The sequence below is a fragment of the Lissotriton vulgaris genome, chromosome 11, assembly GCF_964263255.1.
Source record: "Lissotriton vulgaris chromosome 11, aLisVul1.2, whole genome shotgun sequence".
Taxonomy (NCBI): domain Eukaryota; kingdom Metazoa; phylum Chordata; class Amphibia; order Caudata; family Salamandridae; genus Lissotriton; species Lissotriton vulgaris.
In genome coordinates, this window is record NC_141699.1 from 837,322,950 (window position 1) to 837,395,038 (window position 72,089).

Sequence of the window (72,089 nt, forward strand, 5' to 3'; positions counted from 1 at the left end):
GAAAGTTACTAGTGACCTCTGAGCTAGCTGGCACTCACTATTAAGTTTAGTATATTCCAGTGGTTCCCAAACTTTTCTGACCCGCGGCTCCCTTGGCCTATTGCCTATTGGCTATGACACCCCTTTATGTTTCTTTTTTTTGACAGGTAGAAGGAAGTAAGGGGGGATTTAAACCCTGCCTCGGGAGTACCTCCATTTTCTCCCTAATTGGGATGAAGCCAATGAAGGTATTATAATCATAGATGTAACAAAATAGAAATATAACAGTTGTTTAATAAAAAACTTTAATTGGTTAAGTCAGAAACCATACTCTTCAGCACTGGGGTCTGCAGATAGAATTTTTTTAACGATTTTTTGGTTTAAAAAACAATACAGTGAAAGTGGTGATGGCTTCGCTCTTGATCCTTAGTGAACAGTCCTCCAGTGGGAACTGTGAGGATTCAGATTCCAGCTATATGTTTTGTGCCAATGTTAAGTTTCAAGCTAACAGGGGTAAATCATCCTGGCTGTTTCCAGGAGCTGGACGCCAAAATCCGGACACATGCATGGCAAATACATTCAGGAAGTGCTTCCTGTGTGGAGATGTAACCTTGCAGGTGGATTGGATGCACTCTTTCCCTCTACAGCCCCCAGCCAGAAATTCCTCATAGCATTGACAAGGCAAAATGTATTTTGTCCAAGTTGTGTCCTATCTGTGAACAGGTGTGGGGGGCTTCCCATCAGTGTATGTATGTAAGCAAATAAACTCTCAACCATTTATCTATCACATAATTATTAAAGGCACAGATTTGTGGCACTCATTAATAATGGTTTACTTACTACTACACAGTGGAACCAATTTAATCAACCTTAGAATGGCAGTCAAAATTAAAACGTGCACGGGCTGTATTTTTTTTTTGAGCAGTTTTATATAGGGCAAAATTGACCCAAAGGTATTGGAGCGCTTTACACGAGCTTCAGTTACATTGCACAGACACATCATTTTTTTTGTAAAGTATCAACACACTCTGTGTCTGAACAACTACCCACTTCTGACAGGTGTGTAGCAAGTCACACCATTCTTGCGCTTTTAAGAGCCACTCTTATTCTGCTTTTAACTTTTTTCCGTGTTTCGGTTTGTTCTCTCTAGTGCATTTTCCATTTCACTTTTCATCGCTGCTCGAGTAATTTCAGGCGTTAATACTTTTTTCCCCCATCTGAGTTACAATTGTCTCATTCAAGCTTGTGAGAAGTTGGCCTGATATATGATGTTTCCAATTCTGGAACCACCTTGTATCAGTCCAAACAATCCCTTATGGTGTCTGGTTGTAAGTCAACCTTATAGACAAGCTATCTTAATGATAGCATAGACTAAGCAGCCTTAAAGGCTAAACTCAAGAGGTCGTGTTAAGCGAGCTGCTTTACCAATCATAATCCTGTAATATCAAAAGAAATGACACCACACAAGTATATATTATAAAAATATATTTGTTTATTTCTAAAGTAATCCCCAGTACTCTTTATGAGCAAAGGGGCACAAGCTTTAAATCAAAAGCACAGTTTAACATATGAAATTTGCACAAATATGGATGAGGGCGGGTGGCCCCTCAAACCATATATTAAGAAAGTGGTATAAGAGATACCAATCGAACAGTGGTTAGGCCTAAGGCCTAGGGAATCGCTGGGAGCAGTCGGGACTAGCAATGCTGAAGTCGGGAAAAGCCCGGGGGATTCGGGTGTAGCGCTTAAAGCACACGCATGCACCAATGCAAAGTCAATGGTGCGTAAAAGTTACACAAATAGTTTAAGGATACTTCCGCTGAACCTAGAAGGACAAAACTTTAGACACAGACCCTAGAGGTGTGTACGTTGCTGAGTTACCTCACCCACAGGAAGCGGGTGCATAGGGCCGAAGTGGCGTCGGGTTTCGTCATGCAGGTTGTTGGTGCTTGAAGCTGAAGATGCTGTAGGCGATGTGAAGGAGAAGTGTCCGGTGTGATCCAAGGGTGGATCAGAGTAGAAAAGTACTTGAAAGCAGAGGGGACAGAGTCTGGGTCACTCAGCAGTGACCAGGGTGGAACCAGGACGGAACCAGGCAATGTCAGGCGCAATCAGGTGGTTGTCAAAGAGCTTCTCTCTGCTGCCACGTGGGCTCTGGGGCTTCTGCGACGTCCAGGAGCGGGTCACGAGCTGTCCCACGCAGGCTCTCACCGTTGGCGCTGTTGGCTTTAAGATTGGAGCAAACAACACTTGGCAAGAGCAATCCACTCGGGATTGAAAGATTGCTTCTCACTCGGACCAGGAGGGTCAGAGCGGGTGCTCCTTTTCAGAGGAGCGGTTGGAAGTCTGGAGCAACCAGAATCACAAGTCGTATTTAGGTTTTCGCCGGCACAGGGGCCACAAGCCAGCTGGCAAGTGACCGGGCCAACGCGTCAAGCCAAAGAAAGCAGAAGGGCCCCACACAGCACTCGTCGAGTGTAGAGGGGTGAGCTTCGGTGCAAGAGTGGCTCAGGGTTGGGGCTTCTCAAACCCCGGTGTACAGCTTCAAGGGTCACTCGTGGGCTGCACAGTCAGCGTCTCATGGTCTTTTCAAGATGGGGTGCCCCACGCTTCCGGTCGCCTCCACGGGTCTCAGCTCTGCAGGGACTGTGGATCGGGCTGTAAGAAGGCAGGCAAGCTTAATCTTGTCGATCTCTGTTGCTCGAGTTCTGGCGGGAACTGCAACAAAGCAGCCATCAAAGTCCTGGATGGTGCCTGTTTGCACAGGGTGGTCACTCCTTGACCACAAGGGAGATTCTTCCGTCTTCTACGTTGAGTAGGATGTCGAAGGGTCCAGAGTTTCATTTCAAATGTTTCATCAGGATAATCTGAGTGCGTTGGCACTGGTCCCATTCTTATACCAATCTAGGGGGCTGGAATCCATTTTACAGAGAGAGCAGATAGCCTGGGCCCTGATTAGCAGGGAACCAGGCCAACTTAGTCGAAAACCAGCTAAACACAAGGCAAAAAATCTGGGGTACCCATAGTCAGGTAGCCACCTTCCTACAAAGCTATAGTCGCAGTACCCGCTTGTATTTTTATTTGCAATATTTGAAAGGTTTTAGTAGTCTCTTGTACAAAAACCATAAATCAAAAGACTTCTTTTTGCACAACAATATAATCGGAATTAATGTAGATTAGTGGACGAGGCAGTTCATTTTGCTTAGGAAGTGGGGCAATCTAAAATAAAATGCTGGTTTTTACATGTAATAATCCTGGAAAATGTTCTGAATCAGGAAGCACATTAAGACTGTTTTCGATTTTTTGTTTATAGATCCATCTATAAACGTATTCAATGTATTCATGCTTTTGAGGCTAACTACTACAATACACATTTCAATGTGGTTTTTTCGCATATTAACTGAGAGTAAATGCGTCCTAGAATTTTCCTTTTCTATTTTACTTTTTTACTTGTTGTGCAAAATTATTTTAGTGTCATTTAATTGGAATGTGGTTGCATGTGTGTGTGTGTGTATATATATATATATATATATATATATATATATATATATTACCTACTGGCGGTCGCCAGTAGGTATATATAGTTAGGATTTTTTCTCTATGGGACTTTTGAAAATTCTATGTCTAATAACTTTGGCGTTTGTGGACGGAATCGGCTGAAATTATCAGGAAAATGGCACATTTCGTTTCTGAGCAGCCCCTGAAACTTTGGGGGGGTTTCGTCAAGGGGGGGCCGAGAAAAAAGGGGGGTCCCAAAACGCGTTTTTAACATTGAGTTTTCCATAGGGCGTTTGGCCTCACTTTTAGCTCGAACGGCTGAATGGATTTGCACGAAACTTGGCAAAATTGTAGGGACTGTTAGCCCGATGTGCCTTTGCTGGGTCTCAATATATGTGCTCCAGTGGATTTTGAGAAATTAACGTTTTAAAAAACAGATATATCTGTGACAGCGTCCCGGGTAGCGCTTCGGTTTGCGTACTTTTCGCGTAACGGAACTTTGTGAAGCGAAGCTGATTGGCTCTCCGGTGTCTGTCAACATTCTAAACAGTCCGGAACGGCCGCCATCTTGTCTCTCGGTAGGATCGAGAGACAAGAGGAGGAGAAAAACGAAGGGGGAATTTAATGAAAGGGGGCAAGGTAGACCCCTCTGGACCCCCTAGGAATGATGTTGGGGTTATTAAAGGGTCCCGTGGGGCAAATAAAAAAAATTTGATTTTTCGCGGTAGAATCGCTTCTCGGTTCGCGAACCGGTAGCGAAACGGGAATTCGCCATTTTGTGTTTCGTTTTAATTAAATTACAAGATGGAGGAAAAACAATGTGAGAAATGGGTATAAGGGGGTACGGGAGACGTATCCTGACCCCCTATGTTTTCTGAGGGTGGTTGTGGATGCTCATATATGTTGATACATGTCTTCCAGCGGCTGCGCGTGAGAGTTTTTCTTTATTGCTGCGTGACGTCTGTTAACGTTCGATTAGAAGGAAATCAGGAAGTGTTGACCGCCATTTTGTCACTGCGAGTAAATATTTTGTTAAAAATAATTGTTATAAATTAATCCGTATTGATAAACATTGTCTGCGCCATCTTGCCTTTTTTCCAATGCCACACTTTTGTCGTGCACGGCAGCCATTTTAGATGCCTTGACCAGACCCACTCTCTGCACGCTGCCGATCCTCAGCATGGCTCCCCACCCTCGCAAGCATCTCCCCCACGCACTGGTCACCCCCGCTCTCTCTCTCATGCATGGGCCATAAACCTCCCCCATCTGCGCTGCTTTTCCCTGAGAATCACACCCTGTGCCCGCCCGACACCTCCCTTTCACCTTATTCACTACCGCACCCTCTGACACTCCTCTTCCTCTGTGTCTGATTGTCCAGGCCGGTTCCAGGCTATCACCTAGCCGTGCGGATGTAGTTTATGGCCCCAACTTTAAAGAATCACCCCTCTTCAAAGGAGTTAGAGTAGATCAAGGCCCCCACCTCATGAGATCCGTCACACCACACGCGTTCCTACTATCTGATAACGATCCTGTATTGTGATTGGGGAGGGGATTCTCACTGTAAGGGTGTGTGGGACCGAGCCTGAAGTGGAAGATTCCAGGGATGCCTTTTTGTACATCAAAGTCTTCACAATTATGTGTCACATTAAAAATATATAGCACTCCAACAAAGTAGTAGGATTATAACACTTTAATAACTTATAAATATATACAAGGCAACCAAAAAATAAACACGTTAAAAAAAAAAATTCAACAACTATTTACATGGCAGCCTGCTGCAACATCCATCTCAAAGCAACAATGAGCTGCTTTGGTTTGTCTTTTAGTTAGTAGCGTTCCATTGTGCGAATAGGCCGAAGGCAGCCCAACGCGCCGAGATCCGGACGGCATCCAGGTGGTGTCCAGTAAGTTGTCGCACTGGTTTGACATCCTACAATGCGGCGCCAAAAAACGGCGTGGGGCGCCCTGGGGGGGGGGGGGGGGGGGAGGCGGAATGAACGGACCTCCCCCGCCTCCCCAGGTGGAGGCTCCTCTGCTGCAATGGGGCGCCCTTTAGCGTTTCAGTCACCATCCAGTTGGACGGCACCCAGGTGGTGTCCAGTAAGTTGTCGCACTGGTCTGGCCATCCTACAATGCTGCGCCGAAAAACGGCGTGGGGCGCCCCGGGGGGGGGGGGGGGGGAGGCGGAACGAACGGGCCTCCCCAGCTGGAGGCTCCTCTGCTGCAGTGGGGCGCCCCTTGGCGTTTCACTCGCCATCCAGTTGTTTAGCGCCCGCTTTTGCGGCACAGTGCCTCACCCCCCATCCAGCTGAGTTCCGCCCGCTCTTGCGGCACAGCGCCTCACCCGCCATCCAGCTGAGTTCCGCCCGCTCTTGCGGCACAGTGCCTCACCCGCCATCCAGCTGAATTGCGCCCACTCTTGCGGTGCAGCGATAGGCGGCTGCAACAGGACTCTCAAAATGGCGGCCTGTTCTTTGGATTTGGGCCTGGTCCATTAAAATGGCCCTGGGACACCTTGGAACTCGGACGCTTGCCTGCTAGGGCATAGGCCCCATTCCCGAAAGCGTCCCCTCTTTTGACTGATTGTTCTTGTTGCCTATCTCTTCTGTTGTCATTTAACGGAACCTTTTTGGACTGCCGAAAGGGGTTCTGGTTCGACCGCTGGTTGGTGGAGACATTTTGATTATATCCTGGACTTATGCCATTTGTGCAAGGCAGTGACATCGAAGCAACTCAGGGACCAAGGAACATACCATATCCAGAGTCCTTCCCACAGCGTCTGCCTTCCTTCTTACCTAGTTATGGTTCTTTCACTCCCACTCCAGGCTTTTAGTCTGTGGATGGAAAACCATGAACCTACACTCACGTATGAAAATCTTACTATTGATGCTTGACTGAGGCCAAGGAGATCAGAGTGCATGAGTCTCATGCTTGATCGATTGAGCTAGCCGGATCAGGCAACAAAAAGGTGGTGGTGGGGGTGGCGGCATCAGCAAGGCATCCTCACACACAACTTGTCGGACTTCAGCTCTGGATGTACTGGGGACGAGTCTTGGCGCATGGTGTCGTCCCCGGGCAATTTGCACAACGGTCCTCCACCCCATGCTACCTCGACAGGAACATTGATGGATGTTGCAGCAGGCTGCCATGTAAATAGTTATTTAATAAAACGTTTTACCCTGTTACTTTGCTGGTGTGTTGTATATATTTATAATATTTGCATAGGGTTTGTCGTTATTTTGGGCGGGGTGGCGGAGCCGAGCTGTCTTGCAGCCATCATGGTGTCGAGCTCAGTTCATCTCACTAGTTTCGTATTTCTCATGAGGGGTTGTTCCTAATGTTTCTATTTTAGCGAGGTCAAAAAGAGATCCCATTAGTGGCCTACTGATTTTGCTCGATTCCTTTTGTTTTTTTAAACGATTTTTCACTATCTGCAAAGACTAAACAGAGTATCGCGACTCTGTGCTTGTTTGTAAATAGAGAATGAACCAAAGAGAACCAATTCTAAAACAGTAAATGCTTGGATAACAATCAATCAAATGGAGAGAGAAGCAGGCACGACGGATTACAACGGGGGCAAAGGCCTGCGTTACCTACCCTTCACTATCTGCAAAGAGAGAATACTCCTAAAAGAAAAGGGGGGGGCAGCGTTCAAAGCACATCAGCGTGCATAAACACGAAAATGTTTTTACCTATCACGTACTTGACATTTTAAAGCTTTACATATTTGCTATTAAAAAACCATTGAAATTCAATGAAAAAACCATAGGTTATAGACCATATATAGTTAGGAATTAGCATTTACAAAACCTTGAAAATTCACTGAAAAAACCATAGGTTATAGACCATATATAGTTAGGGATTAGCATTTACAAAACCTTATTTTACTCGCAGAAAACCATTGAAATTCGCATATATAGTTAGTTGCACTAACTATATATCGCGCACCTGCAATCCACTGCTGATGATGTCACATATTACATCATTCATGACATGGTCAGTGACATCACTGATGACATCTCTGATGACAACTCAAATGACATCACTGACAACATCACTGATGACATCATTCATGTGTTAATACGATGAACCTCTTCAGACTCTAATATAACCTTAGATACACTCGGTGTAAACAGACACTCACAGATTGCCACTCATCCATGGAGTTACTCATACACCTAGTCAGTCATGCAAAGAATCAATCACACCTCCATTTCCTCAACTATACAGTTATACACACCTTACTTATTCAAACATATACTAACACATATTTACTCTCTTATACAATCACTGATACAAGTTTTAAATGATCCATGCAGCCACTCACACATTCACTGGCTCTTATACACAGTAATTTATATATGTCAACTCTCACATGTACTGTGTACTGTGTTTTACATATGTACTTACTTTGACATGTAGCACTGAGATATCCATTCACTCACCAATACACTCATGCACACAGTCAACCACCCTTACATCTATTTCCACATGCAGTTTTGAACCCATACATCTAGTGAATCAACTGTTCACACATCTATGCAGAGTCACACACCTCCCAGCCACCCACACACACACACTCACTCTCCCATACAAATACTTGGGCAACCAAGCAATAACCCATATAGTTACTCATATAGCTACTGATCAACACATGCAGCAGTTTACAGAACAACAGATATAATGATGCACAAATTAAGACAGTTTAGTCACTAACCCATGCACTCAGTGAGACACATTTAATCACTCTCTCATACAGTCAGTCATGCACCTACTAAATCCTTCATCCAGACACTTATACATCCACTCATTCTTCAATATTAAGACATATTTTAACTTTACAGAAACATACACTCACTGGATGATGTAATCAGTGATGTCACTGACCATGTCATGAATGATGTAATATGTGACATCATCAGCAGTGGATTGTGGGTGCGCGATATATAGTTAGTGCAACTAACTATATATGCGAATTTCAATGGTTTTGTGCGAGTAAAATAAGGTTATATTTACACACACACACACCCACATAGCTTTTTCTATCATTAGCATCATTTTTTGGGGGGAAAGATATAATTTTATTAGTGATGTAGTTTAGGATGCATGTCACCAACTTTTGCGTAATTGTGAAGTCACAAGCAAGCCCATTATTTTATCTTCTCAAGACCTCGTTGCTGCTGAGCCTTTGAGACTATAAATTCAGGACTATGAGTCCCAAAATGGAAATAAACATGCTGGATTGGACAAGCAAGTCCACCACCTAGTGGGCGCCATGTGTGGTGCACCCGGCTTACATACCAGCAGCCGAGAGAATTCCTAATGGATTCTTCCCAGCAAATGTGACCGTGGCGCCCCAGGCTGGTTTTGGTGGCGCACCGGGGTGCCGCGGCGCACAGTTTGGGAACCACTGGTATGTTCGATAGAGACCTAGTCGACCTCAGTCCTAAGTCATATCTATAGGATATACTTTTCCAATGGGCAGGATAATTGTGCTGTACAGCGCGCAATTTAAAAAAATCCAATCTATCATCAGCAAGAATTGGCCACTAGTCCTCAGTGACCCTGTGATAGGGGGTGATCTCCCAAAAAGACCTTCCATCACTTACAGCAGGGGGCAGTCTATGAGGGACGAGCTAGTAAAAACCAGCCCAGAAGTCTTAGAGTCTACAGTATGGTATCAAACACATACAGGCTTTTTTAATTGTAAGGTATGCAAGGCCTGCCAACAAGCAGTCAACAAATCCTGCTACCTCTCGCCATTTGACAGGAGGGAACACAAAATAGACAAGGTGTTAACATGTAAAACTGAATACGCCGTCTATGTCTTGATATGTCCTTGCAAACTGCTCTATGTCGGGAGTACCAAACATCCCGTACATAAAAGAATCCTTCAACATTTAAGAGCAATTGACAATCAAGACAATACCTACCCTGTCGCAAGACATTTTAAAGCCAAGCATGACTCTAATAGCAACAAACTCAGGTACTATGCAATAGACTGCGTACCAGCAAATAGACGAGGTGGCAACCGAGAGGCCAAACTTCGCCGCCTTGAGACTCATTACATACTTGCGCTTATTACCAAGCATCCTTCAGGTCTTAACATTACCGAAGATCTTTACGCATGTTTATAGTGGGTAAACCTGAGGCACTAATGGCATGGGATTTATCTTATTTGCATTATCAATTAGCATGTTTTATGGATTTTAGATACATATTTATTCTGATGAAGATTTTTTACTCTGTTTTATAATGCCATCTCTTAGCAATGAAATTTACTGTGATGGTTATTTTTAGATATACTTAAATTACAAATCAATTTTAGCCTTTATATATCATTTAAGGTTTTTATGGGTGTAACAATTAATTGATTTGCTTGTGTATATTTATTTTGCTGTTGATGGTTGACAATTTACAGATTGAAATGTATTTATTGATATGAATTTCTAGATCCATATATGATATGCGTTGTTTTGCACATAAATCGTGGCCAGTCTTTTACCACTATGGTATTTCAATGACATCACATTCTTTCCCCATACAAGTGGCTCTTTATGCGATTAATTTTTGTGACCGTTTGCACTTTATCTCCATCCCTTTGGGACCTGTAATCATTGGACATTTCAAACGTATGGGGCTCCATACTGATCCACCCAAAAATACACCCAGGGATTTAAGGAAAATATACTGCTATATATTTTGATTCTATTGATTTAGTACAAACATCAGGATTCATGCCGCACTGAGATTTAACAATAATGAATGTATTTATTTAATTCACGTTTATTTTCTTTTTCTCACCCTCACGAAAATCAGGCATTGTATGTTTTTATGCTAGTACACAGGTTTGAATTGATTTCAATTGGCCAAATATATTTACATAGCACCATTGGTATTTAAAATGAAATGATAAAACAAAACGAATTTGTAGTTCACAAACCAGGATTTTTACTATGTTTATGCAACTTGTAGGCCAAGACCTGTAACGTCAGCAATGTATTTAAACCAATGCCAATAACTTACCTGTGTCATGTGATCAAGCGCTCTGTGTAGCGCGAAACGCTTCATGATGGCTGGGAGCACTAACACCGAATAAACCACCTTGCACAAAATTTGGGTCTGTGTCCGTGTTTTCAAGACGAGCTGAGCCTGCCTTGCAGCCGGATTATCCTTGGAATATATATATATATATATATATTCACTGAAAAAACCATAGGTTATAGACCATATATAGTTAGGAATTAGCATTTACAAAACCTTAATTTACTCGCACAAAACCATAGAAATTCGCATATATAGTTAGTTGCAATAACTATATATCGCGCACCCGCAATCCACTGCTGATGATGCCACATATTACATCATTCATGACATGGTCAGTGACATCACTGATGACATCACTGATGACATCTCAAATGACATCACTGATGACATCACTGATGACATCAATCATGTGATAATACGATTAACCTCTTCAGACTCTAATATAACCTTAGATACACTCAGAGTAAACAGATACTCACAGATTGTCACTCATCCATGGAGTTACTCATACACCTAGTCAGTCATGCAAAGAATCAATCACACCTCCATTTCCTCAACTATACAGTTATACACACCTTACTTATTCAAACATATTCTAACACATATTTACTCTCTTATACAATCACTGATACAAGTTTTCAATGATCCATGCAGCCACTCACACATTCACTAGCTCTTATACACAGTAATTTATATATGTGAACTCTCATATGTTCTTTGTTTTACATATGTACTTACTTTGACATGTAGCATTGAGATATCCATTCACTCACCAATACACTCATGCACACAGTCAACCACCCATACAGCTGTTTCCACATGCAGTTTTGAACCCATACATCTAGTGAATCAACTGTTCATACATCTATGCACAGAGTCCCACACCTTCCAGACACCCACACACACACACACTCACTCTCCCATACAAATACTTGGGCAACCAATCAATACCCATATAGTTACTCATATAGGTACTGATCAACACATGTAGCATCTTACACAACAACAGACATACTGATGCACACATTCAGACAGTTTAGTCACTAACCCATGCACTCAGTGAGACACATTTAATCATTTTCTCATACAGTCAGCCATGCACCTACTAAATCCTTCATCCAGACACTTATACATCCACTCATTCTTCAATATTAAGACATATTTTAACTTTACAGAAACTTACAGTCACTGGATGATGTAATCAGTGATGTCATCAGTGATGTCACTGACCATGTCATGAATGATGTAATATGTGACATCATCAGCAGTGGATTGCGGGTGCCTGATATATAGTTATTGCAACTAACTATATATGCGAATTTCTATGGTTTTGTGCGAGTAAATTAAGGTTTTGTAAATGCTAATTCCTAACTACATATGGTCTATAACCTATGGTTTTTTCAGTGAATTTTCAAGGTTTTGTAAATGCTAATTCCTAACTATATATGGTCTATAACCTATGGTTTTTTCAGTGAATTTCAATGGTTTTTTAATAGCAAATATCAAAAGCTGTAAAATGTGTTCTTATTCTAATTCAGAAATATATTTTATATATATTTGTATTATTTTTTTTAATCAATTTATATTATAGTTAAAATTATTTTTTCTTGTTTCGCTACCGGTTCGCGAACCGGTAAACGTTCCGTTAGTGCAAATACCGCGCTAAAAAGGCACATCCTGACGCGTCCCGTAAACGCAACATATCGGGTTACTACGTAATGCCCCTTATGACGTGCTGCGTTAGCGCACCCGGAAGCGTTCTGGAACGCGAACCAAGGCGCGAAACTTAAAGCCCCGGAATCGATCCGAGGCGCAGTGTGGAATGCGGAACGTAAGCATAACAGGTCATGTGACTAGTTCATAAAACTTTTCATTGGTTCATTTTACTTTTAGTTTCCTAATGATGGAACGCTTGATCATATGATGTAAAATAAACACTTTTCATTGGTTTCGAACATTTTCTTTTCTCAAATGATGAAAGTCCCACCTTTTTTCCTCACTCCGACTTTCATTTTTATGAGAGAAAGACCTGTGTTTGTTTGCTAAGACATGGCATTTGTATTAGCTGCAGCTGGTGGATCTCCACCACCTCCACCACCACCAAAGAAGAGAGGACCGACTAGCCAGGTCATCTTCGACCAGGAAGAAGAAGAAGAGGAAGACGAGGAGCAGGAGCAAGGGACAAGTGGCTTTCTGAAAGAAATGCCAAGAACGTCCCATGTGAAAGTGAATTTTATCTGGCAATTTTTTTCTTTTCCTTCTCATGAAAAGAAAGTTAATGCCAGGTACGTTACCTGCCTCATCTGCAAAACAAAACTCTCGAGAGGGACCGAAAAAAAATATAGCTATGGTAATCATACCATGCATCGGCACATGGAGAGTTGGCACCCTCTTAATTATTCTAAAGCACAACTTCGAGATTTGGTGGATAACCCCCGACCGGCTAAAATATCCACCAATGACTTAACAATAAGTGAGTCAGAGGCAAGGGAAACGGTCCCAAATCTCCAAAAGAACTTTGGGCAGATGAGATTGACATGTGTAGCATGTGGAAAATTAATTTCATGCGGAGAGATGAGTATTACTTTGATAAATAGATAATTTGAAAATCCTCAATGTCCAAAACGTCCAAGAAAGTATTTTGTTTTTTGTTGCTCCTGTTGAGCCCTTTGAAGTGAATCATTTTTGTTTCCCCTTCCTCAAAAAAACCACAAAAAAAATATAAAACATCAAAAATAATAAAAAAAAGTTCTTTTCAGAACTACCTTCCCTTTAAAAAAAAATTGCTAGAATGTTTAGCACTCTAGCATCCTCTATTTCTTTTGATTCGCTTCCTGGTTAGCGTTCGGGTACGCGAACCGGGAGCGAACTAAAAAAAATATTTTTTAAAAAAAGACGAGGAAATAAACAGAGAGTAATATGAAAAGAAAGATAAATAGAGGGAGTAACAAACAGTTACTGTTGAAAGAGGGACTGATAAAAGAAGTGAAAAGAGTAGTATAAGTAAGTAAAAGAAAAAGAAATGAAGGAAGTAGCAAAGACAGGAAACTAAGGGTTAAAGAAAAGAAACAGTGGAACTAATAAAAGTTAAATCTGATAGACATGTAACGTAAAGAGTACTAAACACTTACCTTATAATTGTCATTACCGTACTAAATTATCTTTCTTATACTTTTAATCTGTGTAAGAAAGAACAAAAAAATTTAAATTAATACAAGGTGGTAAAAAAAGTGTGAGCATGAGACAAAATGAATGTTAAATGTTGTGTACTTGTAAAGCGCACAGATGCCCCAGCAAAGAGGCGTTCCAGCGCTATATACCACTGTGGAACCCATCCTGGCTTTCCCTGTGAGATGGTCCCTCCTGGGCATCCCCAAGGTGAAGCCAGGCATCCCTGGCGCTGATGGGGCCGTTAGTAGAGATTAAGCAAGCTATTGCCCAGAGTTGCTGAGTGAGACCCATGGTTGGAGTAGGCACCGAGGCGAGAATTATCGAGTCCGCTGACCATGGCTCAAGACCCTGCCACGTCAGGAATCGAACCCTGGTCCCGGGCCGACCTCTGCTTCCAGGTCTGCCGCCTCTAACCAGTGAGCCACACCAATCCATATACATATTAGAAATCACAATTCAAAGTAGAAAATTAATTAAACATATTTAATGGTTTATTTTTGCTGTTATCAGAAAATATTAAATTTCACTGAAAACAGTGAGTTGAAGGTATTCATCATATAACAGCGGGGAAAAAAAACACAATCAAAATGATTGTGTTTAAAAAACCCAAATAATATAAATAAGCAGAAATAGGAACTTCTCCAAAGTAACTTACTTTTTATGACGTCAAAGGATATCCTATGAACAGCTTATACTCTGTTGTGCTATTACTATTTTCTGCCCGCCACTTTCTGAAAGATAAACTCAATTGTTTTAAGAAAACTGAGACATACAAAGCAATTTAAAACAGCACACTAAGTTACAGCAACACCTAGAATCATTATAGTCCAATTACCTACCCTAAATTCTGACTTCAAAAATCAAGTCAAAAGGCAACATTGCTTCGTACTCAATTAGTAATGTTTGCTGAAAGACTAGCCATTTTTTATATTTCAAATAAGCTGTGTAATATCCAGATGTTGTCAAAGGACCAGCATATTATATATTAGCTGCAGTTGCAAATGTTCTTCCTGAAATCGATGACTGTGTTGCCCAACATTTTTTAATTACACTTAACAACTTTTTTCCATCCAGTTTATGTAGTTCAAATTGTAAAATGACATTTCACCCATAAGTTTCCATATAAAATATGGACAGCATTGCAGACTTACATTTCCTCTACTCTTTATTTTGATCTGCTGCTTGACTTAGCTTATAAAAACAAAACAGTTTTCGCTCTGTACTACAACTATCCACAAGGCCATATAGAGTAGGAGCCATTAGAACCTCTGTAAATTCCTCTAAACAAATCCCAAGCTTCCTTTCCTAAAATTTTGGTTGTAAGAACACCAGGTAAGAATTTTGAAGGTGGAAAGGCAATCTTTTTTTGAAAGTTAAAACAGAATCATTGCAGAATGACCAACCGTTTCCAGATTTCAAATAAGCTGTATAATGTCCTGAATTAGTTGAAGGACCGTTATGATATATAATTGCAGTAGTTATAAAAGTCCTTCCTGATATTGACAACTGCGAAGCCACAAAATTATTAATTAAAGTTGTCAATTTAGTTCCATCAGGCCTACATTGTTGGAACATTAAAATGACATACTGGCCATAACTTCGTAAAATTAACGTGGACAGCATTCCAGACTTACATTGGCTGCACTCCATGTTTTGATCGGCTACCTTTACTAGCTTATTGAAGGATACTGATTTACTGTCAGGCAAAGTTAAATATATAAATCTTTCTGAGTCTACACTAGTAGTACTTGATAGCCTACAGTTCTCGCAGTCATGCTGCCATTGATAAGAAGGGCCAAATAGATAATCTACATCTACACCCTCATCTTGCAATACATCAAGCATATACATTAAAAACTCCTGACAATCCTGCTGAATATTTTCAGAGAATTCTGTTTGACCTGAACATTCCTCTAACAGAAAACGAATTTCAGACACACTTTCTACTCTGGTTCTATCAGCACTACATTTCTCTAACACAGAATTCAACAAACAGCATAAACTTTGTTCTGAATTGATCACAATCTGTTCTTTGAAAGTCTCTAGTGAAAAGAGAACATTAACAACTACATTAGCATAGCAGTTGACACCAGAACTATTTTCAAATTTAAAACCAACAACATTTTCAACAGAATTCATTTTATTCCTGCTTACAATTTTGGGTTCATCGACTTTTGGTCTTTTTGCTACAACCTCCCTACTATTACTGATATTTCTTCGTTTCCGGCCTACCACACGTTTCTCAAACAAAGGATATTGAGGCAAATGTGGCGCATACTCTCTTCTTAACCTATTGTATTCCTTAACACAATCTAGATCCGCACAAATGTTTGTGACATCACAGTCAATCAAGTACATTCCCGATAAAGTTCTGACTCGTGACAATGCTACATAAGCCATACCCTCTTTGAATACAGAACTGCCAATATTCACTAAAGCAGTGTCTACACTTAAACCTTGCGATTTATGAATTGTCACCGCATATGCCAAGCAAACAGGAAACTGCTTACGGCGAACATATAAGTCTTTAACAAGCAAAAACCTAGCAGAGCAACGACCAATTAGCTGTACTTCCTCAATGCCATCAGATTTAATTTTTAAAAATTCAATTCCATCTCTACTTCCGTATTTCTCAAAATCAACAACATTACCCATTGATCCATTTACCAGACCTCTTTCAACATGTAAATTCCTTCTCAAAATGATTCGGCAATTTAAGCACACATTCAAAGTCTTTTCAAAACCCGCAGTTTTAGATATAGTCTTCTCTAATGAATCCAATTTAGATTTCAAATTCTCAGACAAAATAATTGTTGCTCCCATATGCTCTATTTTGTCAATAGCTTCCAGTTTCACAATCTCTTGTTTTTCTAAATTCAACATTTTGTTGTTGAAGATGGAACATTCTGCAAGAGTTGGCATCAAACATATTCCAGATTTCTTCACAGTAATTTTCTGAAAAATATCCTCTGGCAAAACGTCTTCTTCTGGATATAAATTTGACAGTAAGCGTGCATGTAAAGCTTCTTTACCACGCTCAGTCACTTTCCCGATTCTAATATCTTGTAGAATATTCTTGTAATCTTCGTCCTTCGCCTGACGCATATTTTCACGCAGCTCAGCATAACTGAAGTTTAACCATATGTTAACGTTGCCAATGCTCCCTAGGCACTTCTTGGTATCTTCATGTGTAAGCAGTTTAAACACTGGTTGTCCTTTCACTGGTGTCAGCTGCAGAAGATCACCAAAAACAATGATGTGTTTGCCACCGAATAACACATCATACTCTGTTTTAAGAACTTCCTGCATTCTCAAATGCACAAAAGCAAGCATGACATTGGAAACCATGCTTACTTCGTCAATGATAAGAAGTTTCATCTTCTTCAGGACTCTAGATACTTCACAACAAGCATCTCCAGATAACTTGTGGTATTGTAATTTGTTATCATGCTCCACTGGCAGCATCAGTAACCGATGCAAAGTAATCCCTTTAATGTTATGAGCTGCCAGTCCAGTTGGAGCGGTCACAACACAAGACAACGATGACTCAGTCCTTTTCTGCAGATAACATGAAATTGCTTTAATAAGGAAACTTTTTCCAGTTCCTGCTTCTCCACTCACGTACAGTCGGACAGGCTTCAACGACGTATATGAGCACTCTTCCTTCTCATGACTTAATCCATGCTCAATTTGGTTGGTAACTTCGTCATATATTTTCCTCTGCTCAACGTTAAGTTGTCTTTCCAATTCTTCTAAGTTAACCGCATCCTTCTGAGCATGTGCCATGGCTCTTTCCACTTCAATCATGGCAGTGGCAGCTTCATTTTCAATAACTGGTTCTCCTAGTGGATCCTGACTCAATGAAACAGAACTCTGACTGTCCTGAGAACTGTCTCTAGCAATCTCGGCTGCAATTGTTGCTTCCTGCTCAATTTCTGCATTCAACATTTGTAGATATTTTGGAAAAACAGGACATTCTATGTACTCCTTGGCTGCATTGAAAGAGTCTTCGTAACAGAGGAAATCCCCAAGCAGTTCCTCTTCTGCACGCCAAGGCTTGAAAAGTTGCAAAAGAGCTAAATAGAAAAACTCTTTTCTTTCGGGAGATTCGCAATCCAATTTTCGATGATTTATCAATTGACATTTTTTTTGCTTGACCAGACATCCCTCACTTCCAATTACAGCATACACTCCTTTATCAATATCTTCTTTGATGTTCCTCGTAATTTTGAAGAACATCATACAGACAAGCATTCTCCAGGTGACTGCTTCTATTTGGATAATATATATCCAACACATTGCTCTTCAAAATATCTGTACTGTTTGGCTCCTTCTCCGCCAAACACTCAATTTCCCGTACAGGTTTCAGAACTCGATTACGCGTAGCAGCAAGACTAAGACTCGCCCAAATGATACTCCTAGATTTGGCATAGAGACTTGCTGAAGATAACCGGTCAGAACATTCGTAAGCTCCGATTTCTCGATGCGACAACATCTTCAGACTGAAACTGTACAACTTCTTACTGAGGCTCTTTTCATGGGAAATATCCTCCCACATATCCTTCAGTTCTGTCTTTTCTTTTTTGGTGATGTAAGACGTCACATACCGAGCCACAGCCATACAGTTGTCAGCCACAAACTGTATATCCATGTTAGCATTCCACATGGACAAAATCACTGGGTTGTAGTCGTTGATGTACTTGGACTCTTCGTTTCTTTTCAAATTGTATGTGTTTTTGGGTGATTTCCTCGTCACATTATGTCGCAGCGATGACATCAAATTGTTAACTCTTCCTTTTGATATCACCGACCGTGGAAATGCAAAACGACATTTGGTGTAGTACTTGTCCTTGTTTCTGAATTTACGACGACAGTACTTTCCACAACGATGGCTTTGAAACCGTAAAACTTGTTCTCTTAGACTTTTGTCTTCGTTTGTCTTTGGAACAGCACATGTAGCATACTGTTCTATGAAACTCATCACTAAGTCATCCGGATCTGTTCCAAATGTGGGTGCATCTTTGATCCATAGCAGCATATGTATGTGAGGAGCACCTCTTGCTTGATACTCCTTTCTCCAGAAGAAATCCAACACCTCTCCAAGAGGTGGATTTTTCTTATTCGTGATGAAAGACATCATAGCTTCAAATCTATGATTAAAGTACCTGCATACATTCACTGGATCCAAAGAGCACAGTTCTCCGGGTGTCTTGAATTCAATATTTCAATGTTTCCATTTACCTCTCGTAGAAATTCAAGTAAGTCTTCCCAGCCATACTCAGCCCAGCTGAGAGTGAGGAACCATGTGGGAGTTCCTAAGTTCCTCAGCATACATTTTAAGTCACCATGACGGCGGTACCAATACTCATTAGTACCACGCTGACAAGCCATGAGATTAATCAGGTGAGAATCCAAAATACTGTCTTGCACATTGACTTTATCCATAAAGTCCCTTGCCGAGATATTTCGCAGTTGTACACCACTTTTCAAGATGTGGTTCACTGCATAAGACTATCCAGAGAGATCACTTTCAAACAGTAGATGAAATAAATAGGGAATGCATTGTCGAAACCTAGGATCTTCTGTATACAATCGTGAAGTCCGGTATTCTGAAGCAGGAATTTGAACTGGTCGCTCATCATATCGTCCTCCTCGACCTGTGGGAAATAACTGTGGGAAACATCGAGCTTCCAAACTTTCCTCCCAAACACTAATGGGACTCCCTTTGGCTTGTTTCATTTGAAACAACTCAATAGCATTCCCCATGACTTCCTTGGAATGCAAAGGATTAACACTATAATGTTCATATATTTCTTCCTTTTTAGAGGCTTCTACTTTCTCAATTTGTCCAGGACACAAATCGCTATCCTCTTCTTCACTTACTTCCTCTTCTGCAACACATACATTCTTGTAGTACTTATTATTTTTTATCAAATACAATGTTGGCTTTTTGACTTTCCTAACATCCACTAAATCTTGCCAGATTTTCTTACTCTTTGTCGGAACACCATTAACTATGATAACCAGAGGTTCCTCTTCCACTTTCCCTACTCCAATTGTATTAATGTTTTTCTTCAAATCCAAAGGCAAATAAACAACCCTTCCCTTTAATCCTCTCTGTAAATCTGATGGAGGCAACTTCCCTGTCTTTGGCTCCATTCGCACAATAGCCTGGAAGGGATGGACACTTTGAATCAAAATAGATTCATAAGTATTTAAATCCTTCAATTCAGAAGGAATGTCATCTAATTCAAGATTATTATAAACCGCTCTAGCAGGCATCTGGTTTTCGTTTAATTTGTAATAGCAATAAGTACACATACGTTGGTCCGCTTTCAAATCAAAACAATTTTCTACCATCAAGTATGTGGCAAAATCCTTCCATTCACTATTGTTTTCCATATCACTTTTTGCATATATATCCACTAACTTAGTCTGATTCTTACAATAAGCCCGTCGACAACACACACAAGTGAAATTAGGCCTCTCACTTGATTTCACCATAAACGTGCAAATTTCCTTGTGAAACTTATCTGTACTGAAAATCTGTACACTGTCTTCCACATTACCTTCTTCTAGTGGTTCAATATCAACATTGTTCTCTTTACCAGCAAAGTAACAGAACTCAATTTCTTGACAAATATTCTTCACATCTACTTCAGAACCATGCAAAAGAGCTCTGCTTAATTTTTTAAGCATAATTGCTGGACTCTTAGCATAATACAACATTCTAACTAATTTCCTCACTTTATTATGATGCACTGCTAGCATCCTGAAATGATGAAATACACTCTGGCATACTCTCCTAGAAAGACAAGCCAGTGAATGACCACGCAAACCTGTCACTTGTCTCACTCTGCAAGGATCTAATTCTTGCAACAACTTTATTTTTTGCTTTACACTTTTCTTATGAAATGTCCGTATAAAATCACAAAGCAAATTGATGGAATCCTGTCGCACACTGCAAATAGAACTACACTTCCAGGTGTACACTGGTCCCTTAGGACGTCTCCCTAAAACCTCATCACTTAGCGCCTCTTCTGCATCTGCAGACACAAGTATTTCTTTTTCAACCGGATGACCATCTTTTACCTCATATGCTCGACCCCTGCTGTCAACTGCATGCACCAAAACATTGTCCTGAAAATAACTCTCCTCATTAAAAAATGCCTCACTATTTGAACTATGCATCCATTCTCCTAAGAAAACTTCACAAAAATTACTTCGATTAACTTCTCTCTTCCATCTACTATTAGATTTGAAAACATAGATTACCTTGTTTAGTTTCCTAATTCTATTAATTACCAAAATAAATAACTTTCGCTTAATTTCGAAAGCCTGATCAATAATTTTCTCTACATTTTTCTTTTTCTTATAAAATGACACTTTCTGTTGACCTTTTTTAAATTGTTTTAGCAAATTGACAATTACCCTGTTGCGGAACATTCGCTTACGAATGTCCCTGAATATATTTGCCCTTCTACTGCCATGCACAGAGTTATCTCCTGCTGTAGCACAAACTTTTTTGACGGGCCTTTCCTTTCCATTTAAATTGGCTCTCTTTTTCTGGACTAAAACTTGTTCTGTAGTTATACTTTTGTTTCTACAAATGTTTCTAAGGAATGATTTCGTTCTCTTACCCGGTGTTCTCTTCGTCCGTTGAGGTAATTCTAATGTAGAGGACTGCTGCAAAATGTTAGTCAACTGCTGTCTTTGACGTTTCGTAGCCTTTCGAATTCTATCCTTAGACGGCATTGTCTAATTTCCAAATAATCTGTAGTTGAATCTGTGGTGAAATATAATAAAAAATGTTATTAACCACTATTACCAAACAGTAAATCAATAACAGTAAGAATTTGATTCAACAATGCTATAAAAATTAATAAAATAAAAGAATTCACAAGGGTGCAGGGGGTATCACTTTGACACCCTCTGGCACCCTCAAAACAGGCACAAAACTGGCAGGCATACCAGCCCTAAGGGCAGGTCTGCCTTTCACATGACATAGGTGTGCAAGCACACATGTGCATGCACACCGGAATCGGTATTTTACCATGAAGTTTGATTTCATGCCAAAATACCGATTCGTTAAGGCCTTTGGGACTCAGAAGAGTCCCCCCTACATAGCAAATTTACAGAATCTGTAAAATTACCGATTCGGTATTTTACCGAACCAATAATTTTTCCGATTCTGTAAATGTAGATTTACCTACATGTGGCCTTGGATTTAGGCCCCTACATACCGATTGGCCATTTACAGGTCGGAAACGGCCGAAACCGGTCAGTAAATGGCCTGAAACGACCACCTACATCGGGCCCTAAGTATGCATGCATTTGATTTCAAAAAAAGTTTTTAAACCTTTTATGTAAAACAATAATACACCTACATTCATGGGGAACAGACTTAAAATGCCCTAATACACATGAAAACGTTTTTTTAAGGAACTTGCACCTTTTTTTCAATAACTTTTAACATGGCTAGGTAACTCAAACAATCAAAATGAAAATTTGCCAGGCACACATGGGGGCGTATTTACAAGGGCTTTGCACTACGAGGAAAGTGACTTCAAATGACCAGACACACATGGGGACGTATTTACAAGGCCCTTGAACCCGGGGGAAGTGACTTGAAATTGCTAAGCACACATAGGAGGGTATTTACAATGCCCGTGCAACACTTATGCATCATTCTCTTTTAACATGGCTATGTAACTCAAACAAATAATCATTCCTATGGGCTTTGAAGCCCATAGGAATGATAGGCATTACCGATTCGGTTTTTACCGAATCGGTAATTAAAGAATTCACAAGGGTGCAGGGGGTATCACTTTGACACCCTCTGGCACCCTCAAAACAGGCACAGGTGCCATGTGGCAGGCATACCTGCCCTAAGGGCAGGTCTGCCTTTCACATGACATAGGTGTGCATGCACACATGTGCATGCACACCGGAATCGGTATTTTACCATGAAGTTTGATTTCATGCTAAAATACCGATTCGTTAAGGCCTTTGGGACTCAGAAGAGTCCCCCCTACATAGCAAATTTACAGAATCGGTAAAATTACCGATTCGGTATTTTACCGAACCAATAATTTTTCCGATTCTGTAAATGTACATTTACCTACATATGGCCTTGGATTTAGGCCCCTACATACCGATTGGCCATTTACCGGTCGGAAACGGCCAAAATCGGCCGTAACCGGTCTGTAAATGGCCTGAAACGACCACCTACATCGGGCCCTAAGAGTGCATGCATTTGATTTCAAAAAAAGTTTTTAAACCTTTTATGTAAAACAATAATACACCTACATTCATGGGGAACAGACTTAAAATGCCCTAATACAAATGAAAACGTTTTTTAAAGGAACTTGCACCTTTTTTTCAATAACTTTTAACATGGCTATGTAACTCAAACAATCAAAATGAAAATTTGCCAGGCACACATGGGGGCGTATTTACAAGGGCCTTGCACTACAAGGAAAGTGACTTCAAATGACCAGACACACATGGGGACGCATTTACAAGGCCCTTGATCCCGGGGGAAGTGACTTGAAATTGCTAACCACACATAGGAGATTATCTACAATGCCTGTGCAACACTTATGCATCATTTTTTACATATACACCGTAACATTAACAACACAAATGCATCATATATCTGTTCCACAAAAGCGACGCATTGCAGGAGTCACATCATTTTACCATCAAAAACAATTTCACCGATTCTGTAAATGTAGATTTACCTACATGTGGCCTTGGATTTAGGCCCCTACATACCGATTCGCCATTTACCGGTCGTAAACGACCGAAGTCGGCCGTAACCGGTTGGTAAATGGCCTGAAACGACCACCTACATCAAGCCCTAAGTGTGCATGCATTTGATTTCAAACAAAGTTTTAAAACCTTTTATGTAAAACAATAATACACCTACATTCATGGGGAACAGACTTAAAATGCCCTAATACACATGAAAACGTTTTTTTAAGGAACTTGCACCTTTTTTCCAATAACTTTTAACATGGCTATGTAACTCAAACAATCAAAATGAAAATTTTCCAGGCACACATGGGGGCGTATTTACAAGGGCCTTGCACTACGAGGAAAGTGACTTCAAATAACCAGACACACATGGGGATGTATTTACAAGGCCCTTGAACCCGGGGGAAGTGACTTGAAATTGCTAAGCACACATAGGAGGATATTTACAATGCCCGTGCAACACGTATGCATCATTTTCTTTTAACATGGCTATGCAACTCAAACAATTAATCATTCCTATGGGCTTTGAAGCCCATAGGAATGATTAGGCATTACCGATTCGGTATTTACCGAATCGGTAATTAAAGAATTCACAATGGTGCAGGGGGTATCACTTTGACACCCTCTGGCACCCTCAAAACATGCACAGGTGCCATGTGGCAGGCACACCTGCCCTAAGGGCAGGTCTGCCTTTCACATGACATAGGTGTGCATGCACACATGTGCATGCACACCGGAATCGGTATTTTACCATGAAGTTTAATTTCATGCTAAAATACCGATTCGTTAAGGCCTTTGGGACTCAGAAGAGTCCCCCCTACATAGCAAATTTACAGAATCGGTAAAATTACCGATTCGGTATTTTACTGAACCAATAATTTTTCCGATTCTGTAAATGCACATTTACCTACATATGGCCTTGGATTTAGGCCCCTACATACCGATTGGCCATTTACCGGTCGGAAACGGCCGAAATCGGCCGTAACCGGTCGGTAAATGGCCTGAAACGACCACCTACATCGAGCCCTAAGAATGCATGCATTTGATTTCAAAAAAAGTTTTTAAACCTTTTATGTAAAACAATAATACACCTACATTCATGGGGAACAGACTTAAAATGCCCTAATACAAATGAAAACGTTTTTTAAGGGAACTTGCACCTTTTTTACAATAACTTTTAACATGCACAGCTCCTATATACATACACACCTTGTCAGTACTAATACTTTACATTATCTACAATTACAATTGGTAAAAGAATCCAAAATCCCCTTTGAAAGCAGAATGCAAACACTTGACGCAAAACATCATTTTAAATACACAGCTGACTTTCTTATTTACACAAAAAAGCATACTACCCTTTATCTAAAATATATAAACAATAACTCACCTTTAAAAATTCTTTTTGAAATTCAAAACAGACTCAGAAACACACCAATTATTCTTTAGCAGAATTAAAGGTATGCACTCCAGAGGCTGGAACCAACAAAGGCACCGAAACGCTGATATTCATCACACATATCTCTCATGTCAGCCAATAAAAACTCTTCCCTCACTTTTTTTAAATCAACACCCTTCCCCCCTCTGCCCTTTCTACCTCTTTTCCATAGCAACTACCGCCTGCCAGACCTGTCATGGTCACAAGTTCACACAACAATGTTTCAAATGAACTCTGAACTCTCAGTACACCTGCTAATCCACTGCAATCTTTCATAACAACATTTTTAAATAACCATTCAAAATACATCTTTCAAAGAACACATCCATGCACCCTAACTGTCTGTTTTCAGCAATGGAAATACACCAATCACTGCTAATGAATCTTTTGCACTTAAACTCCACAGTTTTTTACATTACAAACATGACTATTTCAACTGCCATTTCATTCCCACACTTCATCTGACTGCAGCAAAAACTCCTCTAGCTATGTTTTCAGTCTGGATTCTTGGACATAGCTACATCCACTGGGCTTACAAGTATGCTGATAACAGAAATTTACACAACCTCAATTTACAAAATGTAGAAATCAAATGGATTGGTCGAAGAGGATTGAAATGTCACCAATTGATACCATTGGTGAAAACCTTTTTACATTTGCCAACCCCTGACCTCATAATAGTGCACTGTGGAGGAAACGATTTGGGCACTTTGACTGGGGTAGGTCTGGAAATGCTTTTAAAGGACACCTTTGAGCAATTGATGACACTTTTTCCTCAAACTGCCTTGTTATATTCCAATATATGCCAAAGACAAAAATGGAGGTGGTCCAATCAATTTTGTCCACAAATTGAGAAATCGAGGAAGCATGTAAATAAGTCTGTTTCAGCTTACATGAGGGACCATGGAATGGGCTGCATCTACAACAATAACTTGCGTTACTACATGCAAGATATCTACAGAGGAGATGGCGTGCATTTCTCAGATGAGGGGAACAGAGTTTTCATACTAAATTTAAGAATGTGTATTGGTTCCTACTTATAAGTTTCTAGAACTTACACAGAACCCAAAAGCTCTTTTCAGAGCTACCTTAACTTAGTTAACTCTTTTGAAATTTCGAATATACCCTTTTTCTCTTATTTTCACTTAAATTCGCTTCCCGGTACGCTACCCAGTTCGCGTACCAGCAGCTAACCACGCGAAAAAATCATTTTTTTTTCTCGACATATACCAGCCACCCTCAGAAAACTTAGGGAGACAGGATACGTCTAAAGTACCCCAATCTACCCATTATGAACATTACTTACCCTCCATCTTATATCTCAATTCTACTGAAACACAAAATGGAGGACTCCCGTAACGCTGCAAGTTCGCGTACCGGGAAACGCACTGACAAGCGCTCGCTCAAAAAAGGTGGGAAAGTAATTTACAGAAAAACCACTGGAGACACTTTCACCAATTAAACAGTAGCTCATACTACATACCAATTCCTACCATTTTCACAAATTTCGTTGGAATACCATTTAGCCATTTAGCATGTAGAACTCTCTAAAATCCCTGAGGTAAATTACTTCACAAAACATATCGGAAGTGTTGGAAATGACAACCAATTAAAATATTACTTTCAATTTCTACTATTATATCATGACATTTGATTGGTTATGCACCTGAATATATATAAACAAAGAGAGAGAAACACAGCCATTTTGACTACTACTTCGTGAAGTGCAGAACAACTAAAAATCAACTGATAACTTCAAGTTATATTTAAAAGGTAAGATATTATTTATAAAACTGAAGTATGTTCTGTACTGAAAGCTACTTAGAAAAACATTTTCAGACAGTTATATTCTATCACTCTGTAATACTTATAGAATAAAATAGACTTCTCTGTTTTAGTTATGGCAGGGCCAGTCCAAGGATTTGCGAGGCCCTGGGCTAAAAGGGAACGTGCGCGAGGCCCCCTCCAAATTACATAAGTGGCCACTTGCAAGGAGAACATTCACAGACACTGTGGGAGCCCCATTGTCCAGCATTTTGACGCCCCCACAGTTTTAACTTTTAATCCACACGCATTTCTCACACCTTCATAGGTGTGAGAATTGATTGTGGTCTAAAAGTTAAAACTGAGGGTGCGCCAAAATGCTGGACAATGGGCCCCCCACAGTGTATGTGAATGGTCTCCTTGCAATTGAGGGAGCGTCTCCTTCTCCCTCCCCTATACCTCCTGACACCATCCATGAGAGGCCCAAGGAGGGGGCCCCCTGCAATAGACCTTAATTGCAGGTGACACCTTTCTTTGTGATAGATCTCCAGGAAAACAAAAGGACACATCACCAGTGCGTGGCCCCATGCTGGTGGGCTAAGTGCGAGGTCCTGAACGGCAGCCCACGCTGCCCATGCCTAGCGCCGGCCCTGAATTAAGGATAGAGTTAGACTTCTCTAGTAAAATTCAGAATTGACTAAGAGTTTATTTGATCATTTTCTTCATATTTCTACTTCCAATTTGATACCATACACTGCCCAAAGAAAAAAACACTGTTTAAATAACCAAACTGCCTGTCTGTACTGAAACCCAACAGTGCCCTCTCTGTACTGATATATTTTTTTAAAATTCATTTTTCAGAATTCAAAATGGAAGGACAAGAAAACAACTTGAAAACTGAAACAGAAAAACAAAAGGAGACGGAAGTTGACCAGGATTTCTACGACGAAACAATAAACAATGAACTTGTGCAATGTGTAGATGCAGTAGATTTTCTACTGAAAAATGAAGAAAAAAATGATCATGATTTTTTAGATTTTCTTTTAAATTTTGAAAAACAATCTGAAAAATAATTTTTTATTTCTTAATTCAAAAATTGTTTGACACATTATTTATTTTTATATGTATATTGAAAACTAGTAGCAAATTGATTATAACGTGAAGTCAGACTTTAAATATACTGTGCAACTTTTTGGTGTTACATACTAACTTTGTTCATAGTTACTTCCTTTCTCCCACTATATAATCCCCAATGTGTATTTAACATCTCTTTATCATCTCCTGCCTCCATGTTCTTTCGGCTTTCCAGACTGACTATGGTATGAATTCCATATACCACAATAACTTCTTTAACAACAAGCAAGATATCTACAAAGGAGACGGCGTTTATTAATTTATAGACTCTGCATTGGTACCTACATGTAGCTACGTAAATTAAAAAAAACAAAAAAAAACAACAAAACGAACAATTGATAAACATACAATAAGTTAAAAGTCAATCATTCTTGTTTCCTTATAGTACGCTCCCCAGACCGCTTTCGGGTACGCGTACCGGGCGCACCCCACGAAAAAAACATTTTTTTTTTTTTTTTTTTTGCACGGCGGGGCCCTTTTAAAGCCTCCACATCAAAGCTAGGGGGTCAAGGAGGATCTACTATGCCCCCTTATGGGCATTTGCCCCTTCGTTCTGGCCTCCTCTTGTCACTCGATCCTACCGAGAGACAAGATGGCGGCCGCTACGGACTGTTTAGAATGTTGACAAACACCGGAGAGCCAATCAGCTTCGCATCGCAAAGCTCCGTTACGCGACAAGTACGCGAACTGGTGCGCTATCCGGCACGCTGCCACAGATATATCTGTTTTTTTAAACGTTAATTTCTCAAAATGCACTGGAGCACATATATTGAGACCCAGCAAAGGCACATCGGGCTAACAGTCCCTACAATTTTGCCAAGTTTCGTGCAAATCCATTCAGCCGATAGAGCTAAAAGTGATGCCAAACGCCCTATGGAAAAATGAATGGGAAAAACGCGTTTTGGGACCCCCCTTTTTTCTCGGCCCCCCTTAACGAAACTCCTCCAAATTTTCAGGGGCTGCTCAGAAACAAAATGTGCCATTTTCCTGAAAATTTCAGCCGATTCCGTCCACAAACGCCAAAGTTATTAGACATAGAATTTTCAAAAGTTCCATAGAGAAAAAATCCTAACTATATATACCTACTGGCGACCACCAGTAGGTAATATATATATATATATATATTTATATATATATTACCTACTGGCGGTCGCCAGTAGGTATATATAGTTAGGATTTTTTCCCTATGGGATTTCTGAAAATTCTATGCCTAATAACTTTTGCGTTCGTGGACGGAATTGGCTGAAATTTTCAGGAAAATGGCACATTTTGTTTCTGAGCAGACCTTGAAAATTTGGGGGGGTTTTGTGGAGGGGGGGCCGAGAAAAAAGGGGGGTCCCAAAACGCCTTTTTCCCATGTTAATTTCCATAGGGCGGTTGGACTCACTTTTAGCCCGAACGGCTGAATGGATTTTCACGAAACTTGGCAAAATTGTAGGGACTGTTAGCCTGATGTGCCTTTGCTAGGTCTCAATATATGTGCTTCAGTGGATTTTGAGAAATTAACGTTTAAATCAAGATATATATCTGTAACAGCGCTCCGGGCAGCTATACGGTTAGCGAACCTTTCGCGTAACGGAACTTTGCGATGAGAAGCTGATTGGCCCTCCGGTGTCTGTCAACATTCTAAACAGTCCGGAGCGGCCGCCATCTTGTCTCTCGGTAGGATCGAGAGACAAGAGGAGGCCAAAACAAAGGGGGAAATTACCATAAGGGGGCATAGTAGATCCTCGTTGACCCCCTAGGTTTTATGTGGAGGTTTTAAAAGGGCCTAGGAGGGTCCAAAAAAAAAAATTTTTTTTTGCGTGGTAAGCGCCAAGTTCGCGAACCGGATAGCTTTCTGGGCAGCGAACTTTATGGATAAAAGAATGAAAGACTTTTCTAATACTGTATGTTAATTGTTTGTTGTTTTTCTTGTTTTTTTTTGTTTTCTTTATTTATTTATTTTTTTTATTATGATTGTGTTTCATACTTTATTAAATTTTCTAACATTTCATTGTCAGAAATGTCATAATTTATTATAGGGTGTAATTGTTTTTCATTTTGAAGCAAGTTGTCTACTGCTTCAACACATTGTAGAAGTTCGTGGTCTCTACTGTCATCCATAAAGTCATCAAGTTTGTCTTGGCTGCTCTCCTTCAGTTCAATCGAAAATGAAACTTGCTGCTCGCCTTCCATTTTGCCTGAAATTTGGATTAAAAAAATATATATTAGTAGAGATAGGGCACTGTTGGGATTAATTTTAGATAGGCAGTTTTTATCAGTGAATTTATCTTTTGGCAGTGTATAGTATGAGAGTGGAAATAGGACTAAAAAAAAGTGTATGTGATTTAACCAAGACAAGCCTTACTCCATTGATAACTATAACAGAGAAGTCTATCTAAATACATTACTACTACAGAGGGATAGTGTATATGTAGCAGAAAAAGTCTACTATATTAAGTCATAGTGCACAATATATTAAATTATAACTTACCTTCACAAAGAAGTTGAAGTTTTTTGAAGCTTTTGAAATAGGAGGTACAACAAGAAGTAGTAGTCAAAATGGCTGTGTTTCCTTCTCTCCCTTTATATATATACAGGTATATAACCAATCAAATGTCAGGTAATAAAAGTAGAAAATGAAAGTAACATTTTCATTGGTTGTCAATTCCAACAATTCAGATGTGTTTTGTGAAGTAATTTACCTCACGGTACTTGGAGAGGTCTACAGGCTAAATGGCTAAATGGAATTTCAATGAAATTTGTGAGAATGGAAGGGATTGTTATGTAGTATGAGCTAATCTATATTTGGTGAGAGTGTTTCTAGTCGTTATTCTGTAAATTACTTTCCCGCCTTTTTTTAGGACCGCTTTCCGGGAAGCTGCCCGGTTAGCGAACCTTAAGCGTCACGGGAGTCCACCATTTTGTGTTTCGTTCGCATTAAGATACAAGATGGAGGGCAAATAATGTTTAGAATGGGTAGAAGGGGTCATGGTAGACTTATCTTGACCCCCTAGGTTTTCTGAGCGTGGCTGAGGAGGCTTATATGTGCGGAAAAAATTTTTTTTTTTTAAAAATTCCGCGAGGTTAGCTTTCGGTTAGCGAACCGGGTAGCGCTCCGGGGAGCGAATTTTGTGGAAAATTAGTGAAAAAAGTTAGAGAAAAATAATAATTGTGAGTGATCAGATGTAGGGTAGCTCTGAGAAGAGCTTTTGGGTTTATGGTACATTTAGGTACTTATAAGTAGGTACCAATGCACAGTCTTAAATTCAGAATGAAAATTCTGTTGCCCTGATCTGAGAAGTGAACTCCATCTCCTCTGTAGATATCTTGCATGTAGTAACGCAAGTTATTGTTGTACAGAGAGCCCATTCCATGGTCTCTCATGTAAGCTGAAACAGATTTGTTTACATGCTTCCTCGCTTTCTCAATTTGTGGACAAAATTGGTTGGACCACCTCCATTTCTGTCTTTGGCATATATTGGAATATACCAAGGCAGTTTGAGGAAAAAGTGCCATTAATTGCTCCAAGGTGTCCTTTAAAAGCATTTCCAGACCTACCCCTGTCAAAGTGCCCAAATCATTACCTCCACAGTGCACTATTAACAGGTCAGGTTTTGGCAAATGCATAAAGGTTTTCACCAATGGTATCAATTGGTGACATTTTAATCCTCTTTGGCCCAACCACTTAATTTCCACATCTTGTAAATTGAGGTTGTGTAAATTTCTGCTCTCAGCATACCTTTGAGCCCAGTGGATGTAACTATGTCCAACAATCCAGACGTTAAACATGGTGGAAGAAGGTTGTTCTGCAGTCAGATGAAGTGTGGTAATGAAAGGGCAGTTGAAACAGTAGGAGTTTCTAAAGAAAAAAAACTGTGGATTTACAATGCTAATGATTCATTAGCAGTGATTGGTGCATTTCCATTTCTGAAAACAGAAAGTTAGGGTGCATGGATGTGTTCTTTGAAAGATGTAATTTGAATGGTCAAGGAAGAAACATTTAATGAAAGATTGCACTGGATACGCAGGTGCACTGAGAGTTCAGAGTTCAATTGAAACATTGTTGTGTGAATTTGCAAACATGAGAGGTCTTCCAGGAGGTGGTTGCTATGGAAACAAGGCAGACAGGGCAGAGGGGGGAAGGGTTTTGATTTGAAAAAAGTGAGGGAAGAGGTATGATTGGCTAATATGAGAGATATGTGAAAAGAATATCTGTATTTCTGTGCTTTCAATAGCTGCAGCCTTTGGAGTGCATCCTTTTTCTTCTGCTGAAGACAATTTGGTGTATTTCTGAGACTGTTTTCAAAACTCAAAAAATATTTGCTAAGGTGAGAAAAGATTTATTTAATTTAGATAGAGAATAGTATGATTTAAGGAGAAAATGATGAAGAAAGCTGTGTTTTTAAAATGTGGTTTTGTCTCTAGTGATATACTAATAGAATTAGTTTCAAAGAGAAATTATAATTGCATATTTGGTGTAACATTCTGGCATGCAGTTACACAAGATATTGTAATACATGGAGGCCATTTCATGGTCTGTTATGTAAGCTGAAACAGATATGTTGCTTTTAAAAACGATTTAAGAAATCAATTACATTTCTAGATATGTACTGCTAGAGCTTCATAGGTTGTTTTGGGCCATATTTATAAGGTATTTGAGTGTCTAAGATGTTGTGTTCGCCTTTTAAAATGTAAAGTGTTCCTCATGGGACAAGTGTCTTGTAAATACGCTCCCACTTGTGCTTGGCAAATTTAGATTTTGATTATGGGAGTTACCTAGCCATGTTAATAGTGTCCCAAAAATGGTGCTAGGGCATTCCAGAAAACACTTTCATGTGTCTCAAGGACATTTTTAGTCATTTCTTCATGAATGCAGGTATACAATTGATTTATATGCTGTGTTTAAAAACGAATTTTGAAATGAATTAAATTTCAGGATATGTACTGTTAGAGCTTCATAGGTTGTTTGGGGTCATATTTAGAAGGCATTTTAGTGTCTTTGAAGTTATTTTTCCCTTTTTAAATGGAAAGCGTTCCTCATGGGGCCCTGAGCAGTTCTTAGCCATGTTATTTAATAGGAAGTGGATAACATGGCTAAGAGCATTTGCTGGGAAATGCATGAATATCGCTGATTTTTCTGCTATATTCATGCATTGTGGCCGTTTTTTTTCACATTGCTTCATAGGTTGTTTGGGTTCATATTTAGAAGGCATTTTAGTGTCTTTGATGTTATTTTTCCCTTTTTAAATGGAAAGCGTTCCTCATGGGGCCCTGAGCAGTTCTTAGCCATGTTATTTAATAGGAAGTGGATCACATGGCTAAGAGCATTTGCTGGAAAATGCATGAATATCGCTGATTTTTCTGCTATATTCATGCATTGTGGCCGTTTTTTTCACATTGCTTCATAGGTTGTTTGGGTTCATATTTAGAAGGCATTTTAGTGTCTTTGATGTTATTTTTCCCTTTTTAAATGGAAAGCGTTCCTCATGGGGCCCTGAGCAGTTCTTAGCCATGTTATTTAATTGGAAGTGGATAACATGGCTAAGAGCATTTGCTGGAAAATGCATGAATATCGCTGATTTTTCTGCTATATTCATGCATTGCGGCAGTTTTTTTTCACATTGCTTCATAGGTTGTTTGGGTTCATATTTAGAAGGCATTTTAGTGTCTTTGATGTTATTTTTCCCTTTTTAAATGGAAAGCGTTCCTCATGGTGCCCTGAGCAGTTCTTAGCCATGTTATTTAATAGGAAGTGGATAACATGGCTAAGAGCATTTGTTGGAAAATGCATGAATATCGCTGATTTTTCTGCGTTATTCATGCATTGCAGGCCTTTTTTTATCACATTTGCAAGCAATTCTTAGCCATGTTATCCAATGGGAGGTGGATAACATGGCTAAGAGCATTTGCTTCAAAGGTTGTTTGGGGTTATATACCATTTTTGGGAAATTATTAACATGCCTATCTAACTCCCATAATCAAAATCTAAATTTGCCAACCGCAGGTGGGAGCGTATTTACAATAAATTTGCACCATGAAGAATGTAAAATAGCATACTAGATACTCAAATAACTTATAAATATGATCCAAAACATCTTATGAAGCACTAGTAGTGCATATTTCCAGAAATGTATTGGTTTTCATTTAATGATTTACTTCATTGGTAGGCCTTCACATGTTTTTTTACCTTGGTTTTTTTTCAGTGAAAATCTTATCTGCAACCATGTGTTGGCCTCACCTCAAATAAACAAAACAGGTGATGGACTGAATGTGGATCAATGACACACATTCACCCCAGTCCAAAGATCTGGGCCTAAACAAACCTTTAGATAGGCTACATCTTATCGTCATCCTGAATTAATGATTTAAAATATTAGGGAGTGATTTATGAGTGTTGTATGCCTGTTTTGTACCATTGAGTGTCATTTTTGTGATGCAGTGCTGGTGGAAAATATTTGCTATGTTAAATAATTAGTACAGCATTAAGTTTTAGATGACTGTTATTTATTTACTGTTTGGTAATAGTGGTTAATAACATTTTATATTATATTTTTTCACAGATTCAACTGCAGATTCTTTCATAGTTTGGAAAATGCCTTCCAGAAGTCGAATACGAAAGGCTAGAAAACGTCAAAGACAGCAGGATGATGTTTTATTGCAGCAGTCCTCTTCCCCAAATACTTGTCAAAACACCAAGAAAGGTCCGGGTAAGAGCACGAAATCATTCTTAAGAAATATTTGTAGTAAAAAAAATTTTGCTCAAAAAAATGTGTCTCTTAACAAAAAGAGAAGTAATTTAAATGGAAAGGAGAGACCCATCACAAATGTTACTGGTAGAGGAAGAGATAACTCTGTGCATGATAGTAGAAGGAAACAACAGTTTAGGGACATTCGACAACGAATGTTCCGTAATAGGATATTAGTTAATTTATTGAAAAATATTAAAAAGAAAGGCCAACAGAAAGCGGCATTTTATAGGAAGAAGAAAAATGTAGAGAAAATTATTGATCATGCTTTTGAAATCAAGCGAAAGTTGTTTATTTTGGTAATCAATAGAATTAGGAAACTAAGCAAGGTAATTTCTGATTTCAAAACAAAAAGTAGATGGAAGAGAGTAGTAAATCGTACTAACTTTTGTGAAGTTTTTTCTGGAGAATGGATGCATAGTTCAAGTTCTGAGGCATTTTTTAATGAGGAGACTTATTTTCAGGATAATGATTTGGTGCATGCAGTTGACATCAGTGGTCGAGCTTATGAAGTGAAGGATGGTTGTCCAGTTGAAAAAGAACAACTTGTGACAACAGAGACAGAAGAGGCGCTAAGTGATGAGGTTTTAGGAAGACGTCCTAAGGGTCCTGTGTACATTTGGAAGTGTAGTTCTATTTGCAGTGTGCGACAGGTTTCCATCAATTTGCTATGTGATTTTATACGGACATTTAATAAGAAAAGTTTGAAGCAGAAAATGAAGTTGTTGCAAGATTTAGATCCTTGCAGAGTGAGACAAATGACAGGTTTGCGTGGTCATTCACTGGCTTGTCTTTCCAGGAGAGTATGCCAGAGTGTTTTTCATCATTTCAGGATGCTAGCAGTGCATCATAATAAAGTGAGAAAATTAGTGAGAATGTTGTATTATGCTAAGAGTCCAGCAATTATGCTTAAACAGTTATGTGCTGCTCTTTTGCATGGTTCTGAAATAGATGTGAAGAATCTTTGTGAAGAAATTGAGTTTTGTTACTTTGGTAGTAAAGATGAGAATGTTCAAATTGACCCTGAAGTAGAGGGTAATGTGGAAGATAATGTACAGGTTTCCAGTACAGATAATTTTCAGAAGGAAATTGCCACGTTTCAGATGAAATCAAGTGAGAGGCCTAATTTCACTTGTGTATGTTGTCGACGCACTTATTATAAGAATCAGACTAAGGTAGTGGATTTATATGCAAAAAGTGAAAGGGAAAATAATAGTGAATGGAAGGATTTAGCCACATACTTGATGGTAGAAAATTATTTTGATTTGGGATCGGATCAACGTGTGTGTACTTATTGTTGTAATAAATTAAACCAAAACCAGATGCCTGCTAGGGCAGTTCATAATAATCTGGAATTGGTTGAGATTCCTTCTGAATTGAAGGATTTAAATACTTATGAATCTATTTTGATTCAAAGTATCCATCCCTTTCAGGCTATTGTAAGAATGGAGCCAAAGACAGGGAAATTGCCTCCAGCAGATTTACAGAGAGGATTAAAGGGAAGAGTTGTTTATTTGCCTCTAGATTTGAACAAAAACATTAACACAATTGGAATAGAAAAAGTGGAAGAGGAACCTCTGGTTATCTTGGTTAATGGGGTTCCGACAAAGAATAAGAAAATATGGCAAGATTTAGTGGATGTTAGGAAAGTCAAAAAGGCAACAGTGTATTTGAAGAAAAATAATAAGTACTATAAGAATGTATATGTTGCAGAAGAGGAAGTAAGTGATGAAGAGGATAGCGATTTGTGTGCTGGCCAAATTGAGAAAGTAGAGGCCTCTAAAAGTGAAGAAATATATGAACATTATAGTGTTCATCCTTTGCATTCCAAGGAAGTGATGGGGAATGCTATTGAGTTGTTTCAAATGAAACAAGCCAAAGGGAGTCCCATTAGTGTTTGGGAGGAAAGTTTGGAAGCTCGGTGTTTCCCACAGCTATTTCCCACAGGTCAAGGAGGAAGATATGATGAGCGACCTCGTGAAATTCCTGCGTCTGAATACCGGACTTTACGATTGTATGCAGAAGATCCTAGGTTTCGGCAATGCATTCCCTATTTGTTTCATCTCCTGTTTGAAAGCGATCTGTCTGGACTGTCATATGCAGTGAACCACATCTTAAAAAGTGGTATACAGATGCGAAACATCTCGGCAAGTGACTTTATGCATAAAGTCAATGTCCAAGACAGTATTTTGGATTCTCACTTAATTAATCTCATGGCGTGTCAGCGTGGTACTAATGAGTACTGGTACCGTCGTCATGGTGACTTAAAATGTATGCTGAGGAACTTAGGAACTCCGACATGGTTCCTCACTCTGAGCTGTGCCGAGTATGGCTGGGATGACTTACTTGAATTTCTACGAGAGGCAAATGGAAATATTGAAAACATTGAATTCAAGACACCTGGAGAACTGTGTTCTTTGGATCCTGTGAATGTATGCAGGTACTTCAATCATAGATTTGAAGCTATGATGTCTTTCATCACAAATAAAAAGAATCCACCTCTTGGAGAGGTGTTGGATTTCTTCTGGAGAAAGGAGTACCAAGCAAGAGGTGCCCCTCATATACATATGTTGCTGTGGATCAAGGATGCACCTAAATTTGGAACAGATCCGGATGACTTAGTGATGAATTTCATCGAACAGTATTCTACGTGTGCTGTTCCAAACGCAACGGAGAAGAAAAGTCTAAGAGAACAAGTTCTACGTTTCCAAAGCCATCGTTGTGGAAAGTACTGTCGTCGTAAATTCAGAAACAAGGACAAGTTCTACACCAAATGTCGTTTCAACTTTCCACGACCGGTGATTTCTAAAGGAAGAGTGAACAGTTTGATGTCTTCGCTGCGACATAATGTGATGAGGAAATCACCCAAGAATACATACAATTTGAAAAGGAACGAAGAGTCCAAGTACATCAATGACTACAACCCAGTGATTTTGTCCATGTGGAATGCCAACATGGATATACAGTTTGTGGCTGACAACTGTATGGCTGTGGCTCGGTATGTGACATCTTACATCACCAAAAAAGAAAAGACCGAACTGAAGGATATGTGGGAGGACATTTCCCATGAAAAGAGCCTCAGCAAGAAGTTGTACAGTTTCAGTCTGAAGATGTTGTCGCATCGAGAAATCGGAGCTTACGAATGTTCTGATCGATTGTCTTCAGCAAGTCTCTATGCCAAATCCAGGAGTCTCGTTTGGGCGAGTCTTGGTCTTGCTGCAACGCGAAATCGAGTTCTAAAACCTGTTCGGGAAATTGAGTATTTGGCAGAAAAGGAACCAAACAGTACCGACATTTTGAAGACCAACATGTTGGATACATATTATCCAAATCGAAGCAGTCACCTTGAGAATATTTGTCTATATGAGGTTCTCCAAAATTATATATTCAAGAGGAACATCAAAGAAGATATTGAGAAAGGAGTGTATGCTGTAATTGGAAGTGAGGGATGCCTGGTCAAGCAAAGAAAATGCCAATTAGTAAACCATCGAAAATTAAGTGGCGAATCTCCAGAAAAAAAGGAGTTTTTCTATTTAGCACTTTTGCAACTTTTCAAGCCTTGGCGTGCAGAAGAGGAACTGCTTGGAGATTTCCTCTGTTACGAAGACTCTTTCAATGCAGCCAAGGAGTCCATAGAATGTCCTGCTTTTTCTAAATATCAAGAAATGCTAACTTTGGAAATTGAGCAGGAAGCAACGATTGCAGCCGAGATTGCCAGAGACAGTTCTCAGGACAGTCAGAGTTCTGTTTCATTGAGTCAAGATCCACTTGGAGGACCTATTATCGAAAATGAAGCTGCCACTGCTATGAATGAAGTAGAAAGAGCCATGGCACATGCTCAGGAGGATTCAGTTAACTTACAAGACTTGGAAAAACAACTCAACGTTGAGCAGAGGAAAATATATGATGAAGTTACCAAGGAAATTGAGCACGGATTAAGTCATGAGAAGAAAGAGTGCTCGTGTACGTCGTTGAAGCCTGTCCGACTGTACGTGAGTGGAGAAGCGGGAACTGGAAAAAGTTTCCTCATTAAAGCAATCTCTTGTTATTTGCAGGAAAGGACTGAGTCATCGCTGTCTTGTGTTGTCACCGCTCCTACTGGACTGGCAGCACATAATATTAAAGGTATTACTTTGCATCGTCTATTGATGCTGCCGGTGGAGCATGACAACAAATTACAATACAACAAGTTATCTGGAGATGCTTGCTGTGAAGTTTCAAGAGTTTTGAGGAAAATGAAACTACTTATCATTGACGAAGTAAGCATGGTTTCCAATGTCATGCTTGCCTTTGTGCATTTGAGAATGCAAGAAGTACTTAAAACTGAATATGATGTCTTATTTGGTGGGAAACACATTATTGTTTTCGGAGATCTTCTACAGCTGACACCAGTAAAAGGTCAACCTGTGTTCAAAATACTCACGCATGAAGATACCAGGAAGTGCCTAGGGAGCATTGGCAATGTCAATATATGGTTAAACTTCAATTATGCAGAACTGCATCAAAATATGCGTCAGGCAAAGGATGAAGATTACAAGAATATTCTACAAGATATTAGAATTGGAAAAGTGACCGAGCATGGGAAAGAAGCTTTAAATGCACGGTTACTGTCAAATTTGTATCCCAAACAAGATATTGTGCCTGAGAATATTTTTCAGAAAATTACTGAGAAGAAATCCGGGATATGTCTCATGCCAACTCTTGCAGAATGTGCCATCTTCAACAACAAAATGTTGAATTTAGAAAAGCAAGAGATTGTGAAACTTGAAGCTATCGACAAATTAGAGCATATGGGATCAACAATTATTTTGTCAGACAATTTGAAATCAAAATTGGATTCATTAGAGAAGACTATATCTAAAACAGCGGGTTTTGAAAAGACTTTGAATGTGTGTTTAAATTGCCGAATTATTTTGAGAAGGAATTTACATGTAGAAAGAGGTCTGGTAAATGGATCAATGGGTAATGTTGTTGATTTTGAGAAATACAGAAATAGAGATGGAATAGAATTTTTAAAAATTAAATTTGATGGCATTGAGGAAGTACAGCAAATTGGTCGTTGTTCTGCTAGGTTTTTGCTTGTTAAAGATTTATATGTTCGCCGTAAACAGTTTCCTGTTTGCTTGGCATATGCGGTGACAATCCATAAATCGCAAGGTTTAAGTGTAGACTGTGCATTGGTGAATATTGGCAGTTCTGTGTTCAAGGAGGGTATGGCATATGTGGCATTGTCACGAGTTAGAACTTTATCGGGATTGTACTTGATTGACTGTGATGTCACAAACATTTGTGCGGATCTAGATTGTGTTAAGGAATACAATAGGTTAAGAAGAGAGTATGCGCCACATTTGCCTCAATATCCTTTGTTTGAGAAACGTGTGGTAGGCCGCAAACGTAGAAATAGCAGTAATAGTAGGGAGGTTGTTGCAAAAAGACTAAAAGTCAATGAACCGAAAATTGTTAGCAGAAAGAAAGTGGATTCTGTTGAAGATGTTGTCGGTTTTCAATTTGAAAACAGTTCTGGTGTCAACTGCTATGCAAATGTAGTGGTTAATGTTCTCTTTTCACTAGAGAGTTTAAAAGAACAGATTCTGTTGAATTCTGAACAAATTTTATGCTGTTTGTTGAATTCTGTTTTCGAGAAATGTAGCAGTGATCGAACAAAAGTAGAAAGTGTGTCTGAAGTTCGTTATCTGTTAGATGAATGTTCAGGTCAAACAGACTTCTCTGAAAATAATCAGCAAGATTGTCAGGAGTTTTTAATGTATATGCTTGATATATTGCAAGTTGAGGGTGTAGATGTAGATCACCTGTTTGGGCTTTCTTATCAATGGCAGCATGACTGCGAGAACTGTATGGTATCAAGTACTACTAGTGTAGACTCAGAAAGATTTATATATTTAACTTTGCCAGACAGTAAATCAGTCTCCTTTAATAAGCTAGTAAATGCAGCGGATCACAACATGGAGTGTAGCCAATGTAAATGTGATATGATGTCAACATTATTTATACGTAGATATGGCCAGTATGTCATTTTAATGATGCAACGATGTAGGCCTGATGGAACAAAATTGTCAACTTTAATAAAAAATTTTGTGGCTTCTCAGCTGTCAATATCAGGGAGGACTTTTGTTACTGTAGCAATTATCTATCACGATGGTCCATCAACAACATCAGGACATTATACAGCTTACTTAAAGTCTGGAAACGGCTGGTCATTCTGTAATGATTCTGTTGTAACGTTCAAAAAAAAATTGCCGTTTGACCTTAAAAATTCTTACCTGGTGTTTTTAAAACCAAAATTTTAAGTAGAGGGAATGTAAGTCTGCAATGCTGTCTCGATTAAAAATTCAACTATATAAACCTAATGCAAGTAAGTCTGCTTCATAGTAAGCAGTATCAGTGTCATAGGAAAAGGAGAACATGACTGACAAAGAAGAGTAAGATATTAGTAGTCCAGGATTGTGAAAATAATCTCAAATATTTTATTTTTGAAAGTTGCGAAAATAGAAAATGTCGGGATTTGATTGGAAGAATTACAAGATTTGCGAATCGCGGCAACATGATTTGGCCTAGTGGAAACATGTGATATAATGAGAGAAGTTTTTTTTCTATGTAACATATTTCACGTATCGATGGAGGTTTTCTTTCAGAAAGTGGCGGGCTGAAAATATTTAAAGCACAACAGAGTGGATGCTGTTTATAGGAGATCCTTCGACGTCATTGAAAGTAAGTTAATTTTAAGAAGTTTTGAAATCAGATTTCTTAGGTTGTATGGGTTTTTTAAACACAGTCATTTTGATTGTGTTTTTTTTTCCCCGCTGTTACATGATGAATACCTTCAAGTCACTGATTTAAGTGAAATTTGATACATTCTGAGAACAGCAAAAATAAACCATTTAACATGTATAATTAATGTTATGCTTTTTGTCCTTATGATATACATTTAGAAATGTGTGGTACATATGGGTAAGGTGAGTTCTGTAAATATCAATTTTAATGCTTAGAGTGCTGTACTTCTGGGTAGTGTTTTTTTTTTTATAAAAAAAAGAGGCCTCACCTCAAAGAAAGCTCTTGAAAGCACACATCTTATTTGCATCCTAAAACAATCATTTACAATGTTAGACACAATTTTATTATGACTTTACATCTTTTTTGCGCTGCTATTGCATCACTATTGTGAGACATTAGCAGTGCAAGAAAAACATCATGTTTCAAAATAGGCCTCAGTTCAGCAATATCAAGATACAGTTTCTTTCGAATATATATCTTTAGGATTGTGTAGGGAACGTAGAGAAGCAGAGACTTCTGTAAATGTCAAAGTTGTTGAAAAACTGTTTGTTTTTGAACCTTTTCCCTTGTCTTTTCTAATTTTTAAATACATGTTTTAATATTTTTTGAAATGTTTGTTCTTTGTTTTACAGATTGAAAGTATGAAAAAATATTTAAAAAAGGTAACAAGAATTATAAGGTAAATGTTTTCCACTCTTTTTACCCGCAATGCACTGCTGATGATGTCATTGACAGTATCTCTCATTTACTCTCTCTAGCTGTCTTTCTTTTTACATTATTCTCTGTTTACTTCCCTTATACTAACTCTTCTTTTTTTTTAAAAAAATATTTTTTTTAGTTCGCTTAAAGTTCGCGAACCGGTCAGCGAACTTGAAGCGAACCAAAAGAAATAGAGCTTGCCAGAGTGATAAACATTCTAGCAATTTTGTTTGAAAGGGGAGGTAGTTCTGAAAAGAACTGTTTTTTTTTGTTTTTGTTGTTTTATATTTTTTTTGTTATTTTTTGAACATTTTTTGATTTTTTTGTATTTTTAGAACTGTTTTATGTTTTTTTTGTGTTTTTTAAGGAGGGGAGACAACAAAAAACAGGCTTTCAAAACGGCTCAACTGGAGCAAAAAAAAAGAAAATTACTTTTTGGGTGCATTAGGGCACTTATGATTTTCATATGCAATGTTCATGAGGTTGACACTCATGTTGCCATATGACAGCATAGCACCACAGTAAATACAAGACAACTTCATGTGCTGGAAGTTAGGTTGGATGTTTGGCACAGTCTCTTGTGCCTCTCTTCCCGTCAAAGACAATGTGGATGTAGATCTTGCCACAGGAGTTGCCGTCGGATTGTCTTCAAGATCCCTCAACTCAGCCCGGCTGTAGTTCAAGGGATGCCACCTGCTCATGTGACGGTGCATTGTATAGTTCCCCATACTGTACTTCTTTTCTGTGCCTCTCGACAATCTGTAGTCACAGATGAGGCAGGTGGCATATTTTGCATTCACTTTCTTGGTTCCAGGAGGGATGGTGAAAAACTGCCAGATGAAACTGGTTTTTCGTTTAGAAACCCGGGGCAACTCATCAACAAATTGTTGTCCCTCTCTCTCCTCTTCTTCTTCTTCCTCATCTTCCTCCTCTCTGTTAGTCATAATTTGACTGGGTGGTCCTCTCTTCTTATGGGGAGGTGGAGGTGGTGGTGGGGGTGCACCAGCTGCAGCAACAATGGAAGCCATTGTGGATCTTCAGATAAATGGTCTTTCTCTCACCAAGATGAAAGTCAGAGTGAGGAAATAAGGAGGGGTTTACTTGATTTGGGGAAAACAAAAGTTCTGAGCCAATGAAAAGTGTTATTTTTAGGTCACATGACCTAGTCATACATCATTTGGAAACCAAAAGTGAAATGAACCAATGAGAAGTTTGATAAACAAGTCACATGACCTGTTCCGCTTACGTTACGCGGCGCGCGCCGCGTCCCAGATCGCTTCCGGTTCGCGGTCCGGAGCACTTCCGGGAGCGCTAACGCGGCGCGTCATTAGACGCATTACGCGATAACGTGATACGTCGCGCTTCCGCGGCGCGTCACTGTTCCGCTAACGTAACGTTGACCGGTTCGCGGACTAGATCGCGGCATCAAGATGAGCTAACGGAAAGCTTCCCGGTTCGCGAACTAGAAGCGAAGAAAAAAAATATTAAAAAAAAATTTATCAATAAACATCTAAATATATTTTGGGATTTAAAGAATAATACATTTTACAGCTACAGATGTTAGCTTTTAAAAAACCAATGAAATTCACTGAAAAAACCATAGGTTATAGACCATATATAGTTAGAAATTTGCATTTAAAAAACCATTGAAATTCAATGAAAAAACCATAGGTTATAGACCATATATAGTTAGGAATTCGCATTTACAAAACCTTATTTTACTCGCATAAAACCATTGAAATTCCATATATAGTTAGTTGCGCTAACTATATATCGCGCACCCGCAATCCACTGCTGATGATGTCACATATTACATCATTCATGACATGGTCAGTGACATCACTGATGACATCACTGATGACATCTCAAATGACATCACTGATGACAACATCCAGTGACTGTATGTTTCTGTGAAGTTAAAATATGTCTTACATATTGAAGAATGAGTGGATGTATAAGTGTCTGGATGAAGGATTTAGTAGGTGCATGACTGACTGTATGAGTGAGTGATTAAATGTGTCTCACTGAGTGCATGGGTTAGTGACTAAACTGTCTTAATTTGTGCATCATTATGTCTGTTGTTCTGTAAACTGTTGCATGTGTTGATAAGTAGCTATATGAGTAACTATATGGGTTATTGATTGGTTACCTTAGTATTTGTATGGGAGACTGAGTGTGTGTGTGGGTGGCTGGGAGGTGTATGACTCTGTGCATAGATGTGTGAGCAGTTGATTCACTAGAGGTATGGTTTCAAAAGTGCATGTGGTAACAGCTGTATGGGCGGTTGACTGTGTGCATGAGTGTATTGGTGAGTGAATGGATATCTCAGTGCTACATGTCAAAGTAAGTACATATGTAAAACACAGTACATGTGAGAGTTGACATATATAAATAACTGTGCATAAGAGCCAGTGAATGTGTGAGTGGCTGTATGGATCATTGTGAACTTGTATCAGGGATTGTATAAGAGAGTAAATATGTGTTAGTATATGTTTGAATAAGTAAAGTTTGTATAACTGTATAGTTGAGGAAATGGAGGTGTGATTGATTCTTTGCATGACTGACTAGGTGTGTGAGTAACTCCATGGATGAGTGACAGTCTGTGAGTGTCTGTTTACACTGATTGTATCTAAGGTTATATTAGAGTCTGAAGAGGTTCATCGTATTATCACATGAATGATATCATCAGTGATGTGATCAGTAATGTCAAATGAGATGTCATCAGTGATGTCATCAGTGATGTCATTTGAGATGTCATCAGTGATGTCATTTGAGATGTCATCAGTGATGTCATCAGTGATGTCACTGACCATGTCATGAATGATGTAATATGTGACATCATCAGCAGTGGATTGCGGGTGCGCGATATATAGTTAGCGCAACTAACTATATATGGAATTTCAATGGTTTTATGCGAGTAAAATAAGGTTTTGTAAATGCGAATTCCTAACTATATATGGTCTATAACCTATGGTTTTTTCATTGAATATATATATATATATATATATATATATATATATATATATATATATATATATATATATATATATATATATATATATATATATATATTCAATGAAAAAACCATTGGTTTTAGGCCATATATAGTTAGGGATTTGCATTTAGAAAACCTTATTTTACTCGCATAAAACCATTGAAATTCCATATATAGTTATAAGCGCTAACTATATATCGCGCACCCGCAATCCACTGCTGATGATGTCACATATTACATCATTCATGACATGGTTAGTGACATCACTGATGACATCACTGATGACATCTCAAATGACATCACTGATGACATCACTGATTACAACATCCAGTGACTGTATGTTTCTGTAAAGTTAAAATATGTCTTACATATTGAAGAATGAGTGGATGTATAAGTGTCTGGATGAAGGATTTAGTAGGTGCAAGACTGACTGTATGAGTGAGTGATTAAATGTGTCTCACTGAGTGCATGGGTTAGTGACTAAACTGTTTTAATTTGTGCATCATTATATCTGTTGTTCTACAAACTGCTGCATATGTTGATCAGTAGCTATATGAGTAACTGTATGGGTTATTGATTGGTTGTCCAAGTATTTGTATGGGAAACTGAGTGTGTGTGTATGGGTGGCTGAGAGGTGTGTGACTCTGTACATAGATGTGTGAGTAGTTGATTCACTATATGTATAGATTCAAAACTGCATGTGGAAACAGCTGTATGGGCGGTTGACTGTGCATGAGTGTATTAGTGAGTGAATGGATATCTCAGTGCTACATGTCAAATTAAGTACATATGTAAAACACAATACATGTGAGAGTTGACATCTATAAATAACTGTGCATAAGAGCTAGTGAATGTGTGAGTGGCTGTATGGATCATTGTGAACATGTATCAGAGATTGTATAAGAGAGTAAAGTAAATATGTGTTAGTATATGTTTGAATAAGTAAGGTGTGTATAACTGTATAGTTGAGAAAATGGAGGTGTGATTGATTTTTGGCATAACTGACTAGGTGTGTGAGTAACTCCATGGATGAGTGACTGTCTGTTTACACTGATTGTATCTAAGGTTATATTAGAGTCTGAAGAGGTTCATGGTATTATCACATGAATGATATCATCAGTGATGTGATCAGTCATGTCAAATGAGATGTTATCAGTGATGTCATCAGTGATGTCATTTGAGATGTCATCAGTGATGTCATCAGTGATGTCACTAACCATGTCATGAATGATGTAATATGTGACATCATCAGCAGTGGATTGCGGGTGCGCGATATATAGTTAGCGCTTATAACTATATATGGAATTTCAATGGTTTTATGCGAGTAAAATAAGGTTTTCTAAATGCAAATCCCTAACTATATATGGCCTAAAACCAATGGTTTTTTCATTGAATTTTCAAGGTTTTGTAAATGCAAATTCCTAACTATATATGGAGTATAACCTATGGTTTTTTCTGTGAATTTCAATGGTTTTTTAATAGCAAACATCAAAAGCTGTCAAATGTCAAGTACGTGATAGGTAAAAACGTTTTCGTGTTTATGCACGCTGATGTGCTTTGAACGCTGCCCCCCCCCCCCACTCCCCTCTTTTCTCTTAGTAGTACTCTCTCTTTGCAGATAGTGAACGGTAGTTAACGCAGACCTTTACCCCTGTTGTAATCCGTCGTACCTGCTTGTCTCTCCATGTGATTGATTATTATCCAAGCATTTACTGTTTTACAATTGGTTCTCTTTGGATCATTCTCTATTTACAAACAAGCACAAAGTCGCAATACTCTGTTTAGTCTTTGCAGATAGTGAAAAATCGTGTAAAAAAATAAAAGTAATCGAGCAAAATCAGTAGACCACTAATCCGATCTCTTTTTAACCTCGGTAAAATACAAACATTAGGAATAACCCTTCATGAGAAATACGAAAATAGTGAAATGAATTGAGCTCCACACCATGAGGGCTGCAAAACAGCTCGACTCCGCCACCCACACCGCCCAAAATAACGGCAAACCCTATGCAAATATTATAAATATACACAACACACCACCAAAGAAACAGAATAAAACATTTTATTAAATAACTATTTACATAACTATTTTATACTTTTTATTGCCCGATCCGGCTAGCTCAATCGATCGAGCATGAAACTCATGCACTGATAACAAGCGTTGAGAGTTTGTAGAATGATGGATTCAGATTTTCCACATACGGTGTAGTGGCGCGAACTGGCAGGGGGCGTTTGGATTCTACCCCTTCTCCAAATAAGATTTTCATACGTGAATGTTCGTTCATGCTTTTTGTCCCTGAGTTGCTTCCATGTCACTGCCTTACATAAATGGCATAAGTCTTGGTTATTGAGTGCCATACTTCAGAGTTCTAAGCAGTTCTTGTAACACTGTTTAAACCTTATTTGCACCTGCTGCAGCTTCACTATTCAAAGTAAGTGGGGTCCATTTGTGGACCTGACTGCATTGGAAAACAATGTGATACGGTGCCTCCCTAAACCGCTTGACGGAGGCCCCCGAGGGGCGGTGAGATGGCGCGGACTGAGAGGGGGTGCTTGGCTCCTGCCCCCTCCCCAAGTCGTGTTGCCCTGGTGAGGCCTGAGATCGCCCCCGGCATAGGCGGCCGGCTCCCGGGGTCCGGCGGAATTTTTTCCCTTTTGAAGAATCTTTCATTCTGGACCTTGTCCCACAATCCGTTTCACCTGAAGACACGCTGTCGTAGGGCGCCCCTTTACCGTTTTAGTTGCCATTCCGCCCGCTTTTGGTACTCTGTGCCTCTTCCGCCATTCAGCTGTTTACCGCTCGCTCTTGCGACTACAACGTCTCGCTCACCATGTAGTTGAGTTGCTCCCGCTCTTAAGATTTGACCGAACTTTTTGGACTGCTGAAAGCGGTGGAATTCCGACCGCTGGTTGGTGGAGACATTTTGACTATATTCTGCACCTGCATTGTCGCGTAATGCGTCATATGACGCGACGCGTTAGCGCACCCGGAAGTGCTCCGGTGCGCAAGGCGCAGCTTCCCGGAAACGATCCAGAGCGCGCCGCGCAGCGCGTAACGTAAGCATAACAGGTCATGTGACTTGTTAATAAAACTTTTCATTGGTTCATTTTACTTTTCTTTTCCTAATTATGTAAGACTAGGTCATGTGACCTAAAAATAACACTTTTCATTGGATTAAAACATTTTTTTTCCCCAAACGATGAAAGCCCCACCTTGTTTCTGGATGTTTCAGACTGAAGCTGGCGTCACCATGAGAGCACCACCATCTCGTAGCTCCGTCGTGGCCATTCCGCAAGCAATCATGGCAGCCGCTCCCCACCGGAAGCCTGCGGGAGTCGAGGGCCCCCAAGACTTTTGTACAATCTTCAAGGCTGAGGGGACGCTTTCGAGAATGGAACCCAAGCCCTGGCAGACAAGCGTCCGAGTTCCAAGGTGTCCCAGGGCCATTTTACTGGACCAGGCCCAAATCCGAAGAGCCGGCCGCCATTTTAAGAGTCCTGTGGCAGCCGCCTACCGCTGCACCGCAAGAGTGGGAACAACTCAACTACATGGTGAGCGAGACGCTGTAGCCGTAAGAGCGGGCGGTAAACAGCTGAATGGCGGATGAGGCACAGTGTAGCAAAAGCGGGCGGAATGGCGACTGAAACGATAAAGGGGCGCCCCACTACAGCAGACAAGCCTCCGCCATGTGCTTCAAAACTGCATATGTATCTCGTGATATCAAGGTTGGGCAACCAGTACAGAACAAGCAGTTACGAGTCCCATTTACACCGGCGGCATTTTGGGCGCGGCCGGGCAGGTCCAGGATCTACTGAAACATAAAAAATGAGGCTGACGTCTCTGAAGCAGTTCACGAACAGCAGGACATAGCAAATAAACATGAACTCTCTAAAGCTGTTAACTCACTGCAGAACAAAACAAGTGAACCTGAAACCTCTGGAATAATTGTCGCTCAAAAGAACAACACACAAAACTCTGTAGAGCCTGAAGAAAAAAAAACAGAAGGGCACTGTAGTTTCAGACACACTTAACACTAATGACTAAACAAAGATATCGTCTGTTTATAAAGCAGTTATCATCTTGACAGAATTGACAAAGAAGTGTACAGACACCAATGCATCAGCATTCTCGGAGATAACATCTTAAGGAACAAAGAAAGACCTGTTCACTCTTGACACCCCAGGTGCTGTGTATATTGCACTATAGTGCTGCATCGAGAAAACGGGCAACCCTATTGATGTGGATTTTTCATTATTGCTTATTGTAAAGAAATGGCGACTCCCCCCTTTAGCAGATTAGCTAAATGTTTGCGTAATTTAGGCATAAAAGTTATATTATTGTTGTTGTTGTTATCGTTATAGTTCTGGTTAATTTCAAAAAATGGTTAAATATATTTACAGTTTTTGTTGCGTTCGTTATATTTAAATATTAATAAACTTTTAAAATGTAACTGTCTTGGAGTACTATATTTTTTAAAAAAATCGGGTGAATGGGGCCTTGAATCGGGTTATTGTCATGTGTGGGCTTTGCAAGTGTACTGCTACAAGATCGGACATTTCAAACTCAAATGCACGTTCTTTTTCTTACCTTTCCGAAGCATGGAGCGCAATAGCAGGCAGAGAAAGGGTGATGCACGTGTTGAACACTGCCTGGCCTGCAAATTGCTGCCAGTGCCCCCCCGCCCGCTCCTGAAAGAGGACACACACACACCGCCGCCCCGAGTACTTCACAAATCTTTAAAAGACCATGCGCTTGTTCAATGGGAAGTGGATAACATGGCTAAGAGCATTTGCTGACTAATGCATGAATATCGCGGACTTTTCAGCGATATTCATGCATTGCGGCCGTTTTTTATCGCATTTGCGATAAACCTTGCTAATAGCAAGGTTTATGTGCGATAAAATTCGCCGAAGTGCGGCGATAATTATTGTCTCTAAACAAGTTAGAGACAAAAATTACCGCTAGTTGTTGGAAATATGCCCCCGGGTTTTTCCTTGCAGGAATCGGGAAGCGAAAGACTAGCACTGAAATCAGTAGTCTCACACCTGAATCGGGAGGGTTGGCATGTCTGGATACTCTACAGCTGGAGCCATAAACTACATCCGCAGGGCTAGGTGATAGCCTAGGTCCGGCCTGGACAATCGGACACAGAGGAAGAGAAGTGTCAGAGGGTGCGGTAGTGAATAGGGTGAAAGGGAGGTGTCGAACGGGCACAGGGTGTGATTCTCAGAGAAGAGCAGCGCAGATGGGGGAAGTATATGGCCCATGCATGAGAGAGAGAGCGGGGGTGACCATTGCGTGGGGGAGATGCGTGCGAGGGTGGGGAGCCATGCTGAGAATCGACGGCGTGCAGAGAGTGGCCCTGGTCAAGGCATCTAAAATGGCTGCCGTGCACGACAAAATTGTGGCATTGGACAAAAACGCAAGATGGCGCAGACAATGTTTATCAATAAGGATTCATTTATAACAAAATATTTACTCGCAGTGACAAAATGGTGTTCAACACTTCCTGATTTCCATCGAATCGAACGTTAACAAACGTCACGCAGCAAAAAAAAAAAAAAAAAAAAGCTCACGCACAGAGCGGTTTTTAGCCATGTTATCCAATGGGAGGTGGATAACATGGCTAAGAGCATTTGCTGGATAATGCATGAATATCGCTGACTTTTCAGCGATATTCATGCATTGTGGCCGATGTGCGGCGATAATTTTTGTCTCTAAACAATAAAAACGAAGCACAAAATGGCGAATTCCCGTTTCGCTACCAGTTTGCGGCCCAGTTCGCGGCCCGTGAAGCGCTTCTACCGTGAAAAATCAATTTTTTTTTATTTTCCCCACGGGACCCTTTAATAACCCCAACAACATTCCTAGGGGGTCAAGAGGGGTATACCTTGCCCCCTTTCAATAAATTCCCCCTTCGTTTTTCACCTCTTCTTCTCTCTCGATCCTACCGAGAGATAAGATGGCGGCCGCTCCGGACTATTTAGAATGTTGACAGACACCGGAGAGCCAATCAGCTTTCTGTTATCCAATGGAAGGTGGATAACATGGCTAAGAGCATTTGCTGGATAATGCATGAATACCGCTGACTTTTCAACGATATTCATGCATTGAGGCCGATGTGCGGCGATAATTTTTGTCTCTAAACAATTAAAACGAAGCACAAAATGGCGAATTCCCGTTTCGCTACCAGTTTGCGGCCCAGTTCGCGGCCCGTGAAGCGCTTCTACCGTGAAAAATCATTTTTTTTTTATTTTCCCCACGGGACCCTTTAATAACCCCAACAACAATCCTAGGGGGTCAAGAGGGGTATACCTTGCCCCTTTCAATAAATTCCCCCTTCGTTTTTCACCTCTTCTTCTCTCTCGATCCTACCGAGAGATAAGATGGCGGCCGCTCCGGACTGTTTAGAATGTTGACAGACACCGGAGAGCCAATCAGCTTTCTGTTATCCAATGGAAGGTGGATAACATGGCTAAGAGCATTTGCTGGATAATGCATGAATATCGCTGACTTTTCAGCGATATTCATGCATTGTGGCCGATGTGCGGCGATAATTTTTGTCTCTAAACAATTAAAACGAAGCACAAAATGGCGAATTCCCGTTTCGCTACCAGTTTGCGGCCCAGTTCGCGGCCCGGGAAACGCTTCTACCGTGAAAAATTATTTTTTTTTTATTTTCCCCACGGGACCCTTTAATAACCCCAACAACAATCCTAGGGGGTCAAGAGGGGTATACCTTGCACCCTTTCAATAAATTCCCCCTTCGTTTTTCACCACTTCTCTCTCAATCCTACCGAGAGATAAGATGGCGGCCGCTCCGGACTGTTTAGAATGTTGACAGACACTGGAGAGCCAATCAGCTTTCTGCGCGCAAAGTTCCGTTTCGCGAAAAGTAAGCGGACCGGATCGCTGCCCGGAGCGCTGTTACAGATATATATCTTGTTTTGAACGTTAATTTCTCAAAAACTACTGGAGCACATATATTGAGACCTAGCAAAGGCACATCGGGCTAACAGTCCCTACAATTTTGCCAAGTTTCGTGCAAATCCATTCAGCCGTTCGAGCTAAAAGTGAGTCCAACCGCCCTATGGAAAAATGAATGGGGAAAAACGCGTTTTGGGACCCCCCTTTTTTCTCAGCCTCCCCTTGACGAAACTCCACCGAATTTTCAGGGGCTGCTCAGAAACAAAATGTGCCATTTTCCTGAAAATTTCAGCCGATTCCGTCCTCAAACGCCAAAGTTATTAGACATAGAATTTTCAGAAATCCCATAGGGAATTAATCCTAACTATATATACCTACTCTGGCGATAGCCAGTAGGTAATATATATATATATATATATATATATATATATATATATATATATATATATATATATATATATATATATATATATATATATATATATATATATATATATATATATATATATATATATATATTCACTGAAAAAACCATAGGTTTCACACCAGTTATAGTTAGGAATTAGCATTTAAAAAACCTATTAAATTCACTGAAAAAACCATAGGTTTCACACCAGTTATAGTTAGCTGGAAATTTTACTGATATAAAACCATTGAAATTCCCACGTTATAGTTAGTCGGACTCACTATAACTTGCGCGTGCAATGCACTGCTGATGACATCACATATTACATCACTCATGACATGGTCAGTGACATCACTCATGACATCACTGATGAGACCATCCTTGTGACACAGTCACAGACCTCCTCTCAGTGTAAAGTAACCCTTGAGACACATATTCAAAAATAGAAACTGAAATTTTTAAAAAATGGACATACCTATATCAGTTACAACAAGCAATTCTGTACTTTCACTATCTATATACACATCCACTCATTCACCAACAGTTCTATATAGTCACTCATACATATACTCACTCATCATATGAAGAGATACACCTATACATCCTGTTACACACCGACATTCATCCAAAAGTTACTCACACACATATTCACGCGTGCAAATAAACTATTGAACAACCATTTATTTGAATATAGAGTTATACACACACTTCCACCTTACTTCTACTGAAAATTACACAAATTTATTCTCTTAAACAATCACTTATAGAAACACATACTTATTTAAACAGGAAATCTTACAATCTCTTACTCTCACATATACTCACTTATATACATCAATATTCATATATACTAGATTAAAACATATGTAGTTACTGATAAAGACACTAGTGAGACAGTCATTCACTCACTAACAAACACATATAGACACTCATCCACCCATACAGTCCTGTACATATGCTGTCTTCAAAACACATACAAACAAAGAGTCAGTCACTCATGCATCTATGTGCTAAGTAATACCTCCACCAAACCATATAGACACTCATACTGATACTACTAAAAATATCAAATAACCCATATACATACGCATGTAGCTACTTATCAACACATGTAGCCACTTATACACAAAGTGAAACACTAATATATGTATTTAAACATAACTCACTAATATTTATTTTTCAGAAAGACACATATTCACTGGATGGTGTCATCAGTGATGTCATGAGTGATGTCACTGACCATGTCATGAGTGATGTAATATGTGATGTCATCAGCAGTGCATTGCACGCGCAAGTTATAGTGAGTCCGACTAACTATAACGTGGGAATTTCAATGGTTTTATATCAGTAAAATTTCCAGCTAACTATAACTGGTGTGAAACCTATGGTTTTTTCAGTGAATTTAATAGGTTTTTTAAATGCTAATTCCTAACTATAACTGGTGTGAAACCTATGGTTTTTTCAGTGAATTTCATAGGTTTTTTAAATGCTAATTCCTAACTATAACTGGTGTGAAACCTATGGTTTTTTCAGTGAATTTCATAGGTTTTTTTAATGCTAATTTTTAACTTTTTGTAGGGCTTCATACCTATGTACTTTTTATTGAATTTCTAAGCTTATTTTTTCGCAAATGTCTTTAGCTGAGAAAGGTATGTTTTTCTAAACATGAACCCTATAATGTATATTAAGATACTATTTTTATTTTAAAATAGTTTTTTCCTTTTTTTTTTATATTTGACTTTGGAGCGCTCCCGGTGCGCATACCGATAAACGCCCGGGTGCGCGCACCGTCAGCGCATCAACAAAAAAAAAGAAAAAAAAAATAATGAAGAAGTGACCATAAGAAATGGGGACAGAGAGAGTGGTGTTAAGAGAAAGAGAGCTAAAGGGAGGAACACAGAGGGACTGTGTAATAGATAGTAAGACAGATAAAAAGTGTAAGAGGAAATAACTGAGAAAAAAAAATGAATAAGGGAGCAAAAGAAAAGAAGAAATAGGAAGAAGACAAAAGCAGAGGTTCCGGGAGAATGTAAATGGATGATGAAAGTAAAAGGAAGGACAGTTAAGCCTGTGAATGACTGGTAGTGACGGAATGAAAGAAAAGGAATAGTAGTGATGGAGGGATAGTAAATAGCAGTAAATATAAGCAAAGAGAGGTGAAACAGGGTACATGTAAGTGAATAAGGGTAAGACATGGGGAATAATACAGCGAAAGAAGAAAGAGAGTAAAAGAAGGAGTGTCACAAAGGAACTAAGTGAACCAGTAAAAAAGGTAAGTGAAGGAGTGTGCATAGACAAAGGTACTGAAAGAAGTTGAATGTGGTAGGAAGTAAACATGGAAGAAAAGAATAAGTGAGAAAAGCAAAGTAAGGAAACAGGGGTGAGGTAGGGTGAGAGAAAAATAGTGAAAATAAAACCAAAGATGATAACAAAAAAGATTTTGTAAACACACTTACCATATAATCAATGCAAACTTGTATCTATGAAAGATAAAAGAAAAAATATGTTATAATTTCTTAAAAATATATATTAAAATAGAAGCAACAGTTCATGAGGTTTAAAAATCTACTAAAGTTTACTAAGAAATGAAGCAATAGTGAAGGATACAAAAACAGAAAGAAAGTAATGTAGAAAGAGAAAAAAAAAAGGAAAAAGAAATAGAAAGAAAACAAATTCCTAAAGATAAATAAGATACTAAAAGAATGTAAGATCTCAAATCAAAATCAGTAAAGATAAGAAAATAAAAGAAAAATGAGTGAAAAGGAGAGAAGTCTGATTGAGAAACTATAAATAAAAAAGAGGAATAGAAGATGATTGAGAGTGAGTGAAGTAAAGTAACAGAGTGAAGGGATGAAAGGAATGAAGTTAGTATAGAACGATGGATAAAACAGGAGTGAGAGAGTAAGTACACAGAAAGATAAAAGGAAGAACTAAGTGAACTACAGTACAATGGATGCGAAAGAAAAAAAATGGAGAAAAAGAAAGAGAGGGTTAGGAAACTAAAGCAGTGGTACTGTGAGAATATGAAAAAGATAAAAAGTGGTGGAAGGAACAGAGGAAATGCAGACAGTTCCTATTAGATTAAGAAGTTGTGAATGAAGTGCACTAAAGAAACAGCGATGAAAAAAGAGTATAAATTAGTAAAGAGAGGTAAATAAGGGTGAAAAAGAAAATGAGTATAAGACAATGTGAACACAATATAAATTACACAATGCAAACTACACAATAACTTCTACAATATGTTACATTATTTATTTTTGCTGTTCTCAGAATATATTGAATTTCACTTAAATTAGTGAGATCAAAGTCTTCATCATATAACAGCGGGAAAAAAAAACACAATCTAAAAGATTGTGTTTAAAAAAAACCATTCAAACATACATCTCATATAAGTACACTAATCTTTGATTCACTTACTTTTCCGTGAGACCAAATTGCAGATAGTGAAGGTCCTTTTGGTGGAAAAAAGTCTGCTGTGCTCTATAACTTCCATTTCATCAACTTCCTATGAAAAAAGATCTAACAACATCATATGTTACACTTTCCTCACGGCCAATTTGTGTCAGATATATCAGTATTTTTTACTTTGAGATCCACTTAAAGTATCTACATGAGATTGCAGATAGTGAAGGTCCTTTTGGTGAAAAAAAGTCTGCTGTGCTCTATAACTTCGATTTCATCAACTTCCTATGAAAAAAGATCTAACAACATCATATCTTACATTTTCCTCACGGCCAATTTGTGTCAGATATATCAGTATTTTTTACTTTGAGATGCACTTAAAGTATCTACATGAGATAAATAATTTAAAATATTAGATTAACTAACTAACTAACTAACTTTTATTAACTATTCCCGTCTTCAAAGGCCAATTCCCTTTACTAAAACTTTGGTTTTAAAAACACTAGATAAGAATTTGTAGAGTCATAAGGCAAACGTTGTTTATAAGTTAAATGAGAATCATTGCAGTAACTCCATCCATTTTCAGATTTTAAGTAGCATGTATAATGTCCTGAGGTGGTCGAAGGTCCATCATGATAAATAATAGCTTCAGTTGTAAAGGTCCTTCCAGAAATTGATAACTGAGAAGCCACAAAATTTTTGATAGAAGTTGTCAATTTAGTTCCATCAGGTCTACATCGTTGCAAAACTAAAATGATATACTGCCCATACCTTTGTATAAATAATGAGGACAGCATTGTACAGTTACATTGGGTACACACCATATTATGATCTGCTGCTTTAACTAGATTTTTAAAAGACACTGATTTACAGTCTGGTAAAGTCAAATATATAAATCTTTCAGTGTCTATTCTAGTAGTACTTGATAAACTACAATTGTGGCAGTCATGCTGCCATTGATAAGAAAGACTGAAAAGATTATCTACATCTACTCCTTCATCTTCCAAAACACCAAACATATACATTAAAAATTCCTGACAATCCTGCTGAATGTTTTGTGAAAATTTATCTTGACCAGAACACAAATCTAAAATATTTCGAATTTCCGTTACACTTTCTATTTGTGGTGTACCACTGCTACATTTCTGAAACACAGAATTCAATAAACCACACAATCTTTGATCCCGATTTTCAACAATCTGTTCTTGTAAACTTTTAAGAAAAAAAACAACATTAACCACTACATTAGCATAGCAGTTGACACCAGAACTATTTTCAAACTGAAATCCAACAACATTTTCTCCACAATTCTTTTTCTTCCTGTTTTCAATTATAGTTTTCTCTACTTTTTGTCTTTTTGCAACTACCTCACTACAATTATCCTCATTTCTTCTTTTTCGGCCTACCACACGTTTTTCAAACAGAGGATATTGAGGCAAATGTGGAGCATACTCTCTTCTTAACCTATTGTATTCTTTAACACAATCTAGATCGGCAGAAATCTTTGTCTCATCACACGCAATCAAGTACAATCCTGATAAAGTTCTGACTCGAGATAATGCCACATATGCCATACCCTCTTTAAACACAGATCTTCCAATGTTCACCAATGCACTATCTACACTTAAACCTTGAGATTTATGAATTGTCACCGCATACGCTAAACAAACAGGAAACTGTTTTCGGCGAACATATAAGTCTTTTACAAGTAAAAATCTAGCAGAACAACGACTTATTTGTTGTACTTCTTCAATGCCATCAAATTTTATTTTTAAAAATTCAATTCCATCTCTATTTCTGTAATTCACAAAATCAACAACATAACCCATTGCTCCATTTACCAGACCGCTTTCAACATTTAAATTCCTTCTCAAAATGATACGACAATTTAAACACACATTCAGAGTCTTTTCAAAACCAGCTGTTTTTGAAATACTTTTCTCCAATGAATGCAATTTAGTTTTCAAATTTTCTGACAAAACAATTGTTGCACCCATATGCTCTATTTTATCTATTGCTTCCAGTTTCACAATCTCTTCATTTTCTAAGTCTAACATTTTTTGATTGAAGATGGAACATTCTTGCAGAGTTGGCATCAAACATATCCCAGATTTCTTCTCAGTCATTTTTTTAAAAATATTCTCTGGAAGAATGTTTTCATTTGCATACAAATTTGAAATTAATCGACTATGCAAAGCTTTTTTCCCTTTCTCAGTCATTTTTCCAATTCTTACATCTTGTAGAATATTTTTATAATCTTCATCCTTGGCCTGTCGCATATTTTGAAGCAGTTCAGCATATTTAAAATTTAGCCATATATTAACATTTCCAATGCTTCCAAGGGACTTCCTGGTATCTTCATGCGTGAGCATTTTAAACACTGGTTGTCCTTTTACTGGAGTCAACTGCAATAGATCTCCAAAAACAATAATGTGTTTTCCTCCAAATAACACATCATAGTCTGTTTTAAGAATTTCTTGCATTCTCAAATGCACAAAAGCAAGCATTAGATTTGAGACCATGCTTACTTCATCTATGATAAGAAGTTTCATTTTCTTCAAGACTCTTGAAACTTCAGAACACGCATCTCCAGATAGCTTGTTGTAATGCAATTTATTATCATGTTCAACTGGCAGCATCAATAAACGATGTAGAGTAATCCCTTTAATGTTATGTGCTGCCAGACCAGTTGGAGCAGTTACAACACAAGACAGTGGTGAATCAGTCCTTTTCTGCAGATAACTTGCAACAGCTTTAATTAGAAAACTTTTTCCTGTCCCCGCTTCTCCACTTACATACAGTCGGACAGGGTCAAATAATATACATGAGCACTCTTTTTTCTCATGTCTGAATCCATGTTCAATCTGCTCTGTGACTTCATCATATATCTTTTTCTGCTCAATGTTTAGTTGCGTTACCAAATCTTCTAAGTTAACTCCATCCTCTTGAGCTTGTTCCATAGCTCTTTCCACCTCATCCATGGCAGTGGCAGCTTCATTTTGGATAATTGGTCCTCCTAGTGGATCCTGGCTCAATGAAGTAGAACTCTGACTATCTTGAGAACTGTTTCTAGCTATCTCTTCAGCAATTGTGGTTTCTTGCTCCATTTCTTCATTCAACATTTGCAGATAATTTAGAAAAATAGGACATTCTATGGTATCCTTAGTTGCATTAAAAGAGTCTTCATAACAGAGAAAATCTCCAAGTAGTTCCTCTTCTGTACGCCATGGCTTAAAGAGTTGCAAAAGAGCTAAATAGTAAAATTCTCTTTTGTCTGGAGCTTCACAACTCAATTTTCGATGATTAATCAAATGGCCTTTTTTCTGCTTCACTAGACATCCTTCATAGCCAATGAGTGCATATTTTCCATTATTGATATCTTCTGTGATGTTCCTCTTATAACTGTAGTTTTGAAGAACTTCATACAAACATGTGTTCTCAAGGTGAGTACTTCTATTTGGATAGTATGTATCCAACATATTTGTCTTCAAAATATCTGTACTGTTTGGTTCTTTTTCCGCCAAATATTCAATTTCTTGTACAGATTTCAAAACTCGGTTTCGTGTTGCAGCAAGACCAAGACTCACCCAAATGATTGTTCTTGATTTGGCATAGAGACTTGCTGATGATAACCGATCAGAACATTCATATGCTCCAATTTCTCGATGCGACAACATCTTCAGACTGAAACTGTATAATTTCTTGCTTAGACTCTTTTCATGTGAAATGTCCTCCCACATTTCCTTCAGTTCTGTCTTTTCTTTTTTGGTGATGTAAGATGTCACATATCGAGCCACAGCAATAGAGTTGTCAGCAACGAACTGAATATCCATGTTAGCATTCCACATGGACAAAATCACTGGGTTGTAATCGTTGATGTACTTAGATTCTTCATTTCTTTTCAAATTATATGTGTTTTTGGGAGATTTTCTCGTCACAGTATGTCGTAGAGATGACATCAAATTATTTACTCTTCCCTTAGAAATCACTGGTCGAGGAAATGCAAAACGACATTTCGTGTAGTACTTTTCCTTGTTTTTAAATTTTCGACGACAGTACTTTCCACAACGATGAGATTGAAAACGTAAAACTTGTTGCCTTAAATTGTTTTCTTCAGTAGATTTTGGAACAGCACATGTTGAATACTCTTCAATGAAACTCATCACTGTTTCATCTGAATCTGATCCAAATTTGGGTGCATCTTTAATCCACAACAACATATGTATATGAGGAGCACCTCTCGCTTGATATTCCTTCCTCCAAAAGAAATCCAAAACCTCTCCAAGGGGAGGATTTTTTTTGTTGGTAATAAAAGACATCATAGCTTCAAATCTATGATTAAAATATCTGCAAACATTCACTGGATCTAAAGAACACAGTTCTCCTGGTGTTTTCAATTCTATATTTGGTATGTTTTCATTTGCCTCTCGTAGAAATTGAAGTAAATCGTCCCATGCATACTCAGCACAGCTAAGAGTGAGGAACCATGTAGGAGTTCCTAAGTTTCTTAGCATACATTTCAATTCTCCATGACGACGAAACCAATACTCGTTGGTTCCACGTTGACATGCCATGAGATTGATTAGCTGAGATTCCAAAATACTGTCTTGCAGATTAACTTTCTCCATAAAGTCCCTTGCACATACATTTTGCAAATGAGGTCCACTTTTTAATATATGATTAACTGCATAAGAAAGCCCAGACAAATCACTTTCAAACAGTAGATGAAATAAATATGGAATGCATTGACGAAACCTTGGATCTTCTGCATATAATCTTAGAGTCCGGTATTCAGCTGCAGGAATTTGAACTGGTCGATCATCATATCGTCCACCACAACCTGTTGGAAATAATTGTGGAAAACAACGAGCTTCCAAACTTTCTTCCCATACACTAATGGGACTTCCTTTTGCTGCCTTCATTTGAAACAAGTCAATTGCATTTCCCATTACTTCTTTGGAATGCAAAGGATGAACAGTATAATGTTCATATATTTCTTCAGTTCTAGACACATCAACTTTTTCAATTTGACCAACTGAAGAATCACTATCTTCTTCTGTAGCTGTTTCCTCTACTCCAACACTTACATGTTTGTAGTACTCATTGTTTTTAACTAAATACAACGTTGCCTTCTTGACTTTTTTAACATCCACTAAATCTTGCCAAATTTTCTTACTCTTTGTTGGAACCCCATTAACTAGAATAACTAAAGGATCTTCTTCTACTCTTTCTACACCAATTGTATTAATATTTTTCTTTACATCTAGAGGCAAATAAACAACTCTTCCCTTTAATCCTCTCAGTAAATCTGATGGAGGCAATTTCCCTGTCTTAGGCTCCATGCGTACAATAGCCTGAAAAGGATGGACACATTGAATCAAAATAGATTCATAAGTATTTAGATCCATCAATTCAGAAGGAATATCTATCAACTGAAGATTATTATAAACTGCTCTTGCAGGCATTCTATTTTCATTTAATTTTTTCAAACAATAAGTGCAAATACGCTGATCCAAACTCAAATCAAAAGAATTCTCCACCAACAAATAACTTACAAAATCCTCCCATTCACTATTATTTTCCAATTCACTTTTTGCATATAAATCAACTAACCTAGTCTGAATTTTATAATGAGTCCGTCGACAACACACACAAGTTACATTAGGCCTCTCACTTGATTTCACCTTAAACTTGATAATTTCCTCATCAAACTTTTCAATACTTGAAATTTGTCCATTATCTTCTGCATTACCATCCATTACTATATCTATTTCTACACTGTCCTCTTTGTTCCCAAAATAACAAAACTCAATTTCTTCACAAATAGTCTTCACATCCACTTCAGATCCATGCAAAAGAGCACTATTTAACTGTTTAAGCTTAAGTGCAGGACTTTTTGCATAATACAACTTCCTCACTAATTTCCTTACGTTATTATGATGCACTGCTAACATCCTAAAATGATGAAAAACACTCCGACAAACTTTTCTAGAAAGACATGCTAGTGAATGCCCTTGCAAACCTGTGCTTTCTCTCACTCTGCAAGGATCTAACTCTTGCAGGATCTTCATTTTTTGTTTGAGACTTTTTTTACTATATGTACGTAAGAAATTTCGAAGCAAATCAATTGATTCCTGTCGCACACTACAAATACTACTGCATTTCCATGTGTACACTGGACCCTTAGTACGTCTCCCTAAAACTTCATCAGCTAACACCTCTTCTGCATCTCTAGATACAAGTTTCTCTTTTTCCATCACACAACTATCTTTCACCTCATATGCACGACCACTGGTGTCAACTGCATGCACCAAATCATTTTCCTGAAAGTAACTCTCCTCATTAAAAAAAGGCTCAGAACTTGAACTATGCATCCATTCACCAGAAAATACTTCACAAAAATTACTCCGATTAATAATTCTTTTCCATCTACTGTTCGATTTGCAAACATCCATTGCCTTATTAAGTATCCTAATTCTATTGATTATTAAAATAAATAATTTTTTCTTAACTTCAAAAGCCTGATCAACAATCTTTTCTACACTTTTCTTTTTCTTGTAAAAAGCAGCTTTTAGTTTACTTTTCTTTTCATTTTTTAGCAAATTTAAAACTACCCTATTGCGAAACATTCGCCTACGAATGTCCCTAAAAACATTTACCCTTCTATTGCTAACCATTCTCTTCTCTCCTGGTCCAATGGAAACATTTTTTGTGGGCTTCTCTTTCCTTTTTAGATTTGTTGACTTTTTCTGTATATTCACATTAGCAATTTCATTTTTTTTCCTACGACATATGTTGCGAAGAAAAGACTTAATTGGCTTACCAGAAGCTTTTCTGGTGTTTTTTGAAGTAGTTGTTGAAGAGGATTCCATAAACTCTGTTGTTGATGTTCTCCTTTTCCGTATGGTATTTTTGATATTTCTTTGCCTTGAAGGCATTTTTGCTTCCTTTTCAGAAGTTGATTTGAATCTGTTGTTCTGTTAAAAAAACACATGAAAGACCACTATTAGCAAACAACAAAGTAATGTTAAAAAGCAAACAATATAAACAATAAATTGCAACATATTTAAGTTTATACAATAGCAACTCATGGCTTTATTTTTAAAAGCCTTGCGCCACCAGTGCGTCACTTATTACCCATGTTTAAAGTCAAGCATCAGCTGCACATGGCATTCATAAATAAGGGCCAAATGCAAATACCAATCAATTGCACCCAAAAATCGATTTTTCAATAACATGTAAGAAACACTGCGCAAAACCTAAGTACAACCACTCAATATCATCAAACAAAGTCAGGGTCTGATTTATAAAGGCCTTGCGCCACCAGTGCGTCACTTATTACCCATGTTTAAAGTTTTGCATCGGCTGCACATGGCAATCATAAATAAGGGCCAAATACATATACCAATCAATTGCACCCAAAAATCGATTTTTGAATAACATGTAAGAAACACTGTGCAGAACCTATGTACAACCAATCAATATCATCAAACAAAGTCAGGGCCTTATTTATGAAAGCCTTGCGCCACCAGTGTGTCACTTATTACCCATGTTTAAAGTCATGCATCAGTTGCACATGGCAATCATAAATAAGGGCCAAATACATATACCAATCAATTGCACCCCAAAATCGATTTTTCAATAACATGTAAGAAACACGGCGCAGAACCTATGTACAACCAATCAATATCATCAAACAAAGTCAGGGCCTTATTTATGAAAGCCTTGCGCCACCAGTGCGTCACTTATTACCCATGTTTAAAGTCATGCATCAGCTGCACATGGCAATCATAAATAAGGGCCAAATACATATACCAATCAATTGCACCCAAAAATCGATTTTTCAATAACATGTAAGAAACACGGCGCAGAACCTAAGTACAACCACTCAATATCATCAAACAAAGTCAGGGCCTTATTTATGAAAGCCTTGCGCCACCAGTGGGTCACTTATTACCCATGTTTAAAATCATGCATCAGTTGCACATGGCAATCATAAATAAGGGCCAAATACATATACCAATCAATTGCACCCAAAAATCGATTTTTCAATAACATGTAAGAAACACGGCGCTGAACCTAAGTACAACCACTCAATATCATCAAACAAAGTCAGGGCCTTATTTATGAAAGCCTTGCGCCACCAGTGCGTCACTTATTACCCATGTTTAAAGTCATGCATCAGTTGCACATGGCAATCATAAATTAGGGCAAAATACATATACCAATCAATTGCACCCAAAAATCGATTTTTCAATAACATGTAAGAAACACGGCGCAGAACCTAAGTACAACCACTCAATATCATCAAACAAAGTCAGGGCCTTATTTATGAAAGCCTTGCGCCACCAGTGCGTCACTTATTACCCATGTTTAAAGTCATGCATCAGTTGCACATGGCAATCATAAATAAGGGCAAAATACATATACCAATCAATTGCACCCAAAAATCGATTTTTGAATAACATGTAAGAAACACTGCGCAGAACCTATGTACAACCAATCAATATCATCAAACAAAGTCAGGGCCTTATTTATGAAAGCCTTGTGCCACCAGTGCGTCACGTATTACCCATGTTTAAAGTCATGCATCAGCTGCACATGGCAATTATAAATAAGGGCCAAATACATATACCAATCAATTGCACCCAAAAATCGATTTTTGAATAACATGTAAGAAACACTGCGCAGAACCTATGTACAACCAATCAATATCATCAAACAAAGTCAGGGCCTTATTTATGAAAGCCTTGCGCCACCAGTGCGTCACTTATTACCCATGTTTAAAGTCATGCATCAGCTGCACATGGCAATCATAAATAAGGGCCAAATACATATACCAATCAATTGCACCCAAAAATCGATTTTTCAATAACATGTAAGAAACACTGCGCAAAACCTAAGTACAACCACTCAATATCATCAAACAAAGTCAGGGCCTTATTTATGAAAGCCTTGCGCCACCAGTGCGTCACGTATTACCCATGTTTAAAGTCATGCATCAGCTGCACATGGCAATCATAAATAAGGGCCAAATACATATACCAATCAATTGCACCCAAAAATCGATTTTTGAATAACATGTAAGAAACACTGCGCAGAACCTATGTACAACCAATCAATATCATCAAACAAAGTCAGGGCCTTATTTATGAAAGCCTTGCGCCACCAGTGCGTCACTTATTACCCATGTTTAAAGTCATGCATCAGCTGCACATGGCAATCATAAATAAGGGCCAAATACATATACCAATCAATTGCACCCAAAAATCGATTTTTGAATAACATGTAAGAAACACTGTGCAGAACCTATGTACAACCAATCAATATCATCAAACAAAGTCAGAGCCTTATTTATGAAAGCCTTGCGCCACCAGTGCGTCACTTATTACACATGTTTAAAGTCATGCATCAGCTGCACATGGCAATCATAAATAAGGGCCAAATACATATACCAATCAATTGCACCCAAAAATCGATTTTTCAATAACATGTAAGAAACACGGCGCAGAACCTAAGTACAACCACTCAATATCATCAAACAAAGTCAGGGCCTTATTTATGAAAGCCTTGCGCCACCAGTGCGTCACTTATTACCCATGTTTAAAGTCATGCATCAGTTGCACATGGCAATCATAAATAAGGGCAAAATACATATACCAATCAATTGCACCCAAAAATCGATTTTTGAATAACATGTAAGAAACACTGCGCAGAACCTATGTACAACCAATCAATATCATCAAACAAAGTCAGGGCCTTATTTATGAAAGCCTTGCGCCACCAGTGCGTCACGTATTACCCATGTTTAAAGTCATGCATCAGCTGCACATGGCAATCATAAATTAGGGCAAAATACATATACCAATCAATTGCACCCAAAAATCGATTTTTGAATAACATGTAAGAAACACTGCGCAGAACCTATGTACAACCAATCAATATCATCAAACAAAGTCAGGGCCTTATTTATGAAAGCCTTGCGCCACCAGTGCGTCACTTATTACCCATGTTTAAAGTCATGCATCAGCTGCACATGGCAATCATAAATAAGGGCCAAATACATATACCAATCAATTGCACCCAAAAATCGATTTTTCAATAACATGTAAGAAACACTGCGCAAAACCTAAGTACAACCACTCAATATCATCAAACAAAGTCAGGGCCTTATTTATGAAAGCCTTGCGCCACCAGTGCGTCACGTATTACCCATGTTTAAAGTCATGCATCAGCTGCACATGGCAATCATAAATAAGGGCCAAATACATATACCAATCAATTGCACCCAAAAATCGATTTTTGAATAACATGTAAGAAACACTGCGCAGAACCTATGTACAACCAATCAATATCATCAAACAAAGTCAGGGCCTTATTTATGAAAGCCTTGCGCCACCAGTGCGTCACTTATTACCCATGTTTAAAGTCATGCATCAGCTGCACATGGCAATCATAAATAAGGGCCAAATACATATACCAATCAATTGCACCCAAAAATCGATTTTTGAATAACATGTAAGAAACACTGTGCAGAACCTATGTACAACCAATCAATATCATCAAACAAAGTCAGAGCCTTATTTATGAAAGCCTTGCGCCACCAGTGCGTCACTTATTACCCATGTTTAAAGTCATGCATCAGCTGCACATGGCAATCATAAATAAGGGCCAAATACATATACCAATCAATTGCACCCAAAAATCGATTTTTCAATAACATGTAAGAAACACGGCGCAGAACCTAAGTACAACCACTCAATATCATCAAACAAAGTCAGGGCCTTATTTATGAAAGCCTTGCGCCACCAGTGGGTCACTTATTACCCATGTTTAAAATCATGCATCAGTTGCACATGGCAATCATAAATAAGGGCCAAATACATATACCAATCAATTGCACCCAAAAATCGATTTTTCAATAACATGTAAGAAACACGGCGCTGAACCTAAGTACAACCACTCAATATCATCAAACAAAGTCAGGGCCTTATTTATGAAAGCCTTGCGCCACCAGTGCGTCACTTATTACCCATGTTTAAAGTCATGCATCAGTTGCACATGGCAATCATAAATTAGGGCAAAATACATATACCAATCAATTGCACCCAAAAATCGATTTTTCAATAACATGTAAGAAACACGGCGCAGAACCTAAGTACAACCAATCAATATCATCAAACAAAGTCAGGGCCTTATTTATGAAAGCCTTGCGCCACCAGTGCGTCACTTATTACCCATGTTTAAAATCATGCATCAGTTGCACATGGCAATCATAACTAAGGGCCAAATACATATACCAATCAATTGCACCCAAAAATCGATTTTTGAATAACATGTAAGGAACACTGCACAGAACCTAAGTACAACCACTCAATATCATCAAACAAAGTCAGGCCTTATTTATGAAAGCCTTGCGCCACCAGTGCGTCACTTATTACCCATGTTTAAAGTCATGCATCAGTTGCACATGGCAATCATAAATTAGGGCAAAATACATATACCAATCAATTGCACCCAAAAATCGATTTTTCAATAACATGTAAGAAACACGGCGCAGAACCTAAGTACAACCAATCAATATCATCAAACAAAGTCAGGGCCTTATTTATGAAAGCCTTGCGCCACCAGTGCGTCACTTATTACCCATGTTTAAAGTCATGCATCAGCTGCACATGGCATTCATAAATAAGGGCCAAATACATATACCAATCAATTGCACCCAAAAATCGATTTTTGAATAACATGTAAGGAACACTGCACAGAACCTAAGTACAACCACTCAATATCATCAAACAAAGTCAGGGCCTTATTTATGAAAGCCTTGCGCCACCAGTGCGTCACTTATTACCCATGTTTAAAGTCATGCATCAGCTGCACATGGCATTCATAAATAAGGGCCAAATACATATACCAATCAATTGCACCCAAAAATCGATTTTTCAATAACATGTAAGAAACACTGCACAGAACCTAACTACAACCACTCAATATCATCAAACAAAGTCAGGGCCTCATTTATAAAAGCCTGGCGCCACCAGTGCATCACTTATTACCCATGTTTAAAGTGATGCATCAACTGCACATGGCAATCATAAAAAAGGCCAAATAAAAATACCATTCATTTGCACCCAAAATCGATTTTTAAATAACATGTAAAAAACACTGCGCAGGACTTATATACTAACATACAATTTCACTTCTAAAACATAACTATCTGCTTCCAAATATTCTCCATAGAGAAAATAAATCTCTATCTAAATTAAATGAATCATTACTTACCTTTAGAAATGCTTTTGGAGATTGAAAACAGTGTCAGACACACACACCAATTTTTCTTTAGCAGAGGAAAAGGTGTGCTCTCAATACACTGAAACCAAGACTGGCATAGAAAATCTCTATCTTTGTACACATATGCCTTAATTCAACCAATGAAAACTCTTCCCTCACTATTTTCAAACCAACACCCATCCCCCTCTCAAACCTTTCTATCTGTTACCATAGCAACTCCCTCCTAACTGAACTGTAAGGTTCAAAAGTTTATCTTACAATGTTGCAAATTAACTCAGCAAGGATGTTTGACCTGTCAATACAGCAGCCTATACAGGGTATTTTTGCTTTTGGTGACTTTTTTTAAACCATTCAAATTGCTTCTTTCACACAACATAACCATACACCCTAACTTTCAGTTTTCAACTATCTGAATCCACCAATCATTGCTTGTGATTCAAGAGCACAGAAACTCCACAATTATTTTTTTGTGAACTCCTACTGTTCCAACTGCCATTTCATTCCCACACTTCATCTGACTGGACCAGAACCTTCTCACATCATGTACTCTGTTTGGGTTATTGGACATAGCTACATCCACTGGGCTCAAAGGTATGCAGCTAGCAGAAATTTTCATAACCTTGATTTATCAAATGTGGAAATCAAGTGGATTGGCCACAGAGGATTAAAATGTCACCAATTGATACCATTGGTGAAAACCTTTTTGCATCTGCCAGAACCTGACCTTATAATTGTGCACTGTGGTGGAAACGATCTAGGCACATTAACTGGGGTAGGTCTGGAAATGCTATTAAAGGACACCTTTCATCAATTGATGATACTTTTTCCCCACACTGCCTTGGTATATTCCAATATATGCCAAAGACAGAAATGGAACTGGTCCAACCAATTTGGTCCACAATTTGAGAAAGCACGGAAACATGTAAATAAATCTGTTTCTGCTTACATGAGAGACTATGGAATGGGTTCATTATACAATAATAACTTGCGTTACAACATGCAAGACATCTACAGAGGAGATGGAGTGCACTTCTCAGATGAGGGGAATAGAATATTCCTCCTGAATTTAAGAATGTGTATTGGAACCTACTTGTAGGTACCTAAATCAACCACAGAACCCAAAAGCTCTTTTCAGAGCTACCCTAACTCTGATCATTCAAAGCGTTTATTTTTTTCTAACTTTTTTCACTATTTTTCACCAAAGTACGCTTTCGGGTACGCTTAAAGGTGCGCGCACCAGGCGCTACCCCCGCGAAAAATTAAAGAATTTTTTTTTTTTTTTTTACGTTTATGAGCCTCCTAAGCCCCCCTCAGAAAACCTAGAGGGTCAAGAAGTCTCTACAGTTCCCCCTTCTATCCATTCCGAACATTGTTTACCCTCCATCTTGTGTCTCGATTGTTCCGAAACACAAAATGGAGGACTCCCGTAACGCTGCCAGTGCGCGTAAAGGAGCGCGCACCCCTAAGCGCTCGTTAAAAAAAGGTGGGAAAGTAATTTACGGAAAACCCAATGGAGACACTTTCATCAAATATAGAATACGCCCTACTACATAGCAGTCCCTACCATTTGCCCAAATTTGGTGAAATTCCATTGAGACATTTAGGCTACAGGCCTGTCTAAATATCCTGAGGTAAATTACATGACAAAAACACACTTGTAATGTTAGAATTTACAACCAATTAAAAAGTATCTCTCATTTTCTACGATTATTTCCTGACGTTTGATTGGTTAAGTACAACAATATATATAAAAGAAGAGAGGGAAACACAGCCATTTTGACTACTGCTTCCTGAAGTACACTTGAAAACAAATTTCACTGACAACTTCAACTAATTTCTCTAAGGTAACTTCTAATTATGGAAGTATATTGTACACGTTAAGTTTATTTCTTAAAAAATATTCTGTTAGTGATATGCTATCCCTCTTTAATAGTTAGAGATAGAGATAGACTTCTCTGTAATAGTTATGGATTGAGTTAGGCTTCTCTGGTATACTAGCTCTACTAATATAGTTAATTTATATGCAATTTTCAGAAAGAAAATGGAAGGAGAAAATAAGGCAAATGATACTTCTATCAAAGTAAAGGTGGAAAAACCAGAAGATGAAAAAAAAGAAGTTGATTTCATGGATGACTCTTTGGATGAACAGTTTATAGAATGTTTGGAAGAAATTGAATCATGTACATATAATTATGAGGAAATTCCGGACAATATTATGTTAGAAATTTTATTAAATTATGAAAAAGAATCAGAGGAATAAATTTATCTTTAATAATTTCAATTGTTTCAGACAATATTCTTTTTTATATGTAATTCATGAAGTATTACCAAAAATGTTTAAAATATAAAGTGAGACTTATAGTATACTGTTCAACTATTTTTCTGTTACATAGTAAGTTTACTCATAGTTACTACCTTTCTCCCACTATATTATCTCATATGAATATTTTACACCTCATTTTCATAAGTGAACAGGATAGACTACTCATGATCCCCTAGAAATTCTCAGGGAGTGCTTAAAAGATCTGTTTCTCCTTTCCAGACAGACTATATTATGAATTCCATATACCACAAAAAATACAATAACAACATGCAAGATGTCTACAAAGAAGATGGTGAACATTAAATTTAAGTCTCTTCATTAGTACCTACATGTAGGTACTTACATAAAATAAAAAAATAAAAAAAAAAACAATTCATAAACATACAATTTTTGAAGTGATTATTTTTCCATAGTACCCTCCTCGATACGCTCCCCGGTGCGCGCACCAGGCGCTTCCCCCGCGAAAATCGAAAAAAAAAAAAAAAAATTTGAGGCCCCGCGGGGCCCTTTAATGGCCCCCATATCAAACCTAGGGGGTCAGGGGGGGTCTACCCTGCCCCCTTATGGTCAATTCCACCCTTTGTTTTTGCCACCTCTTATGACTAGATTTTACCGATAGACAAGATGGCGGCCGCTCCGGACTGTTTAGAATGTTTACAGACAACTGAGAGCCAATCAGCTTTCTGCGCGCAAGTCGCGTGTCGCGCCGGGAGCGCTCACCGGTGCGCGCACCGGAGAGCGCCTATAGATATATATATTTTTTTGAACGTTAATTTCTCAAAATCCACTGAAGCACATATCTTGAGACATAGCAAAGGCACATCGGGCTACCAGTCCCTACAATTTTGCCAAGTTTGGTGGAAATCCATTCAGCCGTTCGAGCTAAAAGTGAAATCGACCGCCCTATGGAAATTAACATGGGGAAAACGCGTTTTGGGACCCCCCTTTTATCTCGGCCCCCGCTTGACGAATCCCCCCCAAACTTTCAGGGAAGGACCGGACCGCCATGAGACCATTTTCCTGAAAATTTCAGGCAGATTCGTCAACCGGCGCCAAAGTTATTCAAAATAGAATGTTGAGATTTAACATTGAAAATTATCCTAACTATAACTACCTACTGGCGACCGCCAGTAGGTAATATATATATATATATATATATATATATTACCTACTGGCGATAGCCAGTAGGTATATATAGTTAGAATTTTTTCCCTATGGGACTTTTGAAAATTCTATGTCTAATAACTTTGGCGTTTGTGGACGGAATCGGCTGAAATTTTCAGGAAAATGGCACATTTTGTTTCTGAGCAGCCCCTGAAAATTTGGTGGGGTTTCGTCAAGGGGGGGCTGAGAAAAAAGGGGGGTCCCAAAACGCGTTTTTCCCATTCATTTTTCCATAGGGCGGTTGGACTCACTTTTAGCTCGAACGGCTGAATGGATTTGCACGAAACTTGGCAAAATTGTAGGGACTGTTAGCCCGGTGTGCCTTTGCTAGGTCTCAATATATGTGCTCCAGTAGTTTTTGAGAAATTAACGTTTAAATCAAGATATATATCTGTAACAGCGCTCCGGGCAGCGATCCGGTCCGCTTACTTTTCGCTTATCGGAACTTTGCGCGCAGAAAGCTGATTGGCTCTCCGGTGTCTGTCAACATTCTAAACAGTCCGGAGCGGACGCCATCTTGTCTCTCGGTAGGATCGAGAGAGAAGAAGAGGTGGAAAACGAAGGGGGAA